Source organism: Helicoverpa zea, chromosome 12 (assembly GCF_022581195.2).
Source record: "Helicoverpa zea isolate HzStark_Cry1AcR chromosome 12, ilHelZeax1.1, whole genome shotgun sequence".
In the NCBI taxonomy this organism is placed as follows: Eukaryota; Metazoa; Arthropoda; class Insecta; order Lepidoptera; family Noctuidae; genus Helicoverpa; species Helicoverpa zea.
Genome location: NC_061463.1, coordinates 4,546,647 through 4,618,735, shown reverse-complemented (window position 1 = coordinate 4,618,735; position 72,089 = coordinate 4,546,647). Strand labels below are relative to the sequence as shown.

Below are 72,089 nucleotides of genomic sequence, written 5' to 3'. Positions count from 1 at the left end.
TGCCTATTTAAAAATGATTGCTTAAACAGACTTGCAGTAATGGACACTTTCTCGCATTAGACCATTTATTTCTTTATCAGAACTGCCAAGAAAAGATTAATGACTAAGTAGTCACACAAAAATAATTGGCTTAAAAAAAAAACATAAACCTGTATATTTATCTAAGGGCGTCTAAAACATGAAACCTATTTAAATTCGCCTTATACTGCAATTGATTGACAAAACACATTTTACTTCTAAACTCCAAACTAGTCCACTATTCATGCAATCTATTAACTATGTGTACTTTATCGAAATTGAAATAAGCTACTGATTGAAAACGTCAGTATTAGCTTTAGAATATACGCACACTGCAGATTAAACAGTTGGCCGACAGTTGCCCCGATGGTTGGAAAAAAATCCTTTTAGAAAGTCGTGAATAGTTTTTAGTCGGTCTGATACCGGAAAAGTGTCTGATCGATGTTATTTGCGTGCTATCATCCATTTTCATACTGATTTATATACTAAACTTTAGGTCCCGACTTTAATTTTACATTCCTGGCAGTCGTTGCGGGTATTCAGGACAGGTAAGTCTGACACCAGTCTTACCAATGGTTATCGATAACTGGGTTGAGGAGATCAGATAGGCAGTTGCTCCTTGTAAAACACTGATACTCAGCTGCATCCGGTGAGACTGAAAGCCTATCTCAACATAATTGGGAAAAGGCTCGGGAGATGGATATGACTGATTTTTGATCCCGAAAAACGGTCGGCCGACTAAAAGTTTACTGTTTGCGGGGTGCAGTTATTGGTATCATTATTGATTTTGCTTAAACAGCGCTTAGTATCCAGTACGCACGTTAGAGCAATTACATGATCAACATTTTGCAATCCTATTTGTTAACATAACCCAAAACAAATTGCTGAATAGATAACTGTAAAGCTAATCAATATTGTGGGTTTGTGAATATCTGTTTTAATGTGTTCGGTGGCCATTCAGTATTGGTTATTTCTGGTTTTGAATGTATTAACAACATATTGCATACGTTTATAGTGTGTGGTATTTTGATTAACTTTATGTTATTTACTGATCGAGTGTTATTTTGTGCACGTTTCTCTTTGCTTACAGACGGTAACTTTCAACGTTTTTTCTGAGGTTTTTATCAAAAACTTTTATCCGTAAGGAAAGCTAAGATAAGTCCAACTGGCTATAGGATTCTCATAAGTTGGTAATTTTCCGTCTCAAAAACCTCAAAAAAGTTGCTCTCACCTAGTCTAACAATTAGTGAAAAAGGTTGACATAATGGTCAAACACGGGTCTATTAATTAGGTCTATACAATTTTAGATCACACAAGACTAAACATTAAACATTTACATGAAACAAAAGACTACCAAAGAGTATTAAACACAAAGCACACAGAGTGCCCAATATACAATTACATCTCCATATCCCGACAACAATTACGGCTACGTATTTTAGTGGACTCCAGTTATTAATGACGGCCCAAATGATTAGTAGGTGGGAACTAATGTTGCGCCCGATCCGCCGATGGGCCGCCATTACGCCGTCCGTTCCGAATTACATTCGAATGGGCGGCGACCGAAAGGGATGTCAATTAAGTGCACGTTATTTGTTTACAGTTATTTATTGCTGGCTGGTAAGAGGTTTTATTTAATAGTGTTACAACCTATTTGCACGGGCCTATGTTTGTTCTGTATGTGAATTACTTTTTTTATTGTTTTTGGTGTTCAAGTAGAAGGATAATTTTATACGTTTGAGTGGAAACCATTAATGAATTTTTGTATTGAACGTGTACCGTTTTGTAACTTGTATTATAAAAGTGGTTGTCTGAAATAAGTAGCATTATAGTGAGAGAATCTATACTAATATTATAAAGCTGAAGAGTTTGTTTTTTTGTTTATTTGTTTGCTTGAACGCGCTAATCTCAGGAACTGCTGGTCCGATTTGAAAAATTATTTCAGTGTTAGATAGCCCATTTATCGAGGAAGTCTATATATTATCACGCTAAGATAAAAAGGAGCGGAGCACCAATGAAGAATGTTTCAAAATCGGGGGATATTTTTCTATTGAGAGAGCTTCCGCTGCGTGCGCTGCGTAAACGGTTAAAGTTTCCCAAAAACCATGTATGACAGAATTTTTCCCTTTTAAAAGTTATAAAAAAAGTCCACGACTATGCTGTCGATCTTTTAAGGTTAGCTCATTATAACCGCCGCAAGTTAAAGTCAGCGTTAGCCCAAAGTAACTATTCCACGCGGACGAAGTCACGGGCGGAAGCTACTTAACAATAATCATTAATCTTTGAAAGCCAGATGAATACAAATCATCACCCGCAACAGCAAATCTATTAAAAAGTAATAATTTTGCTGAACAATTACATTATAAAATTTCTTGGGTTAGCATTTTTGGGACAGAAATTTTTATTTTGGTATTTAGAGCAGACATAATACGGTAGGGTACTGAATAATAAAGTCCTATTTTCCTTGAATCCTAAATATTTAATTTGGTTAAAACCACGCATATGATATCATCATTAGGGAAAGGCTTGTTAATAATTTAGTCCCTAATTTGAATTCCAAGAAGTCAATTCCCACATTTTCTACATTATAAGCAAGTTGATCTTAATTTTGTATTTAATGTTTAATTTTAAATAAATAGCTCCCTAAAGTTATGAAGTAAAATGTTTTATTTTGTTTGCGTGAAACTGTACGTGACAGTAAAATTAATTTTTAAAAAACTACTAAAAATACCCATGTATTTTCTTTAATTCTGTCGTTAATACGAACTGTTGAACAAAATCAGCTCCGAAAATGATAAATTTTAGCCGACCTTAAATTGAAAAAACAAAACGTAGTATATATCGCTAGGTAATATTATTTTACTAAAGCTTGTCAAATAAACGTCTATGTAGGTTTTTGGGTACCTAAACGTAACTTTCTTACAATTTACTTGCAACAAAAGTTAAAATATTGACCTACAAAGTTACTTGAATCGGAAACCATTTAACACAAAAATAAATAATATTGTAAAGTTACAACGTTATTATTACGAACAAAATCATCAAAAACAGTCAATTGTATGAAACATAAACAGTCGCTCCCACGTCTTGTTATTGTTTATGAACTTTCTCGTCGAATCAACATAAAAATTAATTCAGTTTATTCGTCTTATTGCCAGTCCCTATATGCAATCCCTCTGTTGACTTACTAACTAGAGATAGTGATTTAAGGGGAGGACAGCACCCAAATTAGCTTGTCTCAAACAATTTTTTGAATAAATCTATACAGTTTTTGACGGCGAAAAAAAAATATATTTGAACATATTTCTGAGAACCCTGTTAATTTCAAAACACGTTTTCGAAAAGTTTTCTCTATACAAAAAAAATGAAACTTACCTCTTAAAATGATCTTCCAAGAAAAATATCTGTATTACTTATCAACGTACATTCATAAAAGTAACATTAACGAGTCCATATGTGAATATAGAACTTGGTTAATTTTTATTTTCGACTACTCAACTCATTTTAAAGCTATTAATTTACAAAATATGTATGTTACGAACGTTAAAGTCGTGGTGGCCTAGTGGGCAAAGAACCAACCTCTCGAGTATGAGGGCGCAGGTTCGATTCCAGGTCAGGCAAGTACCACTGCAACTTTTCTAAGTTTGTATGTACTTTCTAAGTATATCTTAGACACCAATGACTGTGTTTCGGATGGCACGTTAAACTGTAGGTCCCGGCTGTCATTGAACATCCTTGGCAGTCGTTACGGGTAGTCAGAAGCCAGTAAGTCTGACACCAGTCTAACCAAGGGGTATCGGGTTGCCCGGGTAACTGGGTTGAGGAGGTCAGATAGGCAGTCGCTTCTTGTAAAAGCACTGGTACTCAGCTGAATCCGGTTAGACTGGAAGCCGACCCCAACATAGTTTGGGAAAAGGCTCGGAGGAGGAGGTATGTTACGAACGTTACGGACGTCCCGTCATCACGCTTCTCTTTCGTGCGTGTTTTGTTTTGGGTGCTGTCAGCCTCTTAATACTAGCCCCGTACAAGTAAATGTGAAAATGTGTAAATGTCAAATACCTATCCTTAGTAAGCGAAACCACAGATGGATCGAATATTGAAATTGGCCTTTAATGTGCCCTATATTGTAGTTATCTATTAAAGTTAATTTATTATTTCTCAACGTCACTGGTACGTTTAAAAGATTGATTGATGTTATGTGTGAATGACTCTTGGTCTTTTATTGTGTGCGTAAAAAACTTTGTGTTGGATTTGTATGGATATGACTATAGTTCGGCCATTCAGAGAATGCGTTCCTGACACGTCGCGATTGAACTGACGACGTAATAACATTCATTGATTATTGATATAATAATGTTGTTTTAATGCTCCTCAATTGTTAAAACGGTAAACAACCAGCAAAAATATTTTTATCGTAACTGCAACGCCATTGCAAAGTTACGTCGTCAGTTCAATCGCGACGTGTCAGGAACGCATTCTCTGAATGGCCGAACTATAGTCATTGAAATCTGCAACTCATATCATTTAGCAACCTCAATGGTTGCTAAATGATATGAGTTAATTCATTATATTTGATATCATTAAAACAAAAAAAAAAAAACATATTTTATCATCATATTTTATTACGAATTTATGAGCTAAATATTTTGTATTTTTTGATCGAATCATATAGCTCAAGAACGTAACCCCTTTTCAATTCAATTCCTTATAATCTTATATGTATTGACGGAAACATTGGTCAAGACTTTGCAATACAGTAGCTTAGCATAGCTTTATTGCCATTCCAGTATTCAAATAAACCTTTAATCATTGATTCTATGTCAAACGCCACCCGGATCTCAGTGTCCCATAACATGGAATGCATACCTCATTACTATTAATAAGATTTGTATACAAAATCAATATCACGTGTTGCGCCAAATACCAGTTGCTTATTCTGCACATAGAGACGGCTGGTGGAGTGATGTCATTCTAAGTTCATGGTAATTCTTATGGTGTACCTTATTCTTAAATGGCCTGAATAACGTATGCAGCTGCAAAGTTAGGAAGTGAAAAGGTATTGTAGGTAATATTTAAAGTCAAAGGGTTTAGGAGATCCCAGAGATTTCATATAAACCTCTTAAAATTAAAAATATTGGTTTAGAAAACTGACATGTTTAGTACCATTTAATTTTCCATAGAATGGAGTGATCCAATTTTGTTACCTTGCTAGAATAAATACATTAGGTAAATAGGTACTAAATCATAAAAAACAATGTTTAAATCAACTGCAAACACTGCTGCCACTCCATGTCTCAAGCACAAAATACGAATTCTCTTTATCATTTACAACCTAAAATACACGCATAATCGCTTGAAATCGTGATCATTATCCGAATCAACACAGTTCCAACACACAAAGCTTGTACGTTAATCAAGTCTAGCACAAATATACCTTTGTATTCAAAGGCAATATTCAGTGAAACCGAACGTTAAAATTCAAAAACATGACGTCATGTACACCTGCATTTTACTATTATGTCCGTTCAATCCACGGAGCAAGGGAAGAAAAGTGGAGATGCTATAAGAAAGGTAGGTCAGGCGCTTTATTGTAGGTCAAATACGTACGGTGGGCATGACCAAAACGATCAGTTACGAGTGAATTAACAGGGCGTTCGGGTTCTTTGAGATCTGTCAAAGATTTTTGGTATTACACAAAATGGACGGCCGTATAAGAGTGAAGACAGTAACGTTCCTCGCCCCCCGCACACCCGTATTTTGGCGCGCTACTTTCCTAAGAGATTTTGCATTATGACATGTCCGCTAGTCCTTTTATTCTCCATGGTTCGATCAAAGATACCACATTAATAAAACATAAATTCTTCACTTTAAGATTCGCTGTGTGAAAAAACTTTTTACAAAAAAATAAAACCGACTCCCAAAAACACTGAAAAGCAAAAAAAAACTATTCTTAGGTGCATCGGCCTAGAAGTCGGTGTCTAATGGATGTAACTAAGTTTATAACGCCACCGACTTCTAGGCCGATGCACCTAAGAATAGTTTTTTTTTGCTTTTCAGTGTTTTTGGGAGTTGGTTTTATTTTTTTGTAAAAAGTTTTTTATTTTTAGCTTTTCAGTGACAAGCATAGTTGTCACTATCCGCATGTCATATCCGCAGTGGAAAGTTCTCATCAATACGAACAATATAAGCCCAAGCACGAGGTAGTTTACATATTCAATTGTCGAGTTCCCTCGACCTTCGCTGGTCTCCATCATCAGGTCAGCTTCAAACCTTCACTGTTGCAAAGGTCTCGTCAATACGAACAAAATAAGCCCAAACACGAGGTAGTTTTTTACACATTCATTGTTCAAGTTCCCTCGACCTTCTCTGGTCTTCATCATCAGGTCAGCTCCAAGCCTTCACCATTGCATAGTGTTATCAGACATGCGCCTTAGTGTCAAGTTTTTACCCTACGTATGCCTACGATTTTCGAAAGTTGCCCTCGATTTCTCAGGGTTTCCATCATCAGATCCTGACCTGGTGACTATGGGACCACCTGGGAGGTAAACCCTATCAAACAAAAAAAAAATTTTGCAAATCGGTCGAAGCGTCTCTGAGTAATCGGTGAACATACATAAAAAATAAAAAAAAAAAAAAAAGATCCCGACGAATTGAGAACCTCCTCCTTTTTGGGAAGTCGGTTAAAAACAATTGAATTCTCAGGGTCTTATCCATGTTATTGCTTATGCATTTGTTTTGTCAATGGAGAATAATTAAATTAGTGGACCGAGGTTGATATTTGAATATCGTATAAAACTGTTACGACTTTTTACTGCACTTTTGGTGTACGATGTACGATTTGTTTGGTAGTTTTTATTGCATTTGAATTACGAAGTAATTGCTTTTATTGCATGGCATTAAAAGGACTTGTTAATAAAAGGTAGCTATGAATATGCCATTCAACTTTTATAAAATGTCGTTGTAAGATGGATTCGATGAATAGTTGTGACAGTTTCAAGTATTGATCAATTTATTAACATCAGTAGGGAACTATTTCCCACCGAATAAAAATTACCTTTTGTGCTTTCTCAAGCTACAGACTACATAATATACTTTAAGTCATTTAAGTACTTCTGTTGCGAATTCGTGTTATGCAGACAGAGTAACTTTCACATTTAATATTAGTTCTGATATTCAGAATTAATTCCAACTTGCTCTCGGTCATTCTAATCTAGTCAAATTGAAATCATTTTACGCAGCCATAGAACATAATGTGTCACGTTCTATGCATCATTCGGTTGCATTTAATCGACGATTTGTGACTGGGCTTGGTAATGCACTAGTCATTTTATATGACAATCGTTGCACATTCTCTTTTATGGGCCACATTAAACGTCAGCTGTTTATATATAAATAGATACTCTATTTGTTTATTTTGAGGAAGAAAAACCTTTTATCTTGTTTGAATAAATTGTTTCAACGATTTGATAAGTGGTTTTTAAAAGTACCGGCCTAGGTGCTAGGTTTAAGCCATTTATTTTTTTCCAAATGTAAAGATTAATACTCTATGTTAACTACTAATATGTACTAAGATACCTATCCATCCATGTGGGCAATACCTACTGTACTTTAATAAAAATACACATAATCAGCAGGTTCATACGCGTCCTGAGAATAATCTTCTTATATATAAAAATGAATTGCTGTTCGTTAGTCTCACTAAAACTCGAGAATGGCTGGACCGATTTTGCTTTTTTGGTTTTAAAATGTTTGTAGAGTTCCAGGGAAGGTTTAAACGATACGAAGTTCGCGGGATCAGCGAGTAGCTTATATATTTGCTCGATAAGTGGACTATCTGGGACTGAAATATTTTTTCAAATCACTCCAGTATTTCCAGCGATTACCGCATTCAAACAAACAAAGTCTTAAGCTTCATAAAATGAGTGCCGATGGATTTAAGTATGTAAGAAGCTGACATGTTCTACATTCAAACATTTTACACAATCGGCCGGTGTACCCACACGAAGTTCTATTGTCTACGGAAGTGCAAAAGGAACAAAACGAGACGACTAGACACAGCGCACATGTCCTCACAACTATTATTATGCAACTGTAAGTAGCCTGTTATGCATCAGTGTAATAGTGTTTAAGTTGACCTGGTAGGATATTCTTGAAGCGCACGAGTTGTTTAAAGAGATTCTTGTGATAAATTATGTGAATGTTTAGATATTTATCGTTGTTTTGGGTACCATGAACTGGAATCCCGGCCTTTGTATACTATCTAGAATCCCTACTTACTTCTTATTTTTTTCCTTAGCACAAAATGGCGGAGAAAGCAGTTTGAACAATATACAGTCTGAATTAAACTATGGGTAAAAATATGTGGAAAGGGGACGACCAAAAATACAATAGATTCTATGAAGTCGACATGGCTAGGAATAATGTTACTTGAGATGACGGCAGATTGTAGAGTATGGAGGAAGGCAACATACAGCGCAGATACCAAATAAGATTAAAATAAGGGCAACCAGTCGATGATAAGAGTGACTCTACTATAATGTGATCCGTTGAGCGTGAATATCAGAGTAAAGTTGAAGTAAAATCTCAAATTGTGTAAGATGATAAGATTTTTCACACCTACCTTACCCCTACAATGAACGACTAAGTATTATATAACTAACCCTTTCATTCAAAATCACTCTCAACATTAACGATAGCGAGTGCTTTAAAAATCAACCTCGGAGTTATAAATTTTCGCATTAAAATAACATTAGGCTGCCTGTGCATACATTTAAACGTTATGAATTGATAACACTCTGTATGCGAGGCATGTTTCTTATCACGAGGGATTTTGGTCTAGAGTAGATTAATGTGGTCTCTGTAGTTGTAACTGTTTTTATTTTGATGTATGGGTGAAGTTGTAATTTGTGTTTGAATTTTGGTGCGTTTGTGTGGGATGAGTTTGGTGATTTGTAAAATAGAAATCGGTGTGTAGGTTCGATGTTTTTTACTTATTCGTGATATTAAAGCACGCACACACAAAACACACACGAAACCAACCATCACACACAAAACGCACACAAACACCAAACATCACACACAAACACCAAAAAACATACAAAGATCTACCTATTATCTAAAAAAACGCTAAACCCTATAGAAAGCAAAAAATAACTTTTAACACTACGTAAGTACCAACTAAAGCATGTCAGACTAAACTAAATTTTGTCGTGTCGGGGGACCGCTCTAATTATCTAATTAAGATTCGTGTTTTTTTATATACGAATGTTGTAATTAGGTAGGTACCTATCATTTGATTTATGTAAGTATTTTTGAAGGTAAAAAGCGGTCCCCCGACACGTCAAAATTTAGTTTAGTCTGACATGCTTTAGTTGGTACTTACGTAGTGTTAAAAGTTATTTTTTGCTTTCTATAGGGTTTAGCGTTTTTAACCTTTTGTCATAATAATTGCGTACTTTTTTTGGGTCGGGGGTTTTTTTAAATTTATAATTTAATTTTATTTCATGCTTTTTGAAGGAGCTACTTAATTTTTCCTTCATTTAATTTATTTTATTTTAAGATGGGGTAGCTATATGCGATCTCGGCCAAAGGAAGCTGTTTAACAATCCTCATGGCAAACTGGCTCTGGGAGAATTGCACAGATTGAGAAACAATAAAGATTAACCTTTGGTGATCCAGGGTTATATACCATTCTAGGGTTTCATCCGCCACATCCCATTTCCAGCATCAGGTTCTCGTCAATTAGAAATATGAAGAGAACCAGTCAAGACAAATTCAACGAGCCCAAACTCGATGGGTTTACTAAAAGGCAGTTCAGGGTTACGTCTCCTATCTTCGTGTCCTAACAGCAGACCAGCTCAGTGGTTCCAGAAGACATTAGTATTTCAAATTTCAGATCCCACATATGCTTGCAAGTAAACTGAGCGTGTAACATTCCTATCACACCTAACAAACGAGCTGATGACCTTGAAGACCTGAACCGATTTCCACCAAACATAGCTAAGAACACTCCCGAATGACATTCCTTTCAAACAAAAAAAACCGCATTACAATCGGATCATCCGTTTGGGAGCTACGATGCCACATACACACACACACACACACACAGACACGTCAAACTTATAACACCCCGTCGTTTTTGCGTCGGGGGTTAAAAAGAAGATTCATTTCTTTTTTTATTTTTTTATTTATGTTATTATTTTATTTTTCTCTTTTTCTTGTTTTGAAGTTAATTGTCCAGAGAAACAAAACAATTAATTTGCACGAAAAAGCAACTTATGTTTTCAGTTTTTGACCTCATTTTAACCTAATTTAAATTTAATTTTAATTGTCCAGAGAGAGAACTATTTATCTGCAAGAATGCGATTTATGTTTTAGTCGCTGATCTCCTTTAATATATGTTAATTTAGTTTTATTTATTCCTAAGTGTCCACTGATTACATACAAAATAATGTTAATATTATTATTTGACCTACAATCAGAATTTACGCATAAAAACCACAATGTCATTAGAAAATAGGTCCCCAAGATACAGGCACAGCCTAGTTTGGGGACCACAGAACTGATAAAAATGACTCTCGTAATATAGTTACAGTTTACCTTTATTGTAATCTACCTCATAACATTAAGAAGTGATTTGCGAATGTAACTGTGGATCAATAAACGAATTTATTTATTATTTTATTATTTAACTTAGAATTAAGGAGTATCTCCTTGTATTAATGGCCATTCGATGTAAATACGCTAGAGTATTGTATTCTGTGCAGCAAAAAAAGTGCCCAATATTAAGTTTTGATAAAATATGTAACAAATCATTATCAGCTTTATGAAAAGTGTTATTATAAAGTACTTATTACAATAAATATTTTATTATGATATATAAATCCTCAAAGCTCTCTGTTATTTTAAACTTCGTATGTATAATAAAATAGTTCCAACAATAATGTTACCACACATCAAACTACTGAACCACCACACAGAATTCTAGCCGTGTAATTATAACGACTGCATAATTACACGAGTAATTAAAATAATTCACGATAATAGTCGACGCCATAAATAAATATAATTAAACCAAAAGTGTTACGCACTTCATTAAATCAACCTGTACTTACATAGTCATCATGAGGGTATTAATCCGTTTAGTCATTAAATACTAGCTGTTTTTCACGGTTCCTCCTATGTCCCTAAAGAACTACTTCAGACATTAGATAAAAAGTAGCCTATAGCAGTTCATAGAGTACAAATGCTAAGTTTTACCCCAATCGGTTCAACCTTTCTACAAAAATTCGGGCGTATTTGATCAAAATTTTAAGAAGTAAACGCCCACGAATAAAATCTGGTATCAACCCAGGCTTTGCATGGGGTATGTTCAATTATTATTTTGTATCAATCATACCCTACCTTTCCTCATGAAACGCGCAATGTAGTAAAATTAGAAACTGGATTGAAACCTGCACCAAAGTTTTAGAGACCGACTGATTAACTCGCGTTCTTGAGGAACTACATTTAACCGCATGGGAATGCTATTACTAAAACATATAATCACACGACCATCCAAACAAACAAAAAATCCTCCAACTGTAGAATATTATTAGCGAAGATTATAGATCAACCTATTAATTACTAAACGCTTATTTGCTAAGACAAGATCTCACACATACGCACTTAAATTAAAGTATTTACATATTCAATGACCTGTGGGTTAGGCTGGGCGCACATAGTTTAGAACGTTCGAGAAATTCGCAACTAAATTAATTTAGTTCCAAGTTTTAATGAGCTGTTAGGATTTTGGATTAGGTGTGTAACTGGTATTATTACTAAGGTTTGTTGACAGATTTTAGTTAAAATCTTCTCAACATTTGGGAAGGGTTGAATTTCGTTTATAAAAATAGTATTATTATTCGTGTATTCCATCCTCCGAGCCTTTTCCCAAACTATGTTGGGGTCGGCTTCCAGTCTAACCGGATTCAGCTGAGTACCAGTGCTTTACAAGAAGCGACTGCCTATCTGACCTCCTCAACCCAGTTACCCGGGCAACCCGATACCCCTTGGTTAGACTGGTGTCAGACTTACTGGCTTCTGACTACCCGTAACGACTGCCAAGGATGTTCAATGACAGCCGGGACCTACAGTTTAACGTGCCATCCGAAACACAGTCATTGGTGTCTAAGATATACTTAGAAAGTACATACAAACTTAGAAAAGTTGCATTGGTACTTGCCTGACCTGGAATCGAACCCGCGCCCTCATACTCGAGAGGTTGGTTCTTTGCCCACTAGGCCACCACGACTTATTCGTGTATTGCCCCTCCCTAATAAACTTCGATCTTGAAAATCGGATTGTGAAAATGTAAATAAAAATTCCATTGTTCAATTTAGTTCATTGTTCAGGGGCAATACTTCTCGTTGGTTGTTAGACACAAGAGCGAATATTAATTTCGCACGTTGTGCCTAAAATCTTTATTTTATGTGACATCATGATTTGGTGTAAAATCAAAGTTTAATGTGCTGTAATTGGGTTGCTAATTTTTCAAAATAGGTACTACACTCCATCGGAGAATATGTCACACCCCAATGCATCCAAGAACACTTCCCTTTATGACTGAAACAACACATTGAGACACCCTATTATTTGTCTACCGTCTGCCTGTATGTTACAATTGCATCGCAAACAGGACACTCCATACATTATGACCATAGAGAAAATAATGACTAGCGGAGGTGCCATAACGAAAAATCGCCTAAGAGAGTAGCGCGCCAAAATGCAGGTGAGCGGAGGAACAGGAACGTTACCGTTTTCAACCATTGACGCCTTCTTTGGACCCGACCATTTTTTGTTATACCACAAATCGTTGTCAATCGTCTCCAAGAACCCGAACACCTTATTATTTCACTCGTGAGTGATCGTTTTGGTCATGCAAGCTGTATGAATTTGACCTAGAAGAAGGCACCTGACCTACCTACAATTTGACATCTCTCATCTTTCCATACTCCATGATTATGAGACTAATGCATGCGTCGCTGGCGCACCTTCTATTCTTCAAGCGCGGAAGCACTTTAATTACCAGTTAGCCCTCGCCGATCGATCGAATTGATCTTAATTAATTTATTCGATGAATGACTTTCGTTTGAGATGGCCGATTGTGTTTTGTTTGGTTATGATATGGTAGATGTGTTATGTACCTCTATATTGTCAAGGTTTGAGGAACGTTTTATTAAGGAGATTTAGTCATGAAGATTTATTCCTAATTGATTGTGAATGTTGCGGTGTTTACTGTATCCGGGGCTTATTGTTTTTTATCCTCGATTCCAAATAAGCACAATGGTAACACATAAGCAATTAGGATAGCATTAGATTTTGACTTCAATACCGAAAGCGGTAGACACGCTGAGGAAATCTGTGATAAATACCTAAGTGTAAATAAACTTTCAAGTAAGTAAATAGGTTTCAGTAAACTATTATACAAGTGTGTGTTATTGGCATCTGTAGTTTAAAGCAGTCTCAGGTAAATTGGAATTTAGACTTCCGTAAAAGGTAGCCAACCACCACAGGAGGTCCAGAAACATGTTTATTGCCTTTATGTAAATAATATAAGACGATAACACTGTCTAGGGAAATATTTATTTTCTATATTTGCATAATTGAAACAACATCGATAAATACAGCCAGATATAGGTAGATAGAAAGCCTATCATTACTGTGGAAGTAAAGCACGCTCGATAGCGATGTAAGAACCACCATTTTGCATAATTGCTTTAAAAATAAACTCGTCAGGGCAATTTTACACTGGCATCGAATCCAACCCGGTAATGCCGCCAGGATCTGTGGTTTAACGTCCACACAATCAGGGTAGAAAGGACCATAATTGACATACAATTTACTACCAGATTAAATCATAAAGCAATTTCAGTACCACTGAACTGTTAAACCTGAGGCAGTGAGGCAACATTATTTACTGCGGTGTTGCCCGTTGATAAATCCAGAGCAAGCTCAATTTCTCTGTCAGTACAAAAATAAACAAGAGCAGTGGCGGGTTATAAATCGCGCCTCGTGATTGGCTGCATCGCCAATAATTATTCACATATTTTAATAAATATTTATTTTTGGCCGCGCACGACTAACGGACGTCGACGGGTTGACAACGTGTTGCTAAAAATGATGAATGTAGGTTTTTTTTTCGCGTGAATTTTAGATAGATTGCGTATCGGAATTTCTAGTGTCGATATTTTTATGCATATTAAATGCCTATCCAATTCTGTTCGGTAGAATAACCATAAAAATTCACTAACATAATCTGGACTGAATTGAACCAGTTATTTTTTGCTGAATCGATTAAAAATAATCTTTCTATGACTATTAACTACTATTTCAATATATATCGCATATGCTATTTGTATTTTATATATTACGTAGATTTAGTAGTCTTGATCATGGCTGCCAGTATAAAATAGAAATTAAGTGTTTCAAGATCGTACAGTTTTTACAGCGGAGTCGATAAACCTTTAAACCAACACGACATTAAAATACATAAAAAAATGTTTTCAACATTTCAAAGTGTTGCGGCCGGGTCGCCGTATCTAACTGAAACGGTCCGGCCTAAAAAGTTTGGTCATAAAAAAATACCAAGTGCCTGCCATAAAAATATTTCCCAATAAAAAAGTTTTCGCCAAAATTCCAATAGAAAAGCGTAAAAATTGTTGGACACTTCTGTAAAGTACTGAAAAACTCCGGATATGTTTAATAGGTATTTGCTTCGTTCGGAAATAGGTAATTTATGGGTTATATCTGATAACTGGCCGCACATACTTTATTAGCTTTTGGTTTTATATTATTATGCCGTAAAAAGTTTGTACAAAACAGTATTCAGGTATAAAATGGGATTATTTATTTTGAGGTAGCTAGAAGCTTTGGGTTTAACAGTTATGTTGAAACGTGAATGAGTTCATCCTTTTGGGGCACAACTTTGCCCCGAAGACCGGAAATAAAACGGTCAAAAAGGTCTTGCGAAAAAAAGGTCTTATTCATATTACATTAGTATTAACAATGATCCACACCAAACAATCTCTATGTACTAAAATATATATCAATTATTATTTTATTTAAAAGTTTCGCTCAGTTATGAAACCCACAATATTGGTGCAACCAGTGACCTATTAAACCGACCTACATACAGAATCCGAGCTTAAATCATAAAACAACAAACATCTTGTAGTGTTGTTATTAAAAATGCTGTTTAAAATTGATAATAATGATGAAATATAGCTTTTTATAATTTGTCGGCGCCCTTACAAATTAATTCAGCCAGCTGAATGGTTGGAACTTTTTTAGGGTACCGTGGTTAAGAAATGCAAACACTTAATCTATAAATAGTATCTATATTTTAAAGTCATCAATAAAGGATTGTTAGCTGTATAAAATTATATGTGCACTTCAAAATATTATTACTTTAAATTTTTCGTTATCGTAGTTTGTATTTTCTTCTTTGTAAAGTATCCAGTACTTTTTAAGTTTTTTTTTTTATAATTTTATATAAAATTAAATTGTGCAAAATACATGACATTATCAACAACGGCACTAAATTACCAAAACACTTGTATTTTTATTAATGTGTTTTGGTTTCCTTTCAAATGATTAAATCTAAACCTACGGAACCAGAAACCAAACTCGATTGTCTACTTCGTGGTGAATTTTAAAGAACTGTCGAGAAAATTGAGATCAGCGACTTTTATTACTTCCTCAGTATTATGTCATCGAGCAAATCCGAAAACCCATCGGTACACAGTAATATTAAACTCTGAAAAGCACTCAGGAATAGTAATTTAATCACAGCCACTTGTTCGGTAAATCAAATTATATTGTTACCTGGGCGACGGTTGTAGTCGCTTTAGTTACAGTTTCCATAAGGTAAATTGACTTGGTATAAATATTTGAAATAATTAGCGTGTTCGTTGTGATAGTTTCGCAAGGTTGAGGCAATATATGTGTGGGTGTCTAAAACAATTGAAATGTGTGTATGTATAGTTCTTATTTTATTTTATTTTAACATTTTCGGAAAACTTACAGCTAGAAGAAACAATATGAAAGAAATAATATGACACTCGAAGGCCTTTTACAAGTTTTCACGAATGGATTTACATAGTAATAAAAAGAAAATAAGTATATAAATAGTATCCCTCTGCTCTATTTGTCGCCCTTTTTAACGAAACTCAGCAAAATGATGTTCATGCACATTATCGTTTAGGTATAAAATTCTACATTTTTCCGCGGTTTAGACTGCATCCTTTGAAAACTAAGTACTTCTCGTTCCCGAATAAAATATAGCCTTACCACCCGAAGATAGTGTAGATTATCAACAGTGAAAGCTTTTTCAAATCAGTTAAAAACGAAAATATTATCCTCATCTTATCTTCTATATATATAAAAAACCGGCCAAGTGCGAGTCGGACTCGCGCACCGAGGGTTCCGTACAAATGCTGTATAGATAAAAAGTGAGTTTCGCGCCAACCGTTCAGTTTAGAACAATCATAGTTATGGTAATTTCGTGAGAGTCAAAATAGTTAATATTTTTTATTTTATAATATAACTAAAATAGTAGGCCAGTACCTTGTAAAAGTTATTTTATTGAAGTTATTTATATAAAACATTTTATAGTCATCATTCAGAAATCTGATTGAAAATAACTAATTATGTCTTAAAGGTCATGGGGCATATCTGACCCGCTTTGTAAAAAGTGGCGGACATGAATCAAAGTAGTTTTAAATCGTGGAGAATGGTATGACGTTTCTTTGAATATAAATATTTTATTAAAATTCCATGGAGACGAATGTCCAGGATCGTTTGAAAAATATAAAAGACAAGCAGTTTCAGAGGATTGTACAGGTTGCAATGCTAGTTTTTATTGTTAAAGACATTTCATAAAGAAGGAAGGTGCCAATCCGGATGACCAGGATCTGATGAGGATCTGGAAACCCTGAGAAATCGAGGGCAACTCTTGAATATTGTAGGCACGCATCGAGTCATAACCAGACATGTGAGTGTATTTTTGAGGGTACTGGTAAACAGTGAAGGTTTGGAGCTGATTTGATTATGGAGACTACAGAGAGTCAAGGGAACTCCCGAACGGTATGTTGCAACTACCACGTGTTTGGGCTTATTTTATTCGTATTGGCGAAGACTTTCCACAAAGATAGGTTTGACTGCCATTGTGGGATCGACAGCTAAGATCAGATATAGTTATGGGAACTCCTTTACAATTTATAACGTAACCTTGTGTTGGAGCTTATTTTATTTTAGGTGATGAGAATTCACTACTAACTTGGGTTAAATTTTTGAGGGATTAATCACCTAAAGAGCCCCAGTTTCAGGTTTTTTTCGAAACCGCCTGACGACTTGTAGCTGTCGAATTGTAACAACGACTTCTAGAGAGTAGGATTCGGAGCTGCTGGCTTTACGTTTCTAGAGCCTTGACAAAAGTGTAATTCTGTCCCTTTCTTTGTTTTATAAAGTCGGCATTATTTTATTTTGTAGCATTTTACAAACAAATCCAACTTCAAACATATAAAAAAGCAACAAGAAAACAAAAGCAAGAAAGAAATTAAAAAGATGTTAGGTGCATCGGTCTAGAAGTCGGTGTCTAGAGGATGCATCTATATTTATTTAACCACCGAGATCTAGACCGATGCATATAAACAGTTTTCTTGTTGTTTTAGAAGTGTTTTTTTTTTTTTTTGTAAAAAGTTTTTATTTTTAACTTTTGTGAAAAGTTCTCGTCAAAACGAATAATATAAGCCCAAACACGACGTAACTAAAACATACCGAGTTCTCTCGACTTTCTCACGTCTCCATCATCAGATAAGCTCTAAACCTTCACTGTTTGATAGTATCACCAGACATACATCTGAGAATCAAGTTTTAATCCTATGCATGCCTACAATTTCTGATAGTTGCCCTCGATTTCTCAGGATTTCCATCATCAGATCCTGACCTGATGACAATGGAAATAAACGGCGAGTATACTCTTTCACTACAAAGAAATGATTTCTCAAATCCGTCAAACTTGCTTGTTTAAATTCCCCATTGAAATGAGGAAAATATTTGATGTTTACACCTGATTTTCTCTAGATTCCCATGGTTCACATTGATGCGACTAATGCCATAGTAAATCAGAGCCTTTATCATTATACTGTGCTATATTTCGTTCGTATCCGCCGTAGGTATGGTTTTCATACTAAGGTGCCCAATGACCTTTGAATGATTTAAAATTTTTCACAGTTTAGAGGCCATTATATTTAAGAAGTGTTTGATATGAATTTCACTTTTTATTCAAAACTTTAATATCTCTACGCGTTCATGTGAAAAAGGGTAGGTAGTAAGTTTATAATTATTAAAAAAATATTTTATGTCATGTAAGCAAAAATAATATTTTAATATTTTATGTAACTTCAAATTTATCATTTTCGCAATTTTTCCTTTATCTGTACTATATAACGTTGCTTCGTGCCGAATTTTAAGATTCTGAGTTCACGGGAAGTACCTTGTAGGTTTTGATTCCCTAGCGTGTGACGGAAATTCGTCTAAGGTGTCGGTAAAACTGCTGTATCTTTTGATCGCGTTAACTTAGAAGTTAGATTTTTTCATTGCTTAAAGGGACAATAGACCTAGGTATTTGGTATAAATTTCAATTTGGTACCTTTATTCGTTCGTGAGAAATAAGGTAGTAAGTTTCATTTTATTAAAATATTTTTATTATATTATATAACAAAAAAAATGAGATTTTCGCAATTTTTCCTATATTTGCATTATATAACAATGCTTCATGCCAAATTTCAAGATTCTGAGTTTACGGGAAGTACCCTGTAGGTTTTGATTCCTTTGCGAGTGTCGAGAATTTGTTGAAAATATCGACATAATCGGTTGTATCTTTTGTTTGGCTTGGCTTAGAAGCTTGATATTTTCACAGCCTAAAGGGACAATAGACCCGTGTATTTCATGTGAATTTCAGCTTGACACGTCCACGCGTTCTTAAGATAAAGGGTCTTGACAGACAGACAGACAGACAGACAGACAGACGGACAACAAAGTGATCCTATAAGGGTTCCGTTTTTTCCTTTCGAGGTACGGAACCCTAAAAATGAACACAACATAATATGAAAACGGCTTGACCGATTTGGCTGAAAATTTGAGGGGAGGTAACTTATACCCAGGAGAAGGTTTTAGGATTTTTGTCACCATCCGGCTAACGGGACGCGGGTGAAATCGCGGGCGAAAGTTAGTTTTAATATCCTAAAGGCATAGCAGTTTGCAGGTTTTTGGTAACAGAATATTAATTACCATAATTTACTTAAGTGTTCATCTTTAATATTTCGAGCTATTAAACTTAGACCGCTAGTTAATGATGTGACTCATAACTAAATATCTGAGCCATTAATTATATTAACAATTAGGTGTATTAGAATAACACGTAGGTCGGACATGTACTCGTTGAATTAAGGTAAAACAAAATTAATGTTGAACGTGACTTTTGGCTGACATAAAGGTCTTTTGGAATACTGTTTACCACGTTTTTGGTATAGGCAATAATATTCATATTATCGCATATACCTATTTATGATATTTTTCTTTTTTATTTAACCATTTATGTACACAGAGCGAATATAAAAGAAGTAGAGATAGTATAAAATAGTACAAAGGTACTGCTTATTTCTAACGAAATCTCTTCCAGCAGACCCGTAGTAGGAGATATACTTTTTTTTTAAGTATATAGAAACACTAATGAAAATCAATATTTTTGTCACAAATATTTATTAATCGGCAATGAAATATTGTTATAGGTTTAAAAAGGCCTGTTATTTTCATTTCTAACACTATTATAAAAAGTACCTCACTTGTCGCTTCATTTGTTTTAAGCGAAAGCCCTCAATGATTTTATTACAACAAATTGATTAATGTTACCGTATTCACAAACAAGCCATTTAATTGGTCTACACGTGCGCATGCAGTAGATAAAGTAGGCCAGATTACAGTAATTACTTTTGATTAAAATCTGCTGACTTTAATAATCGTTTAACTGTAGTCCATAATATATAAATTATTTTGTAAATATTGGGGCTGTCCGAATATAAAGTACAAAAATCTTAATTTATACATTATTAGGCTTGAAATAGATTGGTTCATTGTTTCAGTTGAAAAAGTTTAAGCTATTGTTTTGAAGGTTCTAACTATGTTTATGTTTTTTATTATTTTTATTTATTTATTGCTTATTACAAGGTACATTATATATTCTAAAAGGTACAAAATGTCCAACCAAACTGTATACAACAGTTTGTCTGTTGGATCAGATTTTTTTAACTATTGACTTGGTACATTGGTATTAACTATAGCTATTAAGTTTACAATTAATTACATGTAGTATTAGTATGTAGATAATTTTATTCTTATTTCTAAATATACAGCCTTACTTATAAAAATCAACTAATCATCTTCTAAGCTTCGTTTTAACTAATTACTACTTAAAGCCTTAAGTAGTGATTAAATTATTTTGACCTATAAACGTTGCTTAAGCATGTCTTAAGTAATGAACAGATAATGACATAAAAACATACTAATTTCTCAACACTACCGGAATGTTGGTAGCTTAAAAAAATATTTGTCATCAAAACGGTGTGTAATGGCAACAATCATCATCATCATCATCAGCCTATCGCAGTCCACTGCTGGACATAGGCCTCTCCAAGTGCACGCCACTGAGATCGATTTTCAGCTTCTCGCATCCAGCTCCTGCCAGCCGTCTTGCGCAAGTCATCACTCCACCGTGCCTGAGGACGTCCTACACTACGTTTGCCGAGGCGTGGTCTCCACTCTAGAACTCGTTTACCCCAACGGTTATCGGTTCTTCGGCTAATATGGCCAGCCCACTGCCACTTCAGCTTGCTGATTCGGTGGGCTATGTCGATGACCTTGGTTCTCTGACGGATTACCTCATTTCTGATACATCTGATCGGCAACAATGGCATCCGTATAATATAAAATTAAAAAGTTGAGCTGTCAATAAACCGGAAATGAAAAATCAGCTGGTAAGAATCCAGCCATTTTGCTAATTAGCGGGTTAAACAAGGGTGTGAGGCTACTTAATTTGACAGCTCATTTAAGACATTACTAAGAAAATGACTTAGTTAAGCCACGTTTATAAGTAAGATTTTTTCTTAAACACCCCTTAAGTATAACTTATTATTTAATTCACGTTTTTAAGTAAGGCCTTTAATATATTGGTAGGTATTATATAATGTTATGTATATAAGTAGTATTAGAAGGTTAATATTAAGTACGTAAGTATTAAAGTCGAAAACTATATAGTAAAAGGAGATTGGGCAAGAATGTATGAAGTTTGGTCCAAATGTCCACCACGAACGAGACCTATATAATTAAATAGTCCACTTAATTTAGAGTAACTTTTACTAAGAAAGTAAAAAAAAAACAATGCCAAAAAAAAGTTATAGCCAAAAATGTATTCTTAATTTTCGGTAGTTTTTGTATGTTGTCATTATTATTTTTTATTTTATTCCACTTTCATTTCCGCACTTTATCTAAAACTAAGATGAGTAAGACACATTTGCATATAAACCCATATTTATTTGCCCGATGGATGTACGAATCACGAACCAATTGAGGTGCCAGAAGGGCTTGAATATACTCAACGGTGCCTGGATCTAAGATAGTTCGAAGTAACTGGTGGTGTCTTCTCTCTAATAATGAACAATTCTATTTTGTCAGAAGTTACAGAAAGTACGAAAATCGAACATCACGAAAAGTAATTGAAAAAATTAAATTGAAAAAATCTATAAAATGTTTTATTTTATTTTGCTATAACTTTTTTCTGGCATTATATTTTTTTTTACTTTCATAACAAAATATTTAACGGGCTATCTAGCCATATAGGTCTCGTTCGTGGTGGACATTTGGACCGGAATCGCCCATTGTCCTTAGTATAGATATAGCTTAAGTAAGAAAAGTAGTCGGTAGGTAGGTATTAGTAGTAGTTAGTAGGATATTTAATACAATAACAATTGGGCTATTAATATTTACGGTGTAAATATATTTAATCGGTCTAAATGCTATGTTCTAAAAATAGATTGGTAGGTGAACTTTCCACTTTATCAGCAGGAATTTACATTTGTTTGAATGCTGACTTATAGCTTATAGACACGTACTTACCTATCAATTCAGGTAAGGTCGAATTATTACTATAATATTAAAAATCAAATTATCCCATTTGGTGTTGAAAAAGGGTCAGAAAACTACGTGTTCCTAAGTACGATAATTGAGGACATGCATAACGGCATCATAGCAGAATAGGTTTGTAGTACAAACTATACAAATATAATAATTTTTGTGTAATAAGTTAAGCTTCCATTATCTTATCTACCTACTATGCAATATACAACTTAAAACTAATACAGTGCATCAAAAAATTGCTCCTCATCGCTGTCACTGGGTAATGTACCCAAAAGACTGGCAGCATTGCCACGTTGGATGGCAATGCTCAACCTCTGTGCGAAATAAAAGCCAGCCTTTGGGTTCTATGCAATATTAAATATTTACAGTTTTCAAAGTTAATTGCTCGCTCGCTCACCAAATATTCTATTTCTATCAAGTTTACGATTATAACTACTGATAATTTTCTTAGATCAGTTTATCGCTTATTGTGCATTACTGAAACCTTTCATAGTGCTTCATTTTATGGTCATGCTAGAGTTATTTTTAACTGACAGTTATCTCTTACTATGGGTCTTATAATAATATATTATTTTTTTCGAAAACATTATATGAGTAGGCCAGATACAATGTGGAATTTATCAACAAACTATGAATTGCGACTTGAAGCCTATTAACATATCTGTACTTGTATTACAAACCTGAAGAGTTGCTTGCTTGAAAGCGCTAATCTCAGAAGCTACAGGAGCTATTCAAAAAATATAGCTTATTGAGGATGCTGTAGACTTTTGTACGGGTGCTCTAAACAAGCTAATCGTGATCAAAACAATAACGGGCACAGGTTAAAAGATTCTTGTAGTTTTTCTATATCTTAACAAAGGTGTATTCTATTACATTCTTCAACTTCACGGCTTCCAAATGTCTGCAACATCAAGAGCTACCTTTTCCAGTTGGCTCAAACTACTAGTTCCCAAGTGTTTGTTTATTTGGCTCACGTCCTTCTCGTCAGGGTGTGAGGGTGAGAGTACAAAGCCATACTAACGTGTAGGATTAGAGAATTTAGAGATATTAATAGTCGAGGTATCATGTTTATGTGGTAGCTTATTTTGAACGTGGTTTTGTTGGGTTAGATTTATTCATTGTGCTGGAAAAATAGTTTTGGTTACAAAGCTTGGTGATAATTAAAGGGTCATATTCAGGTTTTAGTACCCACATATTCTGAAGTACAAACTATAGTTAATCCTATTAATACCTAGTATAAATGCAGACCTTTAAGGAGCCGAGGTATGTATGTATTATTGTATGTCTGTAAATGTATCTTTTCTGTTTAATCTACAAGATTTTGATAAAACTTCTCAGTAATAGAGCTTTTAAATCATAATAACATAGTATTAATTTTATCTATTTGTGAGGGTTCTCATGGTACGTGAGTGAATCCGCGGGTGGTGAAAAAAAACTTTTTTATTTTCCATTCTAAAAAAAACGAAACCAGTAATTAATAACTTCATTTCATTCTTCATCACTTTAAACGCCACCATTTCGCTGCCTATTTAAAGCAGCTGATTAATATGTAAGAATCACGACACCCACCCTCTGAAACAAATTTATCACTCGTTTATCGCGTGAAATCTCGATCGCTTTGCGTGAAAACTGATCGTAAGCCAATGGTAGGGTCGAAGGGCCCGATTAAGTCGCATCCGACAATGTTAAGATTATAATCTTTTGATTAAGGCGCCTGTAATAATAGAGAGTGGTTATTTATGGTAGCTCGTGCTAAAATTACACACGATTCGCTTACCCATATGATCATATCTCGCCGTTAAGGAATTTGTGAGCACCTTTGTTTCAATTTATCTGCGGAGCTGATAGTATGTAACGACAGTTTTATTAGAGTTTTGGGATGTTATTGATTTGATTTCGAAATGTGAACTCATTGTCAAGTTTTGTTGAAGATTACACTATGCATTAAATATCACTTTCATCAAATAAATGACACCTCCTCATATTTTATTTTTTTCTTATCGTTGTTTAAAAAATGCTCTCTCAATACTACGTACTACTTAAAACTTATGAAACAATCTTTTCCCGAAAACCTTATTGTTGCTATCTAAACAATAATACATTATTTAGGTGTGTAAGTATTTAGTAAATAAAGTTACTCAAGGAAAGAAACTTGCACCCACCTAAAGCGTTCGCAAGACAATACGTATTAGTTCACACGGCTTGCGACAGATGGCGCTGTATGATGTTACTACTAAGCTTTTGTTCCTTGAACGTAGTAATGGCGCTCGATTTTTCTACTCGGAAAATCCGCAAATGTGAAAAAGGCTATTTATTTATTTATTTATTGGTTTACCAACAATTGAATACACTAGCTTAGACATAAAAAGCAATCAAAACAGATAAACAATAGTGCACAACCAGTTACAGGTAAACTCAGCATTCATATGGTAATTGTACGTATGCAAAAAGTAAAACGATGAATTATATAGGAAATACTACTAAGTTACATATTATATAAAAAAAGAATACTAAAACTAGGTACGAGTTTAACAATATAAAAAAAAAAAAAATTAAGCACAGAAAAGTATGCATAATCAATCCTTTTCTAGACTTTTCAAAGTCTTTGACTTTAGAGTGCACAGAGAGTCAAAGTGTAGGTCAATAAGATCGCTACAGTCATTAATGATCTTGCTTAACCTCGCAACAGGGGAGTTAGCACCTAGCACCGTTCGTCGGAGCGGTGGACAGAGCGGTGTTATGGGTTTACGCGGAATCCTCGAAGGCACACGAAATCTAAAACTACTCAGTATCTGTGGGCAAACAATTTTGTTAGCCATTACTTTACCCACGAACACTACGTCCATAAGGCGACGGCGCTTTTCCAACGAAATCATTTTAAAATGTTCTAACCGCTTGTTATATGAACGCGTTTTTTTTTGCTATTTCGCCAGCAATTGCCAGGTGAAATCAAAAGCGCTTTTGGATTCTCTCCAGGCGTAACGAGTGTGTAGCATAATGCGGACGCCAGATCACGCAGCAATATTCCAGCCCGCTCCGAATGAGACTGTTGTAAAGCATAATTTTAGTTTTTGGACACCGAAACTGTTTGCAATGTCTTGAGACGAACCCAAGCATTTTCGAGCTATTAATGAATGAATGAATTTGTTTTTCATATATAATCATAACGCGATGGTAAATAACTTATCGGTTTAAACGTTTGTTCATAGTCTGAATTTGAGCTTGCAAGGTAATGTAGTTTTATTAATATTTTAATAGCAGTCTAGTGCCAAACGCGTTTCAGTTAGTCCTTTTGAGCAAAAAGAAATAACGTTTAATAGCTGATAGTAATATTAATAAGTAAATAAACTGAGAGCAGTTTATAAAATAGGTTCTTTTGTATTTTATTTAACTTTAGGTAATAAATATTATTGTAACAAAATATAAATAATCGCAGCTAAGTAAACATTGGGTAGTTCACATCGATAAGATAGTTTCATAATTCATTGAACAGAAATTACTATATTCTATGGAACCACAACTACCTATTTCTATGAATTTCATTATTAACGCAAAATAAATAAGTATAACACCGACAAACTGTTGTGCTACATTGTTTATAAAATAACGAGTTCTAAACAATTCCTATTCTGATAAACAGATTTAATTAAAGGCATATGACGATACCACAATATCGATAAATATATATCTAAAAATAAAATAAAACTTAATTTCGACCTTCCTTCATTACATTATTAAACTTTCGAGTCTCATTTTGATAAATAGGTCAACTTGTATTCTTATCAAAATAAATTCTTGTCCTTAATATTATAGGTATACTAACAGTAACTAACCCCCTTATAAAATCTCTAATCACCTTCTAAGCAACATTTTAACTAATCACTACTTAAAGTCTTAAGTAGTGATTAAATGTTAGTTAAGACATGCTTAAGCAACGTTTATAAGTAAGAATTTTCTTAAACAGCCCTTAAGTATTACTTATATTTAATTGACGTTTTTAAGTGTATACTTACAGCCGTAAGTATACAAAGGAATAAAGCCACATTTAACAAGGGCTTGGCTTCTAAGCCTATTCTTTACTTCTTACCAAGGATTTTACAGAAAGCTTTATGAAAATACTAGCGTTGACAAACGGAGTCACTTGTGTTAGAAAAGTTATCTATAGTAATATTATAAAGAGGAAAACGTTGTCTGTTTGGTTGTAATGGATAAACTCAAAACCTAATGGACCGATTTTAAATATTCTTTCACCGTTAGAAAGCCATATTATCTGCGAGTAACATATTATAGGCAATATTTTATTAAGGTGCGGGCATCCCACGGGACGCGGGTGAAACCACGGGAAAACGGCTAGTATAGGATAATGCAAGAAAGTCAACGTGGTTTTCGATGATATAAATTATCAATGTGACAGTACATTTAGGGACTAGATAGACTCGTTGATTGGTAAATTCGACCAAGAAAGAGGACTACCTGTTTTGACAAAAGTTTGTGCGATTTACGATGCTCCAGGACCCTTAGAGCCTAAGTGAGCTAGGCCTGTGCAATTGTTCGAAAGAGATACCTCAGCCCTGGTAAGAAAAAGGCTCTAGAAGGAACATGGTGGGTTTTAGTCAGTGAAGTCTGACACTCTTTCGCTGCACCCACAGCGGGAGGAGTTATTTAATGATTTCGTTACAGTATTTTTTTATTTTTTATTACACAACATGCCCAAGGAGATCTAACATTCCTTAAATTGGGTGTTTTCTTTCATTATCTTCACACAAGTTTAATTAAGCCAATTCATAAAGACGTTAAAAAACCAAAATGTCATGTGGTTCCTTAAAATAAACCTCATACATACACATTTACCTAGAAGAACCGCAAAGCTTTCGTTAACCTTTAAAAGAAAGAAAGATTAAAGATACGAAATGCCAAGAGTATTTCTAGACACGCTAATTAGATTCTGTAAAGTTCATTTACTTGATATTAATTGTTTTCTTTGTATGAGAATTAAACTTGTTTCTAGAGCTAAATCAAACAAGTATAATGCCTACTAACTGCCTACGTATGAAAGTACGTATTATACAACAAAGTGTTCTGCTACGTCTGTCTGTCCGTTTTGCGATTGATTCAATAGCTGTTTAACATGGACCATGGGAGTGATCTTAAAGAATTTTCCAAACTTTTGTTCATGATGGAGGATACATTATAATGTGTGCGTTCACAATATAGGTAGTTCTAGTTAATATTTCCAAGTGTTGAAAACAAATTGTTTCTACCTTAAAACCATAAGATTAACCTCCCAGATAAGTAGGTATGTATAACTAATGTTGATTAATTTAGTGCTAAGATAATTTGCAAATCCACTCAGCCGGACATGTACCAAATTAATCCGTGGTTTCAAGCCAATCTTTATGACAACTTGACCCACTTTGTAAGACTTAGAATGAAATGATTGGTTATGCCAGGTTACTTAAACTTGACTAGATGTTTTTCGCGATTTCACCCACCCTACGAGAGAACTATCCCAAACCTGGATAAAAAAATTATATCATAAGTAATCTTTTTCCATACCAACAGTCTCTTTGACAAACCTCTCAATCTGTTCATCTATTTTACAGTTGTTAAAGCGTAACAAACATACAAACTCACTTTCCGATTTATAAGATATTATTAAGACTTAGTTCTCCGATTGCCACATACATAGTAAGAGGTGGTGTTGATTTAAAATGTCAAATCGAAGTGAACGTAAATCATAACATTGGTAATATCTAACTATAGAAAATGTCTCGTATTAACTTTTAAGGAAATAGACGGCTTCAATCGGCGTGGGATAATGATAGTGTTGCAAATCTATTAAGTGTTAGAACGAGCTGTAAATTATGTCGGCACTGATATTAGCAGTTGAAGTAAAGGTCGAAGGTACTTGTAATGACTAGGCCTGAAGCGAGAGGTAGTAGATATATAACCCAGATTGGAAGTAGGAAGAACGTGTTCTGATTGGTAGATGGAAAAACAATAGAAGATCAATTCTGAAGATCAATAGACCTTTGGGTCAAATAAGTATATAGTAAGAATCTTTCTAGAGATATCAGTATAAAGTGAGGTAAAGAACATGCTTGAATTCTTCTCCCTGCAATGAGAATAGTCGAATGTGTTGCTCCACACTGACCAACAACATCATAATCCTCTCAATCCTACAAATCCCCAAAAAAGTAACTCAAAAATATACAACAACCATTTCACCAAGTGCAACCATCCGTCATTATTACACTTGCAAAAACACCATAACTTTATCATTTCGGCACTCCACATTTACATAGCCCATATAAACCTACCGATTAAATATGATTTATGTTCCGTGACGTCACGATATCGTAACTCCTGGCTTCTGGCTGAATATCCCCCAAGGGAACCACAACGAGCGTGAAATTAGTAATTAAAAGTCACGTGTGACAACGCCAAGCTCTTACTTGGAAAATCTTTGGTCCCAAGTGGCATCTTTGGCAAAAGTTACGGTTTCTTTGGTGGAATATCGGTGGGTAATATTTTTGGTAATAGTCGTGGATTAGTTGCGTGTTGGAAGAGGCAGCGCATATTTTTTGCCCTATTGCGCATGGTAGTATGTCTTTATGCTCTTTCGTTTTGCTTACGGTCGGTAATTTTTGGTTGTTTTGTATAAGGCTTACCTCCGAAATTACTATTGGTTAGTCGAGTCATAATAATTTTAAAAGAACCAAAGAAAAGTGTAAACACAGGTTTCTGAATATATTTCTGTCTATTATATTGACTTTCCCTTAAATTGTAATGTTTGTGCGCTATGCAAACCCCCCAAAATTGTAAGGACTTTAATCATAAAAATTCTTCTAACAACTCGCGTCCTGTGATTCACCCATACAAGACAAAAACCAGTTTGGTTCCGCGACATTGCTTTACATTCAGTAGATCTACGAGTATATTCAGTGGTACATTTAGGCTGTTAAAGTTCATATGACAGCCGTTTATACGAACACCTGTTTCCATAAAGCGCTCATACGACATCGCGCGTTTTATTAAGACGTTTCGCACGTGCGATAACGTCAGCGTGTTCACACAAACTGCCAGTCAAGGGTTCAGCAGATTTATGGTTAGCTGTTTCACGTGGATTCTCTTGTACCTACCTTAAAAGATTTTATGTTTCTATCTATCTTCTTGTGAAAAGTCTATCTGGTTGTGAAAATATTATATACTTTGGTTGGAATCATATTCTTTTTAAGTTACCCAAAATATGGACTATAAATGATTAATGATGCATTGAGTAGGTCAAAACGAATAACTTAGGGAAACAAGTGAGCATGACAAAGACGTAGGTTCTCTCGAGGCTGAAACTTCGCTGCGAAAAAAACTTTACGCGGCTTGGTAATCCAAATGTATAGAGAGATTGAAATTGGATATCCACGTTGACAATTGAAGTCTCAGAAACCAAAATCAGTTGCAACAGCCCGAAATTCTCAGCTAATCGTATCGACTATCAGTCCAAATTGAGAACGCCCAATAAAGATCTCAGCGTGTTCAGTCCACATGCAGACAAGATTAATAAGGGGCTCTAGGAAACCGCAGTGCTAACCCTTATGGATAATCACCGGTTCCCCGAAGGAGAGGAGAGGGAGCCATTAATTTTAATCTATCTTTAGCTAATCGTCAAAGTTGAGCCATTAACAGTCAATTGCAAACACTGAAGGGTTGATTCGCTACATTCTTCAATTGAATACGTGTTTAATGGTTTTAAGATTTGCTTACTGTTCGGGGGTGATTTTATTTGATGGCAGTTAATTTGCTTGGACGAAAAGTAATGACTGTTTGTTAGCCCTAATTTTTCAAAAGAAAAATCCTTTACGTTTGACACTTTCTTCCCTGTAGGTGATTGAAATCTACTAGTGTTATGACATTCATTCAAACAGCAATATTTAATGGAGCAGACAATAGCAGTCATACCATATTTTCAATATCTTTTTGCAGAATCTCGGGTAAGAACGAAAATAGAGGTACACAAACATGAAGAATTTTCATACAAGTACCGAGTAGAGTCCGTATACATATCATCAAAAGAAAATGTTATCGACATCTCCAACTAAAACAGACGATATAATAAATCGATAAAATATCAAAGACCCGTGTTATTTCAGGATACTCGATTTCATAACGATGTTTCCTTATAAGAAGGTGAAAATGTCAAACACAAAAACGTTCCGAATTTATGCTTCGGACGTGAGAGTAAAAAATACTTTATTTATGTCCTGACAATGTTGTTCAAAACTTATTTTGGAAGGGTCGCGAAATATCATCGACATTGTATATTTTTTTGGCACAAATACGAACCTGAAAATAGGTACTCCTTTTTAGATAACAGGGTCTTAAAGATTATAAATTATTATTGCTAAACACCTTTGTTCAAACAACTTTGGGTAACTTTTAAAACAATCTGAAAAGCTGTCCTCCAACTCCTATTAAATCTTAAGATAACAATTTAATCTTTATCACGCTGGCCGCAACCTGAACAATAATTAACGAGCAATCCCGTACAAGTGTTGCTATAAATTTATCATGGCCCAACTTCGGCAATAACGTCACGACATCTACCGGCCAGTAATGACAACATTAGCACAAATGACACACCTAAATTACGAATTTTACCCGAATTCTGGCCTATAACCGATCAAAATTAACTCTTACAATCTCGTTCAAAAATTTTAATAAAATAGGCAGAAAATTTATGGCAATGTCCACGTTTTCTGATGAACTTAATTAATTCATTACAAAAGTTGTGTGGCATGTTCGCTGGCCCAATTTGAACCGAATGGCTTTTGGGGTAAATAGTTATTTATTACCTCATTAAGGCATATTAATGTTTCGTACCTGCTAAGGTATTTCAATGCGCGTCAACGTTTTAATTGTGTGGGCAATTTTGCACCAGCCGTCAACAAATTATACAGGCACAACACTTTATTTGACTTAAATTTTATAATTGAAATCTGCAAAATATTCATAACAACATAACGACAATGATGCAGGAAATTCACAAAAATTTAAATTTTCTCCATTCTAAAAATACCCATCAGCTTCCCAAACAAAACACAAACTTCCCATTTTTTTTCCATTTCCCGAAACTTCTTAAACAATAAATCTTTATACAACAACAAATTATGACACGGACATCACCATCCGTTAATTTAGTATCGTGACGCAAGACAATCTATCAAACAAAACTCCCGATCAACAAGTTATAATCTCATAAATCCTTAAAACACTGACAGGGACAATAAACTTTATAGCTTTGAACATTTTCTAGGACAAGAAAGTGGAACAAATTGCTTAGGTGAAAACCCTGTGGTGTCGTAAAGATCCATGCTTAGTTTCCTTGGCGGTACTTCGGAAATGTGTTACTCTAGGGGACTTACAATCTTTCGGTACAGGATTGGTATATCACATCTCTTTTAAAAGGTTTTGTAAGTTTGAATTGGAAGATGAGTTATGACTTGTTGTGGGGTTTTCAGTTGAAAAGATTTTTATGCGATATCATCCTGACTATACCTATACTAAGTCCTCAGTAAACTACGTAATAAATTGACCATTTGCACCGCAAACGTAAACTTCAGGGATTTTTTTTAATGTTAAATTCGAAAATTGACCTCGAAAATTCAAAGTTCATAGGTAAACTGCTGTTTTAAGGAAATTGACGTACAATTATGTATATGTCTAAGATGAACTTAGGCTTTAGTAGTGTTCAAGTAATTAATTACCAATATAACAGAAATAAAGTATATTACTATATGTCGGAGCGCGAACATCATCAGGATGGATGGCACTATCGTCCGACATCAGTTAGGGTAATCGAGCAGAGAGATAAATCAAACAAACTCAAAACTCAAACATTTATTGAAATTACTAAGAACAAAAGACAGCCCCTAAAACGCCCGCCCTTCGCCACTTCCTATGTGTTTTGGCTGGGGAGAAGAAGTGGCGGAACAAACTCCCCAGCAACACATGTCTGTCTGTTAGGTTAGAAGAACCTTTACACTTCAACATAGATCTACAACGGTACTACAACACTAGGTACACTAGACGTTACGAAAGGCAGTAACGCGACAACTCAACGAATACTCCACGAATACTCAATGAAGACTGAACCAAGACTTAACCAAGACTGCGCTAAGACTGAGCTCCGCGGACGCCACGCTGACCGCCACGACTCCGCCAAGCGCGCCAAATTGTTGTTTCACCGGAAACGCCACCAGAGGGCGCGCTTGCGTCTCGTTCAGTGACCGTACTATTGACTATCTCCGACATATATATTTTTTCAAATCACATAATAAATTAAGAGCTAACTACTTAAAAATAACTTCATCAAAAACTTTATCATAACGAATGACAAAAACTATTAGGAGCCGCGCATACATTGCCGCCGCACCAAATTTTGCTATTCCATTACTCGCAGGCGGTTAGTACAAAATGTCCCGTCAACACGCCATTTTGGCTTTATTTTACACACAATATTGAAAACGAAGTACATAAATAATATAATACTAAAACGTAAGTACTAATTACGTGAGTATGATCCAAATTTGGCTCGGATCTGTGATGTTTTAGTGGAAAACCCGTTTGGCAAATAGACTAATGAGGCCCCGACGAGTTATGTGACGTTAACCCCAATCAGTATAGATTTTATATTACGTATTGGTGAACTGTTTTTCTTCTTTCTCTCCGCCAGGCATCTGAAAAAAGAAATAGGTATAAGTTTCTACAAAAACAAAAAAAACAATACCTTATATAACCAAAAAATAATTCACACTTCATTGTTCTTATTTAAAGACATTACACACAGAACAGTTATTTATCTTATGTTTAAATACACAGTACATAAGTAAAGAGAATAGTTTTTGATGCAAGTATTTATTTTCTTGTAATCAATTTTTTTTTCAAGATGAATTGCGCTAAGTAGCCCGAAATATTAAATCAGAATGAAGCAATCGATGTTGATACAACTTTGTTTGTAAATTAAAATCCATATCAAATTCAATTTCCATATTATATTTTGTGCTTAGATACTAAAATCTATTTAATACTGAACTTAACCAGTATTGTTGTATAGTCAAATTGTACTCAAATTGTACCTTTGGCCTCTAGTAAGGGCAAGTATTATCCTATATGTGTATAATTGATTTATATTAATTCAATTGTCTGGGAGTGAGAAATCTTGTAGCAAAGACAGAATTGGAAGATCAATAGTTTATTTTGGATACCATACAATAGTTTGCATTGAAAGTCACTTGCGAGGGCGGACGAAATTGTGGTAAAAAATCAGAAGCTTCTCAATTTACATATGTGTATTGCAAAAGTTATAAAACTTACTTATTTCTCAATCAAGTTACTACGCTCCAAGTTATATTCAGGGTAAAATCAATTGGAATTGAATCTAAGCGACAGCAGGATAAATCCAGCTAGAAACAGTGCTTCCATCTGCACAACAAAACCATTTTCTCCGAGCTATTCAATTCATACTCAAGAAAAGAAACCTTAGCAATACGAAATATTACTTACATTTTTTCCGAGCTGAATCTCTTGTGCTTGTAACAAAAAAAATTGTTCCGATGTTTTTCCGATATCAACTATCATTCCGACGTTCAGTGTCGTGTTTTGTATTCAATGGAATTCTTTATGTGATTCGTCTGTGTATGAGTATGTTTCTGTATGTATTTTTGTGGATTGCATTTGTTTAATAAGGTTTTTTTTGTATGGATGGATCTTTTTATCAGCAAGATGGAAATGTTATATTATAATAATATTAATACTCGTTGATACGTAGGGTGCTAGGAGGTTGTCACGAAAGTCGTCTTTGGTCCTCGTGGTCCCTCTCTAAAAGGCAGAAGACGGCACAAAAGCTGAGGTTTTTAGTGAGTGCAAGGCCCACATAACCTCACCGTCTCCTCGCGGCGGTGTGTGTATGCGTCAGGCATTTTCCTCAGCTGAAACAAAAAAAAAAGGGTGCTAGGAGGTTGATTCAATTGCGTTACCTAATTCCTAGCCAAGATCAGTAATATTGTAAACAACAACACCACATAAACTTTGTCGAAATTCAAAAGCAGTTACAACCCTATTAACAAGACAAGGGAAGCACTTAAAGCACTTGACGATGTCCATACATCCACAAACACGCCAACACTCATAAAACGACATAACCAAGATGTCTTCCCATTAAATAGTTCCCCAACAAATCAAGCGTGGACACAATATCCATAGCTTCATTAAAAGCTTCAAAACATTTCACAAACTCGATTATACGCCATAACGGTCCTACGTCTTTTATAGCCAATAAAGGACATGTTAATATTCAATACGAAGATTTTATAACAAAAGTTTTCTCGTTAGTTCTAAGTTTCCAAGTGGATACAAGTCTTGTAACTTGCATAGTGCATGTAGGTACAAACGTTCCAATAATGTTTTTTTCTGCCTCGCGGTGACACGCTATGTGTTTGCAAACGAGTCACATATTGGCAGTACGGTAGAAGACAAATAAAGGGGGTTCTGGAAGGTGGTTTGGCTTTCAATAAGTGGGTCTGACGATTTATGGGTCTGCAGTATGCAGTTATTCTGAGGAGATCGTGGCTAAGTAACTACCGTATGGGTTAGTCGATCATAAGTTCTCCATCCTCCAAACAATGACAATGACTCCATAAAAAAGTAAAATTTTCAGATAAAAATAAACTGAAAATCTTTTAAAGTACATTCATCATTATTTAACATTTCATGTAACTTCATAAAACAATTTAGCAATGACAGAGCACTGGTCAAACCAAAAATTACTTAGCATCAGTTCTGTAGTAATATTGCTAGCGACCTACATGCCGTCCACTGTGATAGGTATTAGACACTTGATTTAATTACATTCGCCCAAAGAGCGAACATATACGATGATGGACGTTGAGAAATTTAGGCCAACGGTCCTTCATTTACGTACTAAACTCAATTTATTGTTTAACGTACATACTTCATTATCCCAGCAAGGGGTTTAAGTAGTTTTAATACCTCTCCTACAAAGGCTTTGTTTTAATCTATTGGTTGAAAGTGCATTTAATTCCTGTACTTATAAACTGTGGAGCATAAAAGAAAGTCCTTTGTTAAGAAAGTCTTCTTAGCATCTAAAGATACTAGGGAAGATTAAAATATTAAGGAGACTAAGTGGACCGGTCTTTTAAACAAAAATGGCGCTTAAAATAGACAATTTGTATTCCTGTTAAGGGGTTGAAAATTAATTAAAATTTGATTTAAATATAATCTTGCAAGTACGTATTCAACAACAGTTTACGAATCTATTACACAAAGAAAAAAAAAACATTCATAAAAAGTGTTTTAGCCGACCAATATTCATAATTTTCATAACAAAGATACAGCACATTGTTCAATATTGACAACAATGGCGCACAATCTTCAGAGCAACAATCAAATTGGCTTTCGTTAATCGCGATAGCTTCCAAAATTTCAACAATTCATTCATTGGACATGCGTAATTCGGGATTAAAATATATCGGCCCACAAATTGGGCTTCAATTCTGTAGGCAGTTAGCGTAATCCGTCTTTGTAATTGGTTTTGCGGGTAGTTCGCAGTAAGAGTTAAGTGAATGTTTGACACTTCTCTGTTTCGTTTTAAATTACATTTTTAGGTGTTCCAAAAGTTTTGGAGTGGTAAGTTTTGACAGGGGGATTTTCAATTTCGCGTTTGCAATGCTTTTTGTTGCTGTTAGGTGTTTAGTTACAATTTTATACAGATTCTGTTAATGTTCTATGTTCAAGAAATATTATTTGACTTAATTGACTTAAGTAGCTATCAGTGTTTTGGTGATTATTTAATAATTTCTAAGACATTAGGTTTAAGGAAAATATTTAATGTTAATTCCGCTAAAATTTAATGTTATGGTTTTCCGCAAAGAAACGCGCCCATTTAATTTCTAAGAGAAAACCCCGAAGTCATCACATCTGTGCGTCCATATTCAATACTTGTTGTTTGATCTGCTAATTGTTTTGAATAATTTATTTCGAGTAATTAAGAACTTTGTTCTGAAGTGGGTACTTTTATGTTAATACTATAGAAATTATGCTGGTTTAAAGTACGTAATCAAAGTTCTAATACGTTGAAACCTTCACTGAATATGTATGGGATTGTACTGACGTTGTTTCTATTTGTTTGTTCGCTGATTATAAAGGGATCAAACTTCTAAGAGGTGCTTTGTTTATTTTATAATAATGTTGGATTCTTAGGTATTTTCTCTTGTCTTTTGGGTGTTTGTGAAACTGACAGCCGGATTTTGTTCCGTGTTGGACTTTTTTGTTTGTTTAAATTAAGCCAACAAGGTTCTGCGAGATAAGAGATTTTTGGAACCGTATAAGTGCCTTAAATTGTTAGAATTTTAATGTGTCCGATTTTCGAAGTTTTTTTTGAAAGAATACTTCACAATTTTCGAAATACTGGCACAACACAATAAACCCTGATTTTTGCAGTTTACATTTAGAGCAGATGGACAAAACTGCAATGGATTAAATGGCCAGACTGACATCGATTGCCAGACCGCGATGGGATACATTCAATATTATGACCGCAGCTGCAAATTCGTTTCTACCATATTTGCATATGCGGACAGATATCACCCAGTTTTTGTGATGCACAAAAGCTGGTTTATTATTTCTACTTTCAGAGAATCATCTGATAGGTGGTTATCAAGTATGACATTTCCAAAATCATGTATTCTTTGTGCAGATAAAAGGAGAAGCATATCGTTAGACTCCAAGTGCAGAAGTAGTCAAAAGTTCACTTTGATAAAAATTGCACATTGTCTACTTTAAAAAAATGCTGGTTGATTTAAGCTCAATAACTTTTCAGATTAAAAGTTTAGGCATAGCATGACTGACCTAAAACCTCAAATTGGTATTAGCAAGTACGCGGGCTATAAAAATGCAGCTCGTCCATGTAAAAGAACAAAACTTAGGCTGAATTCGGAAAGCAATAATATTAATTTAGGATTTTTATTTAATTTAAATAACATACGAAACGCAAGCAATCACAACTTCACCATATTTAAAGCACTCGACACAAATTAAAAAATACGTAGCGAAATAAAAAAATTGAACATAAAAGCAAGTAAAAAAGAAAACACGACCCGAATTGCCGCTTTTAAGCTGAATATTAAAATGGGGTAAGCACAAAGCATGGTAATCCATTTACGTAATTTTATTTTGAGTTCGCATAACCGAACTGTCATTCCTGGTGACGCCATATAAATGAACTGAAGGTGACTTGCTATACTCAATGATGGATTTTTAAATGTTAGCGACACAGTAATGGGGTAAGGGTAATTTATGGACGTTCTGAAATACTCTGAGTACCTGTTTATGTATAGGAAATTCACGAGAAAATTCGTATGAAAAGAGTAAGGAGCGTTGCTGTTAATAATGAATTTTTCAAGTCATTTTCTTGTACATTTGACTTGAATGTGTTGATGTGTGCGCACATTCTGAGTGTCTACGTAAGATGAATTGAGTTTTTTGTGGAGGATTTTGTATAAGGACGTAGACACTGAAGATTTTTTTATATAATATAAAACTTACTTGCTTATCTACTTTAGACTCCAGCCTTCTCAGACTAATCCTAAGAATTATTTATGTTTGATTTAAAAATATTATGATCATTGACGAAATTTTAAAGTAGGTACTTTTTAAATTTTTAAATTGCCACAGTATTGCGAAAAACACATAATAAAAATACGAATCACATTGCACAAAGCTATTTAAAAGCAACATTTAAATACGAGAAAATACCCACTCCATTTATCGAAGCTTAATTTAAAATCCGCAAAAACCATTCAGTCTCGTAACAAATTCACTTCGCAAACTGTTAAAAGATTCCCATCAAAAACTACTTCTATGCTAAGTGAGCGAAATCAAAAAACAATAAGCCAGTTATAATAAACGGGAAACAATTTATAAAACTTGAACCGGGGAGCATTCAAATCTGCTCTGGCGCGCCCGACTTTTCAAAGTCACCGTCCGTAATTCATATTTCTGCAGTCTTTGTAAGAATTTCTCTCTTAAAACGAGTGTTTTAAGAAAATTTCCTATTTCATACTCCGCAGAGTACGGGCTTGGGGTGAAATTCGGTATCTATTTTATTAACTTTCTTTAGTTTCTTGAGTCGACGTAATGGATGATGACTTTAATATAGAAAAATAGCACTCGGTCCTGGTTTTTTTTGTTCCCGCGGTACATTTTGCCTTAGGGTTTTAGAAAAACGGTGACTTTCTTTTGTTTTATTATTGCGATTAATATTGAAGCTTTTTATTTTATAAGGGTCATGCAGTTTTACGTGTCATCATTAAGTACATCTGTTATTCTGTTACAGCCTTTTTATCGTCCCACTGCTGGGCACAGGCCTCCTCTCGCACGGAGAAGGATTGAGCATTAATCACCACGCTTGCTCAATGCGGGTTGGTGATTTCAGACTATATAGTACATCTATATGAACTAAAAAGCAAAGCAATTAGTACCAATTTTAATTAAAGGATCTCTTATATAATTATGGGGATAATCAAATAATACAGAGAAAGGTAAAATCTTCTGGAAGTTGTCAAAGCGTTTTTATTTTCTTCTTTTGTAAATATTTAAATATTTGAATCATGCCTTGTGTATCGTCAAAGTTTAATTATCAAATAATTATATATAGGCAATAATATGTTGAAACGTCTGCTTACAGGAATACATAATAATATTACCAAAGAACGAACTTTCAAAAGCGACCAAATTAGAACTTAATATCGTTGTTTGTCACACTTTCTATACATAGGGTGTCTTTGACATTTCCTTTGAAATATCAGTTACAAGCTTCAATAAAATATACAAAGATGTATAATTTAAAGACTGTTTACAATTTTCGAGTCTCTAATTTCAATAGAAATGAGAATCTTACTAATCACGCTTCTGAACTGCGTACTTTGATTCCAATCTTCATTGGTATTTGAAATAATGAATTCTTAGGAGTTTTGTCCTCTGGGCTAAAGTAATCAATACCTATGATATTGAGTTTGAAATATGGATACCATTTTGAAGGCAGATACCTACAGTTATATAGGTAAATATTCATGGCATCAAATAACTGAACAATGATGGATGCTACCTAGGAATGTCTTTTTTGTAATGTAAAAAGTATTGAACGGATTTTGATAAAAAAATGCGATTATATAGCGAGTATAAAATAGGCTTTTATGCGAGTGTATAGGGTTAATTAGTGGAATAGAATTGTTTTCGTCAACCGTAATCCCTAATATTTCTAAGGTAAACGTATTATTTCTGTAGAATTTGTATAATAATTTAATTTCAGAATTTTTATTTGTTTTGTTTTTTTTTTCAGGTCATACAAATAAGGTTTTACGTTTGTAGTGTAGCTTTACACAATTTACCAGCTGAAAAACTAGTCAATTGCGCCTAGAAGAGTTTCATGACAGAGCAAAAATTCGAATGGCACAACTATGCATTATTCTGACACTAAATTTCGTGCTTGTATTCAACGCCGTATTTCCTAGCCACACTGGCACAAGGTTCCTGCTCTCAAGCCAAATTATACTAACACTGAAAACAAATGAATATCATCCTTATGACTTTGTTTTTAAGAGTTATAGTGACTGCACATGCTAAAGTTGCTCTTCATTATTTGACAAACGATTTAAAGGTGACTTGCAAAATTTATCGCGGATTTTATTTTTGCATCCCCACCCAAGTTGACAAAGAACGCAACGATAAATTGCTAAAGGGGTCACGTTAGGTATTTTTCGATTATACAGGAATTTCTCATCTACAGGTACTGTGAAGCGTGTATTCTGCTTCCAGTATTAATAATATTCGAAAAATGCTTTGGTATGTCCACATACGTATAACGTTCTGACCTCTTTGGACTGGAAATATATTTTTTAAATGATTCGAAAAATATTGACCCACGTTTACACTCAATAGTTCCTAAGGTGACTATGCCATTAATAGGTTTGCGATGCGGAAAAAACACGGTAAACGGAACATTTATTTACTTACATAATTAAGCGACGCAAAGGAAAAAACAGTATCATGCAATATTGACACGATATTTACGAAAACCATATACTACTTGCAGTGTTTGACAACACTAAAAAACCTGAAATAGACATTGAATATCTGAACGCTTTGAATACTGAAATTCAACTCGGTAAAAATATTCTTACCGTATTACGTAGGAAACGTGTGGAATCCGTGAATTCTGTAAGTGAATATTGAAAGATACATAACTTAGGCACGTATCTATATTAGGGGAACATTTCTATTACTTTTCTTGGGACTTCAAAAGAGGGGAAATCAGAAATGACGTTTATTGTTTACATTATAACTTCTATTGACAATAATTTATATCAATTTTAGCTAAAGTAAAAAGAGAGTTAAAAGTCAATGTCAAAGTCTAGCATAATTACTTAAGTTGTCTTTTTAAAATATCATAGTAAGTATATAAATAATAAACCTCAGTCAAAAATCCCACTAAATACTTCAAATTTTTCTCAACATAAAGACATTTTAATACACTCAAGTAATATTTACAACGTAGCTGCGAACAGCCAAACAATTTGTCTCCTTTATTAAACCCCTGCAATCTCGTCAAAAATAAGCACTTCATACGCAATATTTTTACTCAAAAATCACGCGATAACAACGTACTTACGCACCCTCTTAAAGGCTTAGAAAGCCAGTGTCGTTGACGAAAATTGATCTACGGAGGTTTCTCAAAGTTGAAATCACAGAGTAAGGAAAGATGAAAGGAGATGGCATAATAACGCAGGTAGGTCAGGCTCCTTCTTCTAGGTCAAATTCGTAAGCATGGCATGACAATAAAGATCAGTTAAGAGTGAACCAACGAGGCATTCGGGTTTTTGGAGACATCTGTCAACGATTTTTGGTATTAAAAAAATACTCGGACCCAAAGGCGCATAAGGGCGAAAACAGTAACGTTCCTTGTCTCGCGCTAACCCACATTTTTGCGTGCTACATTCTTAAGCGCTTTATCGTTATGAAACCTCCGATACTCATTTTGTTCTCCATGTTTGAGATGGAAATTCTAAAATTAATGTTAGACTGGGTGGCACGTAATCTGGTAGTAGGGCAAAATGTAAGTAACACCTATACAATGGTTGGTCCCTTCATATTAGGTCGGCCTTTTGCCTCCCGGGATTATATAGCCGTAGTGAGTGAGGTCTTAGCGCTTAAGTACTTGCCGTTGCAGGGATGAAACGAGGGAATTGCGTATTGATTAAATCATACAGTTTGTATGGTGATGTTGTGTGTATTGTAGGCTTGTGATAAGTTTGGAGGCCGTTTCGAAGAGCGCTGGTGATTAGAAAACTTTTAGTTTTAAGAGTCCAAGTCAAATAATGAGTTAATGCAAATAAATAATATGAATGTGTAGATAAAGTGTAGACGCACCAATGTTTGATACAGACACAACCCAATCTTGCAAGTTATGATTTTACCTTATATCTACATAAATTATATCTTATCTTATTAAAATGAAAGTTTGTAGGCTTTTAATTATGCGTTAAGATGCTTATTCCTCAATGTAAAGCTAGTATACTTACCATGACAATGTACTGACACTTAAAAATATAACCTACATTCAAGGAAAATGACGATATGACAGCGACCCCCACATTTCATTCAAGAAAATAACATCGTAAACAGGCAGTTATTTACTTAGGATATTGGAGTACACTGCACTGTTTTCATAAGAACCCGAAAAAGAACACATGGGAAATTAAATATTATTATTAACAAAAATAACCCAGCATGTACTGAAAACACTCTCACCCAATTACCATAATGGGCATCAGTAATTTTGGAACGAATGTTAGTAAAAAGAACTTTCTCAAAGTATTAATAAAACGAGGGATTAGAAAAGGAATATTATAAATCACTACTTATCAAAAAATGCAGTAAAAATTATTGTTCATATAGGTAATATGTCCACTTCACTAATTTTGTCTGAAAGTCAACAAAATGAATTTAAAAAAAAACTAATATTTTTTGCCACTTGATCTCTCTGAATTTCTTGCCGACGTCTACAATAAAAATTTATTTCATCACAAGAATGACTTTCTTTATTAAAACCATATCATAAAGATATATATATATATATTATATATATATAGCATTTACAGCACTTCTCAGAACAACTCGAGTCTCCTTGCGACATCAAAGAAAACCGCTTATGTGTTCAAGAAGGGACACTCTAACAAGGAAGATAAAGATTTCCTTTACACAATAAAAACCTCTAGAGGTACATTATATTATTAATACCCCAAAGAAAGCATTCAATATGGATGAACAAACATATGTATGTTACAATTTGTTTACTTCACATTACAATAATATTGTGATCCGTTTTATTTTGCCAAGATATAGAATAGACCCTTTGTAAGATGGTATTGATTTGGAAATGCCTTCAAATACTTCAAAGGCCTTTGTTACGTGAGAGAATGTCGATGGCATTATGGCTTTATAGTACTATTGAATTTAATGATTGGATGTTTTTCCGAATATAACAATGTTCATGGAAAATGCGTGTTTGTTTGTGTAATGGGGTACTCTAGTGAACAAGCTGGAAATGGCTGAAGGAGATCGTTTTCTGCTAACATAACAACGCACTTGTTTTCATGAAAGAATTATTCAGAGATGCTTCTAAATGGCACATGTTTGAGCCTCATATAATAGGAGGTTAAGCCCGTTGCCAAGGGCAGGAATCAAGAACCTGGTACATACTTGAAAGAAATAACATATTAGTACCTTATCTTGACTGGAATATTGAATAAAAAACTCTATATTAAGTGGTCGTGCTGTCTGATTATTAAAGAGTTTGAATACGGCCCTGAGACACTAAGGCGGTTTTAATCAGCCAGAGTTTGACTTTTGCTTCAACTTTCGGAGATCATTTGATGATTTCCCGCCTTGATAAAAAGGGGTTTTGCATTTAATCACTAATGATGGCTGTTATGATGGGAGGCTTTTAATCAAATATAGACTTGTCCTTGATACTATTATCATAGAAACTCCTACATTGTGTCACATAGTACGTACCGTTTGATATTTTGTTTTATACAGAAACTTAACTTGTTTACTGCGCCGTTCATGTTCAGCAAGTGTTCAAGTTTATCATCAAGGGAACTAATCACTTCCTCATTGCTAAAAGAAAAAAAACAACGTATGTATTAATTAGGTATTATTCACGCAGCGTAAAATTACATTTTATAGGTCCTATTTACAACCGCCAACTTGGAACAAATCCGTGAATACCACGTAGGAAGAAAAGGTGTATACCAAAATGTATGTAGTATCAGGGAACAATCACAAAATGAGTGAACCGAACATTTTTTCAGGGTCTAATAAAAAAAAAGAAATTAAATCAAACCACCCCAACTAACATATTCGAATTTGGAACCAATCTAATTTGAATTTTGTACCGGAGCCACGGACTGGCCGCCGTGACCGCTTGGCACTCGATGTTACCGTACTTTATGCTCCACGTGACGAATGGGCCTACCTACATACGCGCCATTTACGTACCAACCTCTATGGTAAGAATTTATTACCAACTGTGACTTTTGTGCGCTTTAAACTGGGAATTTACGCAATATTTTTTGAAGAAATATTTTTCGTAGCACATACCTATAGCTATAAAATTACTGTGTTTTAGTGAACAGTTAGGCAACTTAAATCTATAAAGTAGGTACCTGTAATGAGACCAGGTTCCAAATTCAAACTTGCAGTACTATTAAAAATTGCTAGACTTTTAATTGCGTGTAAATCTAGGTTCATCGTAAGAATTTTGTTTTGTATTTAAAAAAGGTCTGTTTAAATAAAAATACCGTAATGGACACAGAAAAAGTCACAATAAGTAATTAAATTGCCCCGTGAACTATTAATCCCAGTTTCGATACCCATTATCAATCGTTTAGGAAGGCATTAATAGCTGTAGTCGGAAAAGTACTGGGGATCAAAATGCTTCTTTAATTAACTTGAGAATTAAAATTAAAATCCTTTGTATTATCTTGTCGCAGCCTGGCTGGCAAGAATTTATATAGGTACTTTGTGTTGAAAGAAAAAAAAATATCATTAGAACGAAAAAGTTTCAAAAAAGAAGGTTTAACTTCTCCACTTAAAATAAGGTTTTTTTTGTTCCGTGAGTGTCCTTCTACATAATTATTATCATATACACAAAAATTGCCTTGGATCCTTATAAAAGGACTGTCATCATGTCTAATAACCATATACTTACAGAAATGAAACACAAATAGAAAAACTTTCTACACCTAATAACTAGTTTCAAAGATAATTATAACATTCTTTTGGATGTATCCAATTGTTGGTTACGCCTTCCAAACAAGAGGCCTAACTTATATTTTATCCTTTTCTTTTCTCATAATTATAATCAACTAGCTGGTGCCCGCGACTTCGTCTGCGCAGGTTTAGTATTTCGAACAATATGTTTACAAATTGTAGCCTATGTGTTATTCTGATGTATAAGCTATATTATTGTAAAGTTTCATTAAAATCCATTCAGTTGTTTTTGCGTGAAAGAGTAACAAACATCCATACATCCATACATACAAACTTTCGCATTTATAATATTAGTAGGATTATGTAATGTCTAATTCATTATTCAAAGTTTACTTGGCAACAGTGTTCTTGACTCTTACTAGAAAAGGTAATGATTCTATGATGTTTAATAACGTCTTCAATTTCTTTTTCAATATTCTGTTCCTATAAAAAAAAGTAACAGCGTGTAAAAAAATTATCATCTTGTATGTCTCTACCAGACCCTACTATATAATATGACGTCAATAATAACATTGAAATGGTGACACAAAACCGACAATTATCCCTGTATACACTATAGAAATGTACCCAAGGACAATCCCCGGTTCTGTGCTAAACTATTGCTAACTATGGATGAAAACTACTTGGGCTATTGTGATGGGATGCTAGTGGACTAGGAATGGGGAAACTACGGGAACTATGGCACCTGCCGATAACAATGTAATAAATACACGTAAAAATGGCAGGTGGAGACTCGCCAACTCACTTACTGGGCCCCCGGGAATCAGTCGCTAAATCGCAACAAGGGGGCAACAGTTACATGAGCGGCTGAAGGGTGAGGATACCTCGGCGGACTTTAAACGCAGATCACGCGCTCCCTGTGGGTCCAGCATCACCGGCCCACTCGCCACTTACCACGAGGCACCTACCCTCCGAGCGGGCTGCTAACCCTACTCTAGCGACTCCACTCTGACCGGCCGGTGAAGGCAAGCCAAGAGGCGGGAGACCTATCCCCCGTCATGCTTCACTCCGGCAGGCCGGAGATGGGGGACAGTATACTCTCCCTGGAGCACTCGGATATATAGCCCCGCGGGGTCGCTACTCCCCGTCATCCGCCTCAGATGCCCTGCGGGGCAAATTATCATTATTATTAAAGTAAATATTATTTTTATTTCAACTAATGCATATACACAAACAACCACAAATACCCAAAACTATGCTTACACCGCTTTGCATTACCGTTCTCAAATTACGTTTTTGTTCCCGTAAATGGGTTACATATAAACTTACCGCGTCACTCTTCACAGTCGTGTGTGAATGATTAATGGTAGCTTGGTGTAGTAACACAGATGTACTCATAGATACCTACATGGTGTGGGGAAAAAGGTGTATCATTAACAGTATCGTTAGCAGAATCGATGGCTCACTGAATAGGAAAAAATATCACACCTGTTTCCTTTGGGGGATTAGTCAGAATTGTACCTTTGTTTCTGCATAATTTTTTTGATGAATAATGTTGCTTTGCAGAAATATATGGCCTTTAGGACAAAGTACATTGTTATTCAATTATTAAGCTTCTAAAAGATACAAATAGAAAAGCTCTATACTCTATACTATATCTACACTGAGTTGTGTTGATAGTGACCAATATGCTAGCAATAAAGGCCGCCGGAAGACGCTGGATGCAGGTCGCCTCCAACATCTACATCTGTGGAGAACTAAGGGGGAGGCTTATTTTCAGCAGTGGACGTCCTATGGCTGAGATGATTATGATGATGATGCTTGCAATATACCTAGTAATAATACCACATTACTATCGAAGTCCTAAGACCCCCAAGGGCCCCCAAATTCCCAAAGGAGCACAGTATTCAATCTTAAAGTGTAGGTATAATTTCAGTATGTAAGAAAACAAATATATTGTTACTTGAAATTAATAATGTAGACTGCAGAGAATACCTAAGGCATTGAGTCCACCGTTGTTACATTGGGTAAGAAGTGTAAATAAATATAGAATAGACATTAAAAACTGCATTGCACATATTAAAATAACTTGAGTAGTCAATGACAGTTTGCAGAAAGCTTTCACAGATAGTCGAGTTAGCAACATTTTAAAATGTCATAAACAATACCTACGCAATATTTGCAAAAATATGACTAACAGCATGAAAACGAGTTTTCAAGTGAATTCTCATGTAGTACGAGGAATTTTTAATATGACGTGATGGAGTTATGCGAATTTTAAGGTTGGTCAGTTCTAGTCGACACGGCAATTGAATTAGGTGATGAACGAATTTTGTTGTTCATAGACGAAGTTATTCTTGTCAATTTATTTATAAGTGGTCTATAACAGAACCATCTGTCATTGGAAATCGCTAGGAGTTATCAAATCGTCAATTATTATTATCTTTATTATTTCAATTAAACAAATGAACCCAACACTTCTAAAAAGTATAAAAGAAAGTCGTGTTAGCTGTACTTCTTGTAAGTCAAGAACAGCTGAACTGATTGAGCTGAAAATTAGAGAGGAGGTGGCTTAGACCCAGGAGCAGGCCATAGTTATTGTCACCATCCTGCAACAGGAAAAAGTTATCTAAAAACCCGTTTGAAACCGCAGGCGGGCGGCGGCAGATAGTTTTAGTTCAAAAATATTGCATTAAAATAAATCGTCAAATTAGGATGCACTCAAATCAGATTTAACAAACTAAAAGCATTCACTTTTATTCCCTGTCGAGTCATTAACGGTCAATTTATAGCTTGTAAAAGTAATTAAGCATTGGCACGCAACACAGGATCTAGAAAGATCGATTGGTAACAAGTAATAATGTTCCACTGACTTTGTACTGAAACATTTTTTCAGAAGGTCGGACGAACCCTTGTGTGGGATGTTAGGGGTTGTACAGACATACACAAGGAAATACCCATCATTGGATAGAAAAGAAAAAAGTAGGTTTCAATTATTTTACTAAACCTGAATAAGAAATGAGAGGCATAGCCTCATATAAACTTACATACAAATTAAGAGCCAAATATATTTCTATAAAACTTTTTTTAATATACCTAGTACCTAGTGGAATTCCGACCAGTCAGTGCTAAGACTAAAAAAATGATGTTTATAGTACATAAACATTAAACATATTTATGTAAGCATGAGTACCTGCTCGTCTCATTACCTTTACAACCACCACATTTCTTACAAAAGATTGAGAGATTAGAGCACAATATTAGATTTTCCCTAAACGAATCTCACAAATTACGTGAGAATCCAAACTGTTGTATATTTCCTCTACTTAGCATGGAAACTTAATTAAAATTACAATAAAATTGTGTTATCTCCAAGCCCAGGAACGTAACTCTGGCTGCTTCTAAAACGATAGAGTGTAAATACGAGAGGCAGACGACACAATTTGAGGAAACAGTACTCCTTTACTTAGTGAATAACGTTGCTACATTTTTGACAAACTGTTTAACTGGAATTTGTCAATAAAGTACGTTGATCAGGCTGTTATTGTGCTTAGTGTCCAGTTAATAAATATTTTTTTTTTTGAAATTTACAACAAGCTGCTGCAGTAAAGCAATCGACAGTTAAATTTGTAAAGGAGGAAGAAAAATACAGTCTCCAATGGTACATCTGACATATTGGAAGTCACAGACAGCCCGCACCCACACACGAAGACGTATGTAAACGCGCCACCCACATATAGGACGCAATGGCATAAGCGAGAATATCGGCTAAACTGCCACACAAACACCCAAGCTGAAGCTACATGAAATTCTATATGATTTTAGCCCAAAGGATTATCGTGGACATTGGCAAAGCGTCCAGGTGTGAAGCCTGATGAACTGTGACCGCGTCCCAATGTTTCCTTGCGATGTCGCCGTGTCGCTTGTACTCAGTCGTCGCACCCAATTTGCTTATGTAAATACGCAGTTTCCGTTCTGACCTGAATAATTCATTGCCCAACGTGAACGTTTGACTCCCGCCAGTTTTGAAAATCAACAGAAAACGGAACGTCTACACAAATACAAAGGAGTCAAAATTATAAAACTTTCTTTGAAATTAGAATTCGAACGGTCCTGCGGGTACTTCTCATTTGTGCGTTTGTTTATCTTCAATTTGAATTTGGAAATTGTTTTTGACCTGTGCCCGTAGATAAATAACTTTTTAATAAATTGCAAGTTTATTGGCAAACTCAAACTCGTTATTTGTATTCGTAGGCAGTTTCGTTTTGGGTTATTTACCTTTTTGTTTTATTTTTAGCCTGCAGTCATTACGATTGTAATCTCTTTACTTTGTTTGAATTTTCCTTAAATTGGATAACATCGTTGTTTCCAAAAGACATCGTATTGAATTATTCAAATGTTTCTAATTTATTTGACATCTACAAATAGAAATAGGCCGTTTACTATTGAAATAAAATTGAACATGCCAGCACGAATTCTAATTTCAAACTTCGAACAACACACACTAAACAGCACATAATAAAGTCCATCACAACACCACACATACATAACACTCTAAATTGAAAATCCAAACGAATTTCGCATTTCGCGCGCACGAAAACTTTCGCACTAAACGAGCGTTTAAATTGGCGCCGAAACAGATTCGCAACATCATTCGTTCTGAATATTGGCATCACGTAGAGAAAGCCCTTAGGAGGATCGGAATACGAGCCAAGGGGTTCGAGAAAATAAAATCGCTGCCTCCACTAGCGTCCCCAGACGACTCAATACAGGTACCTTAGTAAATTGGACCTTTAAAAATACGATTTATTGGAGTCATTTTTGTGTACGTTGTTTTTGTTGTACAAGTGAAAATGTTTTTTCCTGTTGTAATAAACTTTTTGATGAAGGAATGAGTATTAGATGCGGTGAAATATTTTAATAATTTTTTGATGAGCTGTCAAGTTAAAGAATTTTAATTTTGGTAACACCGTAAAGTAATAACGGCATTCCTTCCACTATTTTGCTAGATTTTCCAAGCACGTAAAGGTATTTTAGTTAGCATTACTGTCGAGGAAAAGTCGGCAAGATGCATCTAATATTATAAAATGAGACATTATGTTATTGGAATCGACAGAGTCTTCCTTAAGGATAAGACCAATTTAGCTCGCTGAAGCCAATAATTTATTTGGCATCTTCAATTGCGTCATTATTTTTTTAACCTAAATTCATTAAAATATTCCACACAAATCAAACTACCCAAGCAAGTTTTAATAAGCCAAAAAAAAAAATTACGCGCGGTCTAACTCCGGAAACGTACCCTTTACATAGTCCTTTGTTTACTTTGAGTAAATTCCTGCTCAAGTCACCATCACCTTGTGATGTATAGAACATTTTGTTAGCAGAGGATATGGATACATTTCCCTTTAACAAAGGAACAATACCTTATGGTTAGTGCTTCGTCCAATGTGGGTCTTGGTTTTGGTCTAAAATATATTTATTATGTATAAAATTTTCAAGGTGTACGCTGTTTGAACGTTATCGAGGTTTGAGATAGACGGGAATTATTGGCGCTATATAGGTACTTTAAATATTTTACAGTTTCTACACTTTGTTCATATGATTAATATACAAAAATGTGTACATTCTCCTATTACAAAGTGTATTAGGTATTATATACTAATAGTATAAAGAGAAAACAGGTTTATTTTTATTTATTTGTACCCTAAAGGCTCCGAAACTACTGAACCAATTAAAAAAATTCGTACGCTGTTAGAAAGCTACACTTTTCCCAAGTAACATGATCTATACCTATTTTATACCGATACGGTCAGTAGTGAAAATGGGACGCGAGAGAAACCCCGGAAAAACGGCTACACCTAATGGTCTTTTAAACAGATTTGGCATCAATAAATTTTATTCGCGTATTAGTCATTTCGCAACAGATACCTAGTATATCTGAAATGTATATAAATTACTACAACATACAAAATGCACGAGTTAGATGAACCGTAATTAATATGAACAATGATTTAATTCAAATCCGAATCATGTTCAAAATGTTTAACATTGTTTAAATCATCGTAATTAGCATTATAGTCATCATTGGATTCATTTCAGACCATTGTTTAATTTCTATTGTTAGTATCTATTCAATTTCTTTTAGCTATACATTGCTCTTTCAAATATTGATACTCTTCGTTTCCAAAGTTTACTCAACGAAGAAAAAAAGAAAAAAATCCCCTTTGCAAGGGGATCGACAAATAGCTAAGCAATCACAATTTTGAAAGAACAAATCTCCATTACTCGTGACACCATTTCCACATCGGTGGAGTCGATGGCAAAAGCTTGCATCTAATAAAACTTTAAAGTGGGGAAGTGAACCAACTTAAACTTGGGTATACAATTTCAAAACGTTCTTCCTGGTAGCAATGCGACTAAGCTTATGTAAATGGTAAGCCATAATTTTGGTGATACACAAAATACATATTCTACAGGAAATCGGCAGTCTTATTTTGGAGTCATTCATGAAACGACTGGCTCTTTATCCCATTTTCTTACTAATGACGCAATTAATTGTGGACACTGATTATGTATGTCACTAATTGTGGCCTTCAAAATAATAAGGGTCTTATATCGACATCAGTTTCCTATCTAAAGTTAAACTTAAGCCAGCAGTAAAGCTCGTCGCCTTAACTTTCGAGCAAGAAAACGAACGACATCCATTTCGCACAAATAGCCTTCCCAATGACGTAGAAAAAGTAGCAGCTGGAATAAATTTCAAACAAAAATGAAAATCGTTAGAAGTATTTCGGTTGAGTTTCTAAACCTATAAATATTTCTAACGAAGTTATGCGGGAGGAGTTCAATAATAAAAGCAATCCGAGCGAATATTTACTGAAATGGACTCAGTTAGACCACCGGTCCACCCAATCATTCGCCATTCTCTTGTTTCAATTGCGCCGATAAATTGGATTCCACGTCAAAAGACTATCGTTTCAATGATTCAGATTTTGCAACTACAAGCGTTTTATTCCTATTCAATTCCCGGTAGCAGTTCCAAAGAATTTTTAATCATATCATGTCAGAACTGTGTCAGTTTTCTCTATATTGATGCGTTGAACCATTTGTGATATTTAAATGTTTCAATATTTTTAATCCGTGCAATAAAGGATATAGATATTATTTTAACAGTTAAAATCGTACATATCAACTTTTATTTATTCGTTGCAGTAGCATGATAGTCGGGACGTACCTACAGTTTAATGTGTCCTCAGAAACACTGTCACTGTGTCCAAGATTTACTTAAAAAGTACATAGGCACAAACTAAGAAAAGTTGTACTATATTGGTACTAGCCTGGAATCGATCGAGTTTGGTTTTTAGGGTTCCGTAACCAAAGGGTAAAACGGGACCCTATTGTTTTCGCTCCTCTGTCCTGTATCTCATGAACCGTGATAGTTAGAGAGTTGAAATTTTCACAGATGATGTATTTCTGTTGCCGCTTTAACAACAAACAACAAAAACGCTTTAAAAACAACTGAAAACTAGAATAAAATAAATATTTCGGGGGGCTCCCATACAAAAAACGTAATTTTTTGCTCAATTTTGCTCAATATCCAGAAATATGTATATATAGAATATTAGTTTGGATGGTACGGAACCCTACGTGCGCGAGGCCGACTCGCACTTGGCCGGTTTTTTTTACCCTCTAAAAATATAAAAAAAAATTGTAATGATGATTTAAATCACATCAAAAAGAAAGCAAAAGATACACACAAATTCAATTCAAACATGATCAATGACATATTCAATTTCGCCAAACTTTAAGGGCTTCGGGTCAAAAAAATAACTCACGAAGAAGTACTTAGGGACGAAAGTAAAATATATCTGTCCACCGAACATTAAGTACGTCATATTGGTTTATCACTGTTTGTACAGGTTTCATAAAGGTCACTTTCTGGACTCGTGCTCGTTCACCGGATTTGAAAGGTTTACAATGGCTTTCGGACAAAGTTATGTGACGTGAAGAGTTTTTTGCAAACATTCAATATTTTGGGGCTGTAATCTTAGTTTTTCAGAGGTGTGTAGTGATTTGAGATTATTAGCTCATTTTTTACATAATTTGATGTCATTTTCTTTATATTTTAGTAGATTTTGTGTTATTTTTATTAAAAACTTCTGAGGTGACATCCTTGCGTCGTAATCTTCAGCCATTTTAGTTAGTAGTGATTCTGCTTGAAGTTTGATTGTGTTTAAATTTATTAATTTTTATATCACATATTTTATTTTAGTTAAAAATCCTACAGTAGTTATCATACTATTCGGAGGCATATATGACTATATGTGCTTTATAAAATTGAGAAAATTTAACTTTCTACATACATCATTGTATTTCATAACTGTATTGGTCTCTATTGTCTTAACAAACTAAGCCTAGTCCTTTATGAACAAGCCTCCAAGTACATAAATATATTAGGTCCCCATTCCCTAAGTTCCTCAGAACTAAACCCAGTTATGTGTTGGCCTGTTACTTAGAGCCGCGATTAATAAACTTTGTGCACACATTTATAAGGCGGGGTACTTGTTAGATAAATAAAGGACGATCAAGGTTTTACCAGGACCAAGGCTTTCTGTGTGATGTCGGCTGGATTATTTGGCATTGTTGAATTTTAGTTCCATTTTCAAATACTGTGTCTGTCTTTTTTTTATTGGGCATATTTTGAGGTTATACCTATAACTGTTTTTCAGTTAGGTTAACCAATAACTTCTTACACCTTACCATTAACAGCATACAAGATATATGTAATCCTACACTTGCCTAACAATTACAGGTTAACACCGCCATAGGAAGCCGACCCCAACATAGTTTGGCAAAAAGGCTCGGAGGAAGAGGAAGAGGAAGAAGACAGCTAGTTAAAAAAATGTGGTAAATATAAAACAATATTAATAATTGATTACATAATAATTACAATGAGCTAATTAAAAATAATCGTAAAATAGACTTTTTGAAGTAGGTATGTGAATATCATTCGCCAGCGATTACTTTACAACATCTCTTTATATCCTAACGTACGTAAAAAGCTTAGGTAACAAACCAATTTCCCGAAAGCTCACAAAAAAACTTATGATGGATGATGCCTAGGACATTTTGTAATAAAATATTGAAATTACATTAAACTTCCTCAGATTTTGTTAGTTTAGGATTGAATTTATTGGTAGTTTAAAAAAACGTATATTGTTTAAAGATTGTAAAAGAACCCTCATAAAAACGTGCGTGATGTAAACGTTATTAATTTTCACTTTGTTTGGTATAATAAATATATTTTTTTCGAAGTTATTCCATTATAAATGAAATGAACCACAAAGATTTACAGTTAATAGGACTTTTCATTTCAACGATTCATGGACTTACCATTTCGAAATCATTTCACTGGTTACTTTCATTTAAACAATATAATATTAATTTTCAATGTTTCGTAAATGCCATCAAAGTAAGATCAAACTCGTATTTTCACACTACAATTTATGATAAGCGGCATATGCGAGAGATTACTCATGCAACCGCAGTGCCCAAACTTCGTATCCACCCGTTTGGCATGCACAACTTACGACAACTTATATCAGAGGCTCGCTATAATATTTTGTTTGAGATGTTTTGCTAAGTTGTCTCGTGAAAATTGTATCTTTTTAGTAAATATAATTGGCCGATTAGCAGATTGTCGGCCACGGCGGCAGTGTAAGGAGATCAGCCAGTTGCGCAGGACATGCACAAGCATTTATGCAGACACATGTGCACTCCCTATTCCTTCACTCTCATAACCCAATGAAAAGGCAATCTGACACGACCGGATAGAGATACCAGGACCCACATTAACGTGACCTCCGATTGCACGGGTGTATCAATCACCAACTTCCGGGCTGTGGGCTGCTATGTGAAAGTTTCTAAAACCCACAAACCGATTTCGGCCCGACCCGAGAATCGAACCCGAGACCTCGTTACCACTAGACCAAGAAGGCAATATTCAATAGCATTTTCCTAACGCAGTAAAATAGCGACCGTTCTCTTCGTGGTTCGTTGTGTATTCATTTTTCTAGTTATGCCGTCTAGAAGGTAAATAAATGGCAATTCAATAAATCAGAAACTGAATAAAATACTTGGAATAAATGGCTTAAGAGATAAAGTGAATCGTTCTTTGTTTTTTCTGCCTTTTAGGTTGTAAGCTACTTTGTTAGAATATTCGTATCTTTGTCGTTAACAAAACCATCCTTTGAGAATTCCTTTCAAAAAACAATTGAAGTAGGCGAAGATCTTGTATGATAAGAATGAGAGTAGAAATATGTGTTCACTCGTTCAAGCTATGACTTCACTCTAAATAGGTGTAGTTCACGGAGGAGGAAAGGTGTAGTTTGTATGTTTGTGTGTCATCAAACTTCTTGTCTTCCCCGAACATCGCGCAAGTTGCTGTGGCGAAGGTACTTATTTAATGCTCGGAATTTAGTTGCGGACCGCCACTGTGTTTGCAAGAACTATTCCGATTAAAACTTTACTTCGGCAAATAGCGCTGTATGAAATATTTCCACGGAAGCCAAATGACTGATTCCCAGAACACATTTCTGTGTTTACTTCAATGGGATTATTTTATAGCAACGCGTTGGGTTCGCAAACTCAGAAAAGGCCATTTCATGGAAATGGTTTTTATGAAAATTCGCGAAGGCTTTGAACAGAGGGTTTTAACGTGAATTTGTGAATGCATCATCAGTCACTGAGGTCTGTTTGTTATCTTTGAATGAATTTGATTGTAACCACAGTTACCTTGACAATATAAAGACAAATTAAAATATACTTTGGTGTATTCTCCGAGCAAATTAATTTCTCTCATGTAAAAACGAAAGTGCTATAGAAGCATATAGAATGGTACTGTAGAATTTCGATAAAACAGATTTATATGTGCAGTTACTACGGATAAAAATGTCTGACTTTCACGCTTAGGTACAATGCGGGCCCAAGATTATGTCCAAGCCTGTATAATGTAAGGGTGTGTTTAGACATAAACACACTCAAGAGACCTGTAGACTTTCTACTTATATATTTGACACCAATGACTAAGTAAAAATGAAGAAAAACATCTCGAGAGAAGCTGGAGTTTGACGTCTGAAATCACCGACCTGCATTGAGCAAGGGTGGTGATAACGCTCATTTCTTGTCTGTATATGAAAACGCCGATATATGATAGATAAGGTTTGGCAATAAAGGTTGTGAGTTCGATCCCTACCAAAAATAACATTATTTAAATGGACATGAAAAGCATGCAATATAAGCTGGCCGTTTTCACGCGATGTTGTTTTGTTTTAGAATTTGCTAATGATCATCCTTATGCCATTTAAATATGGTGTCAGTTTTAAAGAATACACCTTCTTCCCATAATATACTGTAGATTTGTCTTACTTAAAACAATGAAATCGACCAACTACTTATAAAATTAACAATTTAAGTACAAAGAATGTCAAATTGAACAGTTGTGTCCATCATATTTGTTTTTTCCCTGTACCAATTTTTAGCAACACCGAGGCATTTAACTGGTTATAACTGGATCCACCAACAAACGGAATACAGCGAACAAGAGTTAGTACTATATAAAAGTTTCAACCGATCACAAACTGGCCTTTGAGTGATCTAAAAATTCACGAATCGACGATTCACAAGCGAGTGGCATATGAAGAGATGTCGTACCAAATCATATTTTTCGTTTCAATTGCAACTGTAGATAAAATTGAATGTTGCAAAGCTTTTTTGTGCAGAATTTGGAGTACACTTCGAATAGCTGTTATTAGTTCCGCAAATGTAGATAGATAGATATAGATAGATAGATATACTCTTTATTCATCATCATCCTCCTTTTTTTTTTTTTTTTTTTTTTTTTTTTTTTTTTTTTTTTTTTTTTTTTTTTTTTGTTGTCGCTGGGCTAAAATGCAAATGCTATTACGCATCCCCTTCCCGTCGGGGGACGGGAGAGGGGTATGTGGGACTCCCCGGTAAAATCGTTTCCGGTATACCCACTAAAAAGGCCCAGCGGCACTCCGACCTCGCCTGAGTGGAGGTCTGGGAATCTATGGCGTCCAGTCCCCCACCGGCGATTGCCCGCCTTACGGCAGGCCCCTCATACCTCCCCCTAGTGGAGAAGGGTCCTTATAATGGCCGGAGCGCAGGGGTTGATCCTTGTGATGCAGGCGGTGGCGCCCCCGCGCCTGTCGCCTGCTGATCGCCCCCCGGGGCGGATGGGGACGGACGTCGTGTTTGTCGTCTTCTGCCCCTTCTTCGTCTGCGGAGCGGCACCGCGAGAGGGTCGTTCTCCCGCATGCGCTCCGCCGCTTCCTTCTGTGACATGATGTCCTCACAGAAGGAGGCTACTGCTTCCCATGCCTCCTCACTTCCCAGCATGGCGGCAATCAATCACGCTGGGAAGCGAGAGGTCGTTCCCGACCACTGCCATCAGGGCGCGGCGGGGTTCAGCCCACGATGAGCACACCTGAAGTGTGTGCTCTGCCGTATCCACCGTGGCTTCGCAGTGGTGACACTGTGGATTCTCCTCCCTCCCAATCCGGTGCAGGTACGATCCGAAGCAGCCATGCCCGGACAGCACCTGCACCAGACGCATCGAAAGGCACCCGTGCCGCCGATCGAGCCATCCCTTCAGGATAGGCCCGACGGCATCCAGCGTCCAGCGCCCGTACGTTGCCGAGGCAAGGTCTTCGGCCCAGTGCAGTGTTATTGCCTCCCTTGCCTCCTCACGCACCTCTTCCTTTTCTATCGGGTCTGGGCGCCGGTTTAGCGCCTTCTGCGCCACCGTCCAGTCGTACACTCTGGCGAGCACCCATGCCTCGAGCTCCCAGGGTTCCTGCCAGAACGCACGCCGCCGCGAAGCTCACCGTGCGATACGCCCTCGCCACCCGCTGTGCAATGACCCTTTGTGGCCTGCGGATGGCAGCGGCGTTCACCCGACTGGACAATGAGTCTGCCCAGATTGGGGCCCCGTACAGTGCCATACTTTTGAGTATGCCGGCGTATAGACGCCGGCATTGGTCGCCGGGCCTCCCGATGTTTGGGAGGAGCCATGAGAGGGCGCCCGCGGTCCTCATCAGGCGCGTCGACAAGCTGCTGAAGTGTGCTCTGAAGCGCCACTTACTGTCAAGGACTATGCCCAGATATTTCATCTGGGGCTGCACCTCAATGCGGACACCCTCCACATGGATATGGGCGTCGGGCGGTTGGTGCTGCCGAGACCCATGGAAGAACACGGCCTCGGTCTTGTGCAGCGCCACCGTCAGCCCTAGGCGGGAGATTCTGTCCACCACTTGAGAACCGCCCGCCGAGGCCAAGCTGGCCGCCTCTCCAAAATTTCTCCCCCGGGCAGTCAGAAGGGTGTCGTCTGCATAGCAGATGACAGAAGTCGGGGGAGGTTGCCCCTCAAAAGCCAGTCGAATCCGATGTTCCACAGGAGTGGCCCTAGAACAGAACCCTGCGGGACACCGGACTCGACGACGTAACGTCGGAGCTGGCCCGACTTGTCCACAAGGATGACTGTACGGTCCCTTAAGTAGTCAGCCAAAAGTCTCCGCAGATACGGGGGCACCCCATGGAAGCGGAGGGCCTCCAGTATAGTGGAGAGAGGAATTGAGTTGAAGGCGTTGGCTATGTCGAATGACACAGCCAGCAGTCCATCTCCCGCATCCATCGCCTCCCTCACCTGGCCCTTGAGTCGGGACAGGGCATCAACTGTCGAACGCTCAGCTCGAAAACCAAACTGAGCGTCCGCTAGATCTGGGCCAGTTGTGCTCAGATGCCTGGTGATACGGGCAGCGAGGATCCTCTCGAACATTTTACCGACCTCATCCAGTAAAACGATGGGTCGGTATGCCGATGGAGAGTCCACCGGCCGCCCTTCCTTCCGAAGAAGGCACAATTGGCCCTCCTTCCACGGCTTTGGGAACCTCTCACACGTCAGGCACGCACTGAAGAGGTCCCGAAACCTTTCTCCCATCTGGGAGGCGGTGATGGCCACCACCTTTGCGGGAACGCCGTCTGGACCTGGGGCCGTCTTTTTCCCCCTGAGGCAGAAGACTGCCTTCTCCGCCTCGTCCTCCGTAACCGGCGGGACCTCCTCGGCCGATGGAGCCGCACCTTGCGGGGCGCTCATCACGGGTGGAGTGCATCCTGCGCGGAAACAGGGACTGAACAACCCCATCCAGTAACGACGGTTCGAGGGTCTCGGCAACTGGGGGACCGTACGGGCGCAGTTTGTTGCGTGCCGCCTTGTAGGGCCTCCCAAAGGGATCCATGTCCAGACCCTCAAGCATCTCCGCCCTCGCGCGATCCTGGGCTGTGCCCATTTGAGCCGTCAATGTTGACTTGGCCTCTATGTAGGCTGCATAGAGGCGGTCCTCGTTGTCGAGGTCGCGAAGGCGCCGCCGCCGGCTTCTTGTGTAGGGCCGCCTGGCCGCCACACAGGCGGCCCGAAGATCCCCCAACTCCTCCGACCACCAATAGACGGCGCGCCTAGGAGGCGGATGATGAGACAGAGGCATGCTAGAGTTGCACACCTCGGTCAGGGAGACCCTTAAATGGGCCGCTGTGGCGTCCACATCCCGGACTACTACAGGAGGGGACAGCCAGTCCTGGACGAAAGCCGCCTCCGTAGCGGCCTCCCGGTCTAGGCGGGAGAGCGCCCACCGTGGGAAGTGCGACCGACCCTCCTGGGCCCCCTGAAAGCCCGGGATGGAAACATCAAACCGCACGTATCGGTGGTCTGACAGCGTCTCCACCAGCTCCACCCGCCAGTCCACTATACAGGCCGCCAAAGAAGGGGAGGCAAAGGCGAGGTCCACGATGGAGCCCCCCTGCTGCCGCACGCAGGTGTGAACTGTTCCCCTATTCAGGAGGGACAGAACGGACGACACGGCCCAGGCTTCCACCTCTCGTCCTCGGGCATTTGTGGCTGGGTTACCCCATATCAAAGATTTTGCATTGAAGTCGCCCAAGACCAACACCCGGTGCTGCACCACTCCACTTGCCACCCTGACGAGGACCTCTAGAAAGTCCTCGAAGTCCGTGAGAGGGCGGTTTGGGAAAAATACACCCCTATAAGGGCTATGTCACCCCACGAGGTGGCCACGTATCCCGGTCCCCTCTCTAAGAGCGAGAGGGGAGGGGAATCCGTAGAAGACCGCGCCACCAATGCAACCGAGCCGTTGTCGTCTCCCGCCCTTATCCCAATTCTATTTGGGGTCGGCGCAGCCTGTTTTCTCCTTTCATACTCTTCTATCTGCCGGCATCTCACAAGTAACATTCTTTCTTACCGTTTCTTTGGTATTCCTCTTCCACTATATCCGTCCACTCATACTCATCATCTTCCTCACAACATGATATACTCTTTATTATGTACACCAATTAAAATACAACAACAAAATAATCAACCTAAAGATTTTAAAGTCGGTGACACAATGGGCGGTCTTATCGCTAAAAGCGATCTCTTACAGACAACCTTTGTAGGTTTGATCGAGCAGTACATAACCTAAGGTCAAGCTTGTTTATTGTTTCAAATCTGTTCCACCCGCAATGGTAATTTGGCTGTTAGCAATATCAACGAGATATTTTTTCTGTAACCAATTTTGCAGCCCGCATTGCCTCATCATTTCTTTTTATCGATAAAATTGCATTACTATTCTGTCACCAAACTATGCTTTCAAAAAAAAATCTCGACAGTATTTTGAAACAATTTCAGTGTCCACTGCAAAACTGTAAAATGGAACAGAAACCAATTAACAGTTTGTTTTCAATAACAAATATTCAACGTGCATTGAATTTACATTTGATGACCATAAAATGTTTTTCCTGTAATAATCGGGACAATAGGTGAACGCGAACTTCGAGATAAAATAATGGGTGGATTAATTTTTACACCATAAGGGTAGGTACTTTTCATGAAATTCAATCAGAAGTTCCTTATTGACCTACCAAGATTCTGCATTGACACGTTAGTAAAAAAAACACCTTGAAGTATAATAGTTACCTGATTGTTCTAAAATAGGCGCCTAACTACAATATTCCAATAAGTACACTAGTAAAATGTAAATATGAACAGTCTCTTGCCTCTCAAATCGTGAAGCCACTCATACCGTTATCCCTAACTATAAAATAAGTAGGAACCAAATGATATTTAACATGATGACAGAACTCTGTAATTCATTTTAAAAGCGCTTTTAAGTATGAAATCAAAACCGCAGCGCTGCAATTTAAACAGGGGCCAGTTTAGTGTCATTACTACCAACAAGAGCACTCAGTTACCTACACAACGATTTCGGCTACCACAATACTAAAGCACTCTCTAAAGTCTTTAAGGGCTTCTATTTCATAGCAATAAGGTTTAATATTGTGTAGCAAGCAGCATAGTAGTATGCAAAATAGGAATTTGCAGTTTTTTAAATTCAGAAAATTCCTGTGACTCCCAGTCAGACGGGCGCATCAGTGTGAAAAATGCATGAGTCACTGCGTTCGAAGCCAGTTGGCGGGAAAGCGAGGGCAAGCCTCATAAACTTTACATAGCCAACCGTAGGTGAAATATTCTTGGGTACGAATTGTAACATATTTGCTTTAATTTTTATCTCGACGTCTGCTGCTTTATGTATTGAGTTTGGAATTATTGGATTGCATCTACCGATTGCGTTTGGGTACCGTTTGGTCTTTTGGTCTTGTTTTGGTACCTAAACATTTTTAAGTTTTATTGATCTCATACGTACCTACCAGGATTGCGTTTATCCAGATTGTTGGATAAACAGACTACATAGATCTTTTGAACAGGAAGCAGATTTCATAAAAATGTATAAGTACATATTTAATCTTTTACATTGTTCAAACCACAACCAAGATTAAGTAGGAACTTTATGTGGTGAAAAAACAAACAATAGCTGTGAAAAATATTTATGACGAAAAGGCGCGAAAGGAACTATAGTTCGGCCATTCAGAGAATGCGTTCCTGACACGTCGCGATTGAACTGACGACGTAACTTTGCAATGGCGTTGCAGTTACGATAAAAATATTTTTGCTGGTTGTTTACCGTTTTAACAATTGAGGAGCATTAAAACAACATTATTATATCAATAATCAATGAATGTTATAATTTTGTGCCAAACTGAGTGTCAAATAACTTGGTAAACAATATTTTTCTAAATCTATACTGCGCTATTACAAGGTTATGTCAGCGGTTTATATTTTGTAGTGCTGTGCTAAAAATAACAGGCAAGTATCGTAATCTGTTCTTATACAGTTATAATATAAAATAATACGTTTTGATTTTCTTTTTAAGAATTGGAAAATAATGGACTATAAGACTTAATTATAACGTTTATGAAATATAAAAATAAAACTATGACCAAACCGCATTTTTATACTTAGATTAAAAATGGTAACCCCAAATGGCGTTATGGGCCGCCATTTTGTGACGCTAAAACAGTCGTCCGTTGTCGTTTCGTGCGCATAGACCACGTTTTTCAAGTGTTTTCGATCTGTTTTTATTTGATTACCCGGCTTTTGTTAGACCGAGATATCAGGATTGATTCTGTTATTGATAATAATATAATTATACATGTAGGCGAAGATGATGATGAAGACACCACCTCCTCAAGCAAATCGGAGTCTGATTAATATTCTGTTCGCACATTCAATTCAATGTACTTGTAACAAAGAATAAATAAAACAATTTTATTATATGAATATTACCTTTTTTTGGTTTCCACTTAAATAACTAAAATATAAAACAAATGATTCCGCCAATTTAAAACGAAAATAATCTTAAAATAATGCGGCGGTTCATTTTGAAGGAACGGTAACGAACTCAGTGTTATGTTGTGCCCATCACTAGTCGTGACTAACTGATAGGTGTCAGGAACGCATTCTCTGAACGGCCGAAGTATAACAGTGCATTTATCTTGACTGTAACTATATCAAATAATGGCCTGTATACGTCAACGTCACCCAAAATTTTCCTCTAACATTATAACAAAGGGCTTCGAAATAACACCAATTATGTAAATACCTTTACGGCGATCACAAAGGATTTCGCCGTAAATAATAAAAATGTAAAAACTAATTTCGTGCACGCGGCTAAAGTAATCAATCATGGATATGTATAAGATGATTTATTACAAACAACAGCTGTAAGTATATAGAGTTACAACTCTTTTCTTAAACAGCCTTATTCTGTAACACCATTCACTTTGATATTTGACCATGATGGTGACGTTGTGTCAGTGAGATACTTTACGTTAGAGGCATTTTTAAAAAAAATGATCTTTTGAATGGTAAATGCTATGTGAAGATTGTAATGTGACAACTCCCTCGCAAAAAACGGGTAAATATGACATCTCTAAAATCAACTTTCAAATCCTAAATAACGATATGGTCAATATCATCAAACACATTACAACACATCCACCAAAAACATTAAATGTAAAAAAAAGCCAATCCGCTACGCAATTCCTCCACCGTAAAAAGTTTTGAGATCGCATAGAAGCCAAGTCCTGTTCTACTTTATTTGTAATAATAAATCAATATTTTGTGACTATATCAATAGTTTTGTTCACTTTACAATAATATTGACTTGGCCATGAGCACAATAAACTACCAACATAATACAGCATATCTTGGAGAGGTGAAAGTCAAACATGAAGTTTAATATCACAGAATTAAATACTTTTAGTTTATTCAATTGTTACATTTTGAATATAATCAGAAAAGTGACGCCAATATAATTGCCTTGTCTCACGTAATTAGGATGTTGGATTTATAGGTGTTTTTCGCCAAGTTTCTTGACACCTTGATATATTTTTATCCAAGGAAGATGAAACAATGTTTAGGAAGATGAAATTTGTTTTTTTTTGTTGTTTTGTTTTTACCGTATTCTTGAAAGAGGTCGCATGTTTGAGGGGAGGTGCGAGTCACGCTATGTCCGCTACGCATAATTAGTTATAGGACGATTATTGTAATTACTTGTAACGGGTTTTATTTTGTTTTACAAGGTTTAGCAGAATTGGAGCATGTTCTCCGTATTAATGACAAAAATCTGTGAGGGTACGGAAAGCTTTTAATACACGTAGGATTTTTTATGTGTAGGTGTACCTACTAGATTATGTACCTACAGACATTATTACGCATTTCAATATTACATCCAAAATTAGCCATAGTTTCAAGGCACAAATACGTACAATTTAGTAAACGAGGTATTTAATTACTCAATGCACTCAAATAATTTAGTAGGGTAACCACAATCCCAAATGTTTCTGTAATTTCCCCGGCTGTCGTCCCTAAAAGTTCTTCCAGTGAATAATGTTCGGGATTTCTCAAAAATAAAACGCAACAATATTAAGCCTCTCTTTTTCACATCGTTTCATTGAGTAGCAATGAAAATATTCTCCGTATTTTATCCGTCGTCCTAATGTTTCTTATTAATCTCAGTCGTTAAGGGCCGCGTGCGTTATTTTGTTATTTATCGGATGGTCGGGCGTTATTGCCACCTTCATTAATCTCGTGGATTCTTGAAGGAAATCCCGCAAAAAGCATTGTTACCCTTAATGATAAATGTCGGGTACGGAACCTCCCTACTTTTTAGGGGATGCACACATTATGTGATGAGACGCGACAATCGTGGGTTAAACTGCAGTTAACTGTGTCAATAATTTATTTTCTAGACCAGTTCCAATTTGTTACGTATAATATATAAACTCCCACTACTTGACCACTATTTCATTTATACAAAGAAACACAGAGAATTGAAATAAAAGGTTAATCGATACCACCCACAAATTCCATGTTCAAATCTAAAGTTAAACTATCGAACACAGTAAAGAAACTTCTATTGGAAATGAGAAAAAAATCGCTTAATGTAAAGTCTCTCTTACACGCTGTCCCGTTCACAGCTGCGTTTTTAAGGTAAGTGTAATTTATCTATGAATTGTTCGGGACAGTTTTATCTTTTTCTCGAAGTGAGGTAAGGGGGGGAGTGTTCTGTTTCTTAGCTGGACAGAAACGTTTTATGGAACTGAATAAAAACTCATTCGTGTAAGTACTTCATTTCAAACGAGTATTTTTTCTCCACTTTTTCCTTGAGAATATGACGTTTGAATAACTTTTTATTATTTCCAATTTCTACTGTTATACTTGAAAAATAAAGTTTTAGTTAGAACAAAGGCTTGCAAACTCATAAAACTATTGTCAAAGTTTGGAGTAGCCGGCAAGTTTTTTTTTATTTCTCGTTGTCGAAAACATTGAGGTGAATAGCAAAATTTTTCCTTTCTCCCTTAGAAAAGAGTTAGTAACATGATTTATTTCTTTTTGGTTAGAATTTATTGGTGAGTAGTTTCCCATTGTTTTCGGAAGTCCCTAAAGAATTACTGCGTGGTAATGATCTGAAGATCAAAGTTTGCTGACAGATGCTTATAGCTACATACATATACTAGGAAATGGGGTACGTACATATTACGAATTCGATTGTTCAAAAGAGTTACCGGAGCCCTGGTTCATAAAGGGCTTCAGAAGGAACATGATGAGTTTTAGTCAGCAAGAGTCTGACACTCCCCCACAGCGGGAGAGGTTACTTGATGATTACGTATAAAAAAATGTAGGTACAGATACTCTGAAGTAATATAATATCCATGTAACAATCTATGGCTCCATATTCCCACGAAATTTTCCAAAATAATATCGTATTAAAACGACCCTCTGTTTTTGAAGCCAGAACATTTTTTAACAAATTCCGTCAACCGTATTAGGTGGTGTTGTCTGATTATGAGACTACCGTCCGACTTCCCTGGGGTATCGTAACGCGGACCTATTTGCTGGCCCGTACTTATTTTGGCCAAATTCCTGAGTATAGGGAAAATCTAACAGCATGTGTTTTAGCTGATAATGCTATTTATACAGTATGCTCTAGTTAAAAATAAAATGCATTCAAAATTCAGCTCAGACATATTCATGTAAGAATTCTTACTGGGACTACATACCTACTGGGACAATGACCACAGCTTACATTATTATCTACAAAAGAGTATTATGTCCACGTTGGATGTGATGGAAAGAGTGAGCTGTTTTTACATGGAGCGACCGTATACACTTACATGTCTGCTAAAGATGAATATACAAGCAGAATACAAAATTTTACGTGCCTTCCTAAACACGTCTTGTTACCCTTAATCGCACAAAAAATCAAAACACTTCAGACAATTCAAGCAAAAATATTCAACAAAGAAAAATCTTTATCTGGTACAGCACACCTCAATTTCTTGCCCACTTCCCTAATTACACTCTTATGCTGTGACGAACGTAGCGTGGTCTCCTAACAATGTGCTCATTAAGTTAATCGTCGGCCATTTTCTCTCTGAATGAGACATTACAAATATGTAGCTAGAAGTTTACGATTTTCTCGTGCATAAAACCGATTTTCGTTGTATAATTTCGCCGTTTTTGTGTTCCATGTTTCGGTAGACTGTAATTTTCAGCTATTTCAGCGGATGGATATAGGTTTTAGGTGTAAATGTAAAAGTATTTGTAAAGAACCAGTTGTATGGTTTAAAAGAACATAACAATATTTGTTGCTTAGTTTTTCAAACAGTAACAAAAATAACTCCAGCTTTATTCCTACTGAAAATAGATACAACCGCATTTAATAAGCCTTTTTGTAGCTTTATGGAATAATTCGACGGTTAACCACCAAGAACTCCTAACTCAATATGTCAAAACTTTTCAGTAGAGGCACAAAAAAGCCACCAAAGTCCGCGCTCGTAAAGTTAGTAAATAATTCCATGATTGTAAAAATACCCGAAATATTACGAATTATAAATAGAAGATTTTTCTATTACATAAGATACAATATTTTTGAATAGAATCCGCGAAAAAAACAATTGGTCAAAATATGTCAGTTAGGAGGTCTTGGTAGTAAACCGTCGAATTACAGTTTACCTGTTAAATATTTTCAAGGAATAATAACTACCTTATGTACACTGGTCATTGCACACAATCTATAACAGTTTGAATAAAATTTCAGTTTGATATTTTACTACAGACTAAGTGTCTATTACACAGTGTTGCCCTTCTAAATGGATCGTGCCTACTTTAATGAGTCTAAAAAAACAATTTGTGTTCGCATCAACTCGCCGCAAAATGTGTGAGCTCGTGTGATGAATAGAAACCTCTGATATAATCTTTTAATCCCCTAAAACCCTAGAGCATATAACCAAAAGGAGACGACATTGCCGTGCCCTTCTCTCTAACAAAGGAGTCCATACTCGAATGTAATGCAATTGTACAGAAGACAGCACATCAACCTACCTCAATATGTCAAAGGAGATGGCCAAATTTTCAGAGTGAAAAAACCCAGAATCGACAGCAACGAAATGGGTGTCAATGGGTTCATTATCATAGACCTTTGATGGTGCCAAAAAATCCAGCCTGAAATCCATGGGGTATAGGAGCTATATCATATTTTCACAAAAATAGGTTATGTTGAATTTATGTTGATTTTAAAGGTTATTTACATAAAGGGCCATAAAAACGAGGTACCTACACTAACATTATACAAGCCAATAGTAATATACCCTTAGTTACAGAGTTTGCCTGGTAATGTCAAAGGAGATGGCCAAATTTTCAGAGTGAAAAAACCCAGAATCGACAGCAACGAAATGGGTGTCAATGGGTTCATTATCATAGACCTTTGATGGTGCCAAAAAATCCAGCCTGAAATCCATGGGGTATAGGAGCTATATCATATTTTCACAAAAATAGGTTATGTTGAATTTATGTTGATTTTAAAGGTTATTTACATAAAGGGCCATAAAAACGAGGTACCTACACTAACATTATACAAGCCAATAGTAATATACCCTTAGTTACAGAGTTTGCCTGGTAATTAAAACGTATTGAATTTGACCCCCACCCATTGCACTAGTCACATGAACCACTCCAGATACGATTAAGTAGCGACCTTACCTACTTGAAGAGATTTCCCTGTTATGTGTAAACTTCTGAATTGGCAAAGGTTAATTAAAAAAAAAAGTTAAAAGTTTTTTTTTTTTGCTTTTTAGTTACTATTCGCATTAGTGAAAAGTTCACGTCATTGCGAATAATATAAGCCCAAACACGAGTTACTTAATATTTACCATTGCCGAGTTCCCTTGACCTTCTCTCTTCTCCATCACCAGGTCAGCTCTAAACCTTCACTCGTGTATAGTGCTAACAGACATACACCTGAGTGTAAAGTTTTTACCCTAGATGCACCACTTCTAATGAACAGCAAATAGAAAAGTTAAGCTTTTTTATGTACTAAAATCTTCATCGAAAAAACCTTGTAAAAAGAGAACCCCATGGTTTTTAGATGATATGAATTATTTTTTGTAATCTACATATTATACTGAATCCAACCATACATATGAAGTTTGTGTCGACTCTGGGTTTTTTTTGGCCATCTCCTTTCTTCAAAAGATTTTCATCCTAATCACAGTGGTGAAAGGTTAATGTTCGATTGGTATTTGTGAGATTCGGGTAGTTTGGCGTACTTACATCTTTATATGAGTGCGTGAAGTTTATTTGACAACTTTGGCATGAGCCTGCCTGCGGCGGTTACACTCGACGCCGGCGATAACTCCCGTAACACTGAGTGGACTGTATTGTTTTAGAGTTATATGCGAATGTACTTGCCACAGGAACTGGTTTAAACAATAAACGAATGCGACGCTTTCATAAGACTTTTATTTTATCACCACAATTGTTATCACTGGTTTTACATTAAGTTTACTTTTGTTTACACGACTTTATCAGATTACACACGATTGTAAACACTACAAGATTTATCACAGCAGTTAAGCTTATAACGATTTAAAACACAATAGTTTGAACACAATAGAGTTAGCACAATAGAGTTTTAAACACAATTAAGTTAGAGTACAAGTTTTAAACACAATGAATTTAGGGTATAAGTTTTAACATAAAGTTAGGTCACAAGTTTAACACTGTTAGGTCATAAGTTTAACACAGTTTTATAGCACAATTTACACAGTTTTATAGAACACAATTATTAGCACATAGATTAGAACAATTCAAGAGTTTTTAGGGCATAGGTTTTACCTTAGTACTGATCACTATTTTCACTGAGCACTGGTTATTACGAGCATTACTTGCTTACTGTTGGTCGACTACGATTTCTTCAAAAAATGTCTCTATCTTTAAACAATTCTATGAGGTCTCAAGTCGTAGGGGTACCGGACGGGTTACAATTCACGTTGACCACTTAGATAGAATTCTACGGCTTACGCCTGACCTTTTTTAGTCCCGCTACTCGACACGAGGGGGCTCTTTGACTAAACCAAGCATGCTCATTGGTGAAAGTTATGGAAAATTACTGTCGATCGTTATCTTTTCACACACACATATAAACTTTCTTATCTCTTGCGCAATGATTAATGCTATTACATCAGCCAGATATTATTACCAAAACCGTTAAATTCAAATCTTATTACGCAACAATTAAGTTAGTCATTACTAATACAACATATTCTTATTATACAAACATATCATTACAAAGCCTATCTGGCTATCAACAGTCTCAGCATGCATGTTATGCAGATTCATATGGTTTAGCAATATCGATTATTTACCTAATGACATACCTACATTTAGTACATATACTATATACATTTGGCCTACAATCTACTGCAGGCTCGGCGTCCGCAACAGCTCTCCCCCCGGCGTAGCACGCGTAGCCTCCTCCTTCACGAGGACGACGAGCTTGCTGACTGGGCGCCGGAAGACTCCCGTTCGTGTCCGCACCTCGGCGACTCTGATGCCGCCGTCAGGTCCAGGATGTGTGCGCTCGACGATCCCCATCGGCCAGACGTTACGCGGCAGCGTCCCGTCGGCGATGAGAACCACGTCGCCGGTCTGCAGTGGTCGCTCGTTGTTCTGGGACTCGCCTCGGGGCGCGAGCAAGGGTAGATACTCGCGCACCCAGCGTGCCCAGAACCGGTCAGCGAGCGCCTGAGCGGCCCGCCAGGTTCTACGGTCCGCCTCGTCGCATGGGCCCGTAGTGGGCAGGCCCGTTGATGAGCCCAACAGGAAGTGGTTGGGGGTGAGCGCCTCGGGGTCGAGGGGATTCACGCTCACGTGAGTCAGGGGGCGCGCGTTGACCGCGAACTCTGCCTCAGTCAGCAGGGTCAGCAGTACTTCTTCGGAGGGCGCCCTCTCGTGGAGCGTGGTGCCGAGAGCCGACTTGACGGTTCGCACCATCCTCTCCCAGGCGCCTCCCTGGTTCGGCGCGCCAGGCGGTATGAACCGCCACTCCATCTTGGCCGCCAGCCCTACTTCTTTCAGGGCCGGCAACCACTCGTTGTATGCTGCTCGAAGCTCGGCGTCGGCACCTCTGAAGTTGGTGCCGTTGTCGGAGTACATGATGCTCGGCCATCCCCTGCGCGCAGCCATGCGGCGCAGCGCCATGATGGCAGAGTCCGTCGACAGGGAAGCCACCAGCTCAAGGTGGACAGCGCGACACGTCAGGCACGTGAAGAGCGCGCCCCACCTCTTCTCTCGGCGACGGCCCACCTTGACGTTCATGGGCCCGAAGTAGTCCACCCCGCAGTTGGTGAACGGGCGGTGGAACGGGTCCAGGCGGGCTCGGGGCAGGTCGCCTGTAGCTGGCGGCCGGGGCACGGCGCGTCTGCGCCGGCAGAAGGCGCAGCTGGCCTCCACGGCGCGCACGGTAGGGCGCAGTCGCAGCACCCAGTAGCGCTGCCGCAGGTCGTTGGTCACGCGCTCCCTGTTGGCGTGACCCGCAGCACAATGTTCCTTCTGTACTAAAAGTTTAATTAGTGGGTGACGGCCGTCCAGTATGACTGGCCGTTGGACGGTGAGTGAGTGGTTCAGACGGAGGAAGCAGTAATGTCGGTAGCCAACCGAGCCGCCGCCGACAATAGGGCCGTCCTGTTGAAGATGTGCCCCGTGGTCATAGGAGGACCACGGGGGGAGGTAAGGACCCACGCGCTCCTCGATGAAAGAGCAACTATCACATTCATCACACAACGCTAACTCCGTCGAACGCGAGCCACTCACTCACCGTCCCGGAAAATGCCGGCAGGTCTGTATGCCTCAGCCGCGGGCGCGCCATCTTCTCCAATGTAGCAGCTAGTTGATCTATACTGTTTCTGGCTCTCGACGGCGACCTCTCCCGCGGCTGTTCATCTCGCGTTGGTCTGGGTTCCTCCGCGTGATGTGCGGTCCCCTCCCCCCGTGCAGCGGGGGTATGGGTATTCAGCCACTGGCTTACCTTATGGTGCTGGTGCTGGTGATCATCGTGCAGGGCCTCGTCCTGCACGCTCTCCTGGTCGTCCTGAATTACAGATACTTCAGCGGCAAGCCGCTTTTTCACCAGCTCAGCCTCCATTTCCAACTCTCGGCGGGTGAGAGCAGCCAGCTTTTCAGCTGCCTCTAACTCGGCGAGCCTTAAGCGCGTGGTCGCGCTAGTAGTCGACCTCACTGACCTTACCTCTCTAGATGAAGGACTAGCGACAGCGTGCTCAGTGGCTAATAAAGTGGATTGTTCTACCTGCGGTGATGCCGGCGGGTCCATGGAGAGGCGACGCATCCGCTCCCTAGCTATCCTCTCCGCTTCCCGACGCTGCAGCGATGTGAGCAGGCTCGGGTCTCGTCGTTCAGAGGCCCGCCTCTGCTCCTCCAACTCCGTCAAGTCGCTCTGGCTACGTGTGATCACCATCGCGATCGGTAGACGGCACACACGTAATCACTTCACTCAACGTTCACTGCACTATCGGTTCGGATTTACACTAGCTGGTCACGACCTCGAGATCCGGCTCGAAGGACCAAAACTGCGGCGGTTACACTCGACGGCGGCGATAACTCCCGTAACACTGAGTGGACTGTATTGTTTTAGAGTTATACGCGAATGTACTTGCCACAGGAACTGGTTTAAACAATAAACGAATGCGACGCTTTCATAAGACTTTTATTTTATCACCACAATTGTTATCACTGGTTTTACATTAAGTTTACTTTTGTTTACACGACTTTATCAGATTACACACGATTGTAAACACTACAAGATTTATCACAGCAGTTAAGCTTATAACGATTTAAAACACAATAGTTTGAACACACTAGAGTTAGCACAATAGAGTTTTAAACACAATGAAGTTAGAGTACAAGTTTTAAACACAATGAATTTAGGGTATAAGTTTTAACACAAAGTTAGGTCACAAGTTTAACACTGTTAGGTCATAAGTTTAACACAGTTTTATAGCACAATTTACACAGTTTTATAGAACACAATTATTAGCACATAGAGAACAATTCAAGAGTTTTTAGGGCATAGGTTTTACCTTAGTACTGATCACTATTTTCACTGAGCACTGGTTATTACGAGCATTACTTGCTTACTGTTGGTCGACTACGATTTCTTCAA

The 72,089-nt window shown here is 36.9% G+C and overlaps 1 protein-coding gene across 1 annotated transcript; it reads right to left on the bottom strand.

Moving 5' to 3' along the window:
- Positions 1 to 58,571: 58,571 nt before the first annotated feature.
- On the bottom strand, positions 58,572 to 59,909 carry LOC124635331. The gene is made up of 2 exons (XM_047171209.1): positions 59,892 to 59,909; positions 58,572 to 59,675 (listed from the first exon to the last, which is right to left on the bottom strand). Exons 1-2 carry the CDS (start codon positions 59,907 to 59,909, stop codon positions 58,572 to 58,574), a joined length of 1,122 nt encoding a protein of 373 aa, XP_047027165.1.
- Between the last annotated feature and the right edge of the window lie 12,180 nt (positions 59,910 to 72,089).